This window comes from Cryptomeria japonica, chromosome 9 (assembly GCF_030272615.1).
Source record: "Cryptomeria japonica chromosome 9, Sugi_1.0, whole genome shotgun sequence".
In the NCBI taxonomy this organism is placed as follows: Eukaryota; Viridiplantae; Streptophyta; class Pinopsida; order Cupressales; family Cupressaceae; genus Cryptomeria; species Cryptomeria japonica.
The window spans coordinates 268,571,047-268,643,135 of record NC_081413.1 but is presented as its reverse complement, the minus strand read 5'-3'; positions in this window follow the sequence as shown (position 1 = coordinate 268,643,135).

Here is a 72,089-nt window from a genome sequence, read left to right as displayed (position 1 = left end):
AACTTCAAAAGAGTTCAGATAGTTATCTTGTGAGTCTCATCTCACCATGGTGTTTGCCTATTTTGATTTCCATGTCAAAAATATTTGTTTCAAGTTGTGAATTTTTTTGTGGTTGACTTACTTAATAATTTTTTATAAGTCATGATAACCGGAAGCATTGAGATATGAAGAAGTTGTTTACTATTAATTTGTTGTAACAGTCAATCGGTTTATCTTATGAGTTTTTATCTTGAAAGAGTTATTATCCTAATTTTACTTTGAGAGATTGATTTTTGAGAATGGTGAAGTTTATTATCAGTTTTTCTATCTACTAATTCACCCCCCCCTCTTAGTAGTTGACCAGATACTTATTTTGTCACTATACCATCATTTGAAAAAACTATTGGCCCAACACCATCCTAACAGGATCGTTTATAAAAAAACCCAACCTCCTTACAAAATGAAGCGAGGGATGTGTCTTTGACTAGTCCTCCTTAGATGTGGTTCTCAACTAGATAGGAGATTCCATCTTCAGAAATTTGAATATCAAAGTATATAGCCTAAAGACCTAAACCAGAAGCAAAATTTTAAAGGTGAATTGAAGAAGAAAGAAGCATAGATCATCTATAGATATCAATTCCTTCTCCAACCCTCTTAATTCCTTTTTGCTTTAATTTTTTTAAAATCTTTCGTATCCCTCTATAAATCTTTCCTATAAATGCACGAGTGTTTAAAATTGGTAATATCATCAATTCTACTACCAAATTGGAAGTCGTGCATGCTGAGTGGATCACAGTTAGAGAATGTCAGTGACAAGACATTAATAAATGTCGATTAAGACAATGAAACATCATTGACCATCCACATAACCTACTAACTAGTTGTAATTGAGGATCAAGATTAAGACACAAGCTTATGATTTGATACGTCTCTCCATTCCAAAGACATTCTTGAGAACTATGTTTCTTAAAAAATTTGGGCCGAAATCAAACTTTAGCCATTGATCTACGATCATCGAATGGTCTTAAATAATATATTCAAAATTATAAATTGATAGATGTTAGGTTTGTGTCGATGTGGTCACACTTATCGATACCATTGTGAAATTCCTTCTCTAACCCTCTTAAATCCTTTGTGCTTTAATTTTTTTAAAATCTTTCATATCTCTCTGTAAATATTTCCCATAAATGCACAAGTGTGTGAAATTGGTAATATTGTCAATGCCACTACCAAATTGGAAGTCATGCATACTGAGTGGATCATAGTTAGAGAATGTCAGTGATAAGAAATTAATAAATGTTGATTAGGATCATGCAACATTATCGACCATCCACGTAACCTACTAACAAGTTGTAATCGATGATTAAGGTTAAGGCACAGGATTAAGATTCGAAATGTGTCTCCATTTCGGAGACTTTTAAGTAAACCCCTCAATCATCGCTCCATCCCACTGAATAGACTTCAACCCATAATCAACTATGCCTTAGAGTTATCTGAAAAAATACTTTGCAACTATCCAATGAACATGTTTAGTTTCCACCATAATTTGACTAAGAGAGTTCACTGCAAAACAAATGTTTGGCCTAGTGTTGACTAGATACATAAGAGAGCCTATCAAATATCTATATAAAGTTAGGTCAACTACCTCTGATTTGGAAGTATCAATCTTCTTCTAGTTGGTCACAAGTGGTGTGGACATGGGTTACAGTTCTCCATCCTGAATCACTTCAAGATATCAATTAAGTATTTCCCTTGTCCAAGTAAGATCTCTACCTCTTTCTGCCACAACTATAATCCCAGAAAGTACTGCATCAACCCCAAGTCCTTCATCTTAAATTCCCTTGTAAGATCCTTCTTGCAGTGTGTTATGAGCTCCTCTAACCCTGTGAGAAATAATTCATCAACATACAACCATAGTATGAGAAGTTCTCCCTTCACCAGAACATGGTACAAGTTCAAATCCACCTCACTCTTGATGAAGCCCACACTTTGAAAGTAACTATCAATATGTGAATACGACACCCTAGGAGCCCTCTAGATTCCATACAGTGATCTTTTCAACCTACAAACATAAGAAGCCCTCCCATGTGCTTCAAATGGTTATGGCTTCTCTATGTACCTCTTCCTCAATTACTCCATTAAGAAATGTTGTTTTAACATCCATCTGGTGAATCTTCCAACCCATCTATGCAGCTACAAAAATTATAGCTCTTATCGATGAGTACCTATCTACTAGAGAAAAACTCTTGTCATAGTCGATTCCTTCCTTTTCAGAAAACCCCTTCGCCACAAAATGAGATTTGAACTTTTCCACACTACCATCTGCAACATGCTTAATCTTATTCAACCATCTTGAGCCCACCACAGACTTATGTTCTGGTCATGCTACTATCTCACACATGTTATTCTTCATGATGGAAGAATACTATTCTACCATAGCATCCTTCCATACTTTGTGCTTGGATTCCTCTTGAAAGTTGGAAGGCTCTACTTTAATTAATTCACTCATAAGTGCTAGATACTCAAAATAATGTCTATGATATTTTCTTTGTCTGATTTAATCTGGTGCATCAACAATATATTCTTGGGCCTCTCTCAAAGTCTTCTCAACTGCCTTATCTCTCCTCTTCTTTGTAAAAGGAATATGAGGCTAAGGAATTCTTTGATTTTCCTGATAATCCTATTTATCCTTCTTTCTTTTCTCTTTAGCTTATGTGAATAAAGTTTGAGGACTTTGTGTTGCCTCAATCGTAAATGATTTCTCCTCCTCATTCATCAAGTTGCTAGACTTTTGAAGAGCCCTTTCCTCGTTGAACTTCACATCTCTGTGAACAACTTTTTTCTTGAGGGAAGGAATGTAAACCCAACAAGGATACCCTTCTCTGTAGTTGGTTCTAACTTGGTTCTTTTCTCCACAGGAATGTGACAGTAAACAAGGCATCCAAAGATGTGAATGTGCCCCAAATCTAGTTTCTTACCACTAAAAACCTCTTCTAGAGTCAATTTACCCAACACTTTGTGAGAGTTCCTATTTTGCAAATACATTGTTGTATAGCAAGCTTCTTCCCATAAGAACCAACGAGGTCTTAATCATGAAGCATGGCCTTGGCTACTCCAACTATAGCCCTTTTCTTTCACTAAATAACCCCATTCTATTGGGGGTTGTACATAATTGTCAACTCTTCCTTGATACCTTCCTGAGAATAGAAACATTTCAAGGTATTTGAGTTATACTCACCTCTATTATTAAACCTCGGTATCTTGATCTTCCTCCCTATCTAGTTCTCCATAAGAGCCTTAAACTCTTTGAGCCTACTAAAGAGCTCAACTTTGCTCTTCATAAAATATATCCACGTCTTCCTGGAGAAATCATCAATGAAAGTAACATAATACTCATACCCATTCACTAATCTTGTGTACATAGGCCCACATACATAGGATTGTACAAGATCCAAAATCCCTTTAGATTTATTGTTCCTACTTGGAAAATTGGTCTTGTCATATTTCCAAAGAGCACAACCCTTGCACACCTCATTCTTTTCTATCTTTGTCTCAAGAAGCCCCGTCACTATTTGCTTGAGCATATCAATTTCTCCATGGTGAAGATGAGCCATCCTCTTGTGCCACAATTCTCCTTGCCCTATACAACTACTTACTAATGCATATGCTAGCTCAAACTATAACCGAAACAAGTTGTCGTCCCTAACTCTTATCATTTTTCAACTTTGGAATCCTCCAGACGAATATAGACTTTTCCCTTTTCAAAGGTTACAATGTAACCCTTGTCTTCCAAAATAGAAACCAAGATTAAATTCTTTGTCATGCCAGGTACATACAACACATCCTCCACCAACAAGGGTTTGGCAAACTCCCTCTGAAATTTGACAGTGCCAACACCAATTGCATGGTATTTGGAATTGTCTCTGAGATCAATATAGAAATCATTCTTCTTCTCAAATCGTGATGCAAACTCGTCCACCTCAGTTGTAGAAAGAAATTTCTTCTTCTTTTTGTCCTTATTTTTCTTGATTGGACATTGACTGGCACAATGATCCATCTAATGGCAACAACAATATTTTATTTTCCTCAAATCTTTCTTCTTCCCATTCTTGGAAGAAGAACCTTCTATTTTGCCTTTATTAGAATTTTTCTTACCTTTTCTTGCAAGAGCAATATTTTCTTCATCTTGACCCTTCCTCGTTTGGTCTCCTTGATGAGCACGTTCATGGATTTTCTCTTAAACAAAATCATCCCAAAGTCTTGCCCAATCAGGTAGTCAATCTCTACTAACAACACACTTGACAAACACTTCCCAGTGCCTCGAAAAACCATTCAAGGCTAGACACACTAACTTATTTTCAGCAATCCTCTCTCTAATAGCAAATAGCCCATATCTGACTTGTGTCAGCTTAGATTGTAAGAGGTCACACTCTCACCTTGGGACATCTTGGTATTATGTAATTTATCCTCGAGCATCATCTTATGACTCTAGTAATTTCTTTGATAATGTCTTGTGAGTGTATCCCACATCTCCTTGGTAGTGTCTTTGCCTAATAGATGAGGAATTAAATGATCTCTTACTCGATCAAGAATGATCCTTTAAGCCTTGGCCTCCTTGACTTCATGCGAATCCAAAGCAACATAATCATTTGTTGGTGGTGCCACTTCTTTACTAGCATGTATCCACAACCTATTCTCCTTGAGAATAGATGTAATTTAAACCTTCCCCTATAAGAAGTTAAACGCACCCTTAAGCATGCCCTCACATCGAACATTAGATGATATAGCCACAAAAGAAACTAGAGACAAAAATCTGATTTTTCTTCTTCTGAAATTTGTGTCACAAATATTATCTTTGTATTTAGAGTTTAGAGCTATGATACCATGTTAATTTAGTATAACCCAACTATAGATTAACTATACAATAAACTCACAGAATTGAAACTCTATCTAATTTATAACAATCAATACTTTGGATTAATTAATAGAAAATAATAGTGGAAGCGAAAAAATAACAGAAGCCAATCACAAGAAAGACAATAACACATATATACCCAGGAAACCCTAGTGTGGGTAAAAACCTGCAAATGTTGGATCTTCTATTTAGCATAACAACTTGAACATTCTCTTCAAAAATACAATGCAAGTTTGCTAAAGCAATCATACATATATAGAGCCCAACTTCTTTACTTAGCTTGCACAAAAATAATGTGTCCTTTCTTTCTTTAGTTTTAAATCATATATAGAATCACTCTTGGTTTTAATCAACATGACAAACTTATAAATATTCATTTAAAGAATAAAATAAAGTTGTTGCTAAATATCCAACTCCAATTTCCTTAAAGCAACTATGTTCCACGTTTCGAGCTAAACAAAAAATCAGCATATGCAAAGTATCTCTGTAATTAAAATTTAATCTTAAATTAAATGTAATTGAAAATAAATGTTAAATTTAATATCATTCAAATTAATTTCATTAAATATAATTTACATAAATATTCAAATGAAGCAACATTAAATACATTAATTCTTTATATACTAAAAAAGTATGTTGTCAAATAAATCAAAATTCGTAAGGATGAAAATAATTTTTTTATATTAAACTTAACTAAGTACAAAATTTTATTAAATCCTAGCTCTTATTCAAATCTTAGTCTAATTAAACTTAAACCCTAATCATAAACTAACAATAATCTTAATTATACAAAAAGGAATTATCCAACCCTTACCCTAACTAAGTGTTAACCCTAAATAATAATTTATCATTAAAACTAATTGAAATGTAGATTTTACTAAATATCATATAGAAACAATAGTTATTAAACCCTAATTTAAAATAATCCCTAGGCTTAAACCTAAGGTTAGGATTAAATATTGTTATATATTAATAATCAATTAGGATTGCAATTATAGTTACAATTATAATATACTATTATACAATTATAATATTTATGTAATAATAATGTAATACTACTTACAATATATTTAATGTGTATATAGGATCAATTAAAACCAAGATAATTAGACAAGTCCCATACTAAATAGTATTCAATAGGTATGTTTGAAAAATCACTACCAACCATAACCCTAATCTTTTCATCTTTTTGTTTTGTCAATTTCTTTATTATTTTCTTTCCCTCATTATTATAGAACCTAACATTATTTTGCATCCATGGGAAATAGAAATTAGGTATTTGAAGGAGGCCCTTATTTTTATAATTAGGTTGGGATTTTCATTAATCCCTAATATGTAGGGTTCAATTTTGCCGAGGAGCTTCCCTCAAGAGTACAAGTATAGGGTTGTCTTCCTAGGCTGGCTCTTGAGCTCTAGCAAAATGATATATTCACTCGATTGGTACCTGGAAAGCATGTTGGATTCATAACTCAAACTCAAATGAGGAAGGTGATCTCCTATACCCAAATTTGTTTTGAAGTTAATTTGAATAATCCATTGCCAAATTTTGTGGAAATATTCCTTGAATCCTCTTCTTAGATTTAGTTGCTAGATTATGAAATTCTTTTGTTCAGATGTCAAATCTATCATGAGTATGGGCATTTACAAAGGAAATACCCTGGTTATTTTTTGATAGCTAGTATGTCTAATGCTTCTAGTTCAATACCTAAGGTTGATAAGGAAGAGACTCCTATCAGTAAAAATAGAGGGGATCCTCAAACCTTGGGTGCATCAAAAGCCCCTTAAGAAGGCTCCTTAAAAAAATATTAAGGGCAGGATGAAGGATAGACTAGGTGAAGGTAAAGATAATTGGTAAGACATTGTGGAATCTAAGCTAGTGAAGACTATTCACTCCACTTCTCTTAGTCTTATAAAGTATTCTTATTTCTTATAATGTGAGGGGTATGAATAGCATCCCTAGAAAAAGACTATTCAGGGGTTAATTGACTCTCATTCTCTAGATATTGTTTTTATTTAGGAAACCAATTTGACTATGGATAGATTTCTAAATTGATCTATCAAAATCTGGTCTCTTTGTTGTTGTCATTGCATCAAGGTATTTGGTAATTCTAGAGGTATTGCTTGTTTTCAAGACCCAAAAAATATTATTCATTTGTGGTGGATTTGGAATCATCCTCTATTTCTTTGGTTGCATCTTGTTTGGAATCTAGTGTAACCTATATTTTCACTAATATTTTTGCTCCTCTTGATCTCTTGGGAAAATGTCAACTATGGTCTCACCGAAGACTCGTCAAATCTTAAGTTCCCTTATTCCTTGGATTATTGTTGGAGACTTGAATGTGGTTGTTAGTTTGAAGTAAAAAAGACAAGGTTTAGCCAGGTTTGACCTTTGTACTAATCTCCTTAGAGATAATATGGCATCTTACCTAGAATTATAAAAGAAGTGGAGAAGATGCTATTTTAGAGAGTCATCAAAAATTTCTTTTTTCTTTTTACTAGATGGGTGACAGGTGGACTACTACATTTGAGATACCAGATTGGATATAGTCAAATCACAAGCCAATCAAACTCTTTGTAGTTTACTTCACGGCCTTGAAAAATCCTTCCTTCAAATTTCAACTTATGTGCTTGAGGGATCTTTCTATTGAGGACCTAATGATTTAGTGGTGGCAGGAAGAGAAGCTTTCTTTTTACATGGCTATGTACTCTTTTGTTAAATGGTTGCAGTATGTGAAATATAAGCTCAAGAAGTAGAATAAACAATTTTTTGGGAACCTTAAAGTCAATAAAATATTGTCTTAGTCTCATCTTGATACTATCACTTTTTTATCAGGGATTAAGGATTGACTATAGATTTGAGTAGAGATGAATAAGTTATTGTTAAGGATTTAGAAGAATGGGATCTTCATGTGGAGATCTTTTGGAAGAAAAAGTTTTATATTGATTTTTTTTGGAGGGGGATAGCTACGCAACTTTTTCCATAATTTTGTGATGGCAAGATCATGGAATGGTAATTTGATTACCTATCTCATGTCCTCTAAAGGAACCCAAGTGTCTTCAATGGGAAACATTTCTAGGGAGGCTTCTCATTACTTCTCTATTCTATTTACTAAAGACTCCTCCCTACAATTCAAGGGGAAACCTCTATCCTTGATTGCATCCCTATATTGGTTGCTAATGAGATGAATGAGGTTCTTATTCATCCCATCTCTCTATTAGAATTGGAGGATTTTGTGTTCCATATGAAGAAAGGTAAAGCCACTAGCCTTAATGGATTTCCTATTTAATTCTATCAAGAATTTTGGGATATTATCAAATTGTATCTTTTAGAGACGGTTAAGAATTCTAATAGGAATAAGCAAATGTTGGAAGATTTGAATTCTACTTTTATAGCCCTATTTCTTAGGAAATATGATGTGAGCAATCTAGATCAATTTAGACCAATTGTTCTTTGACACATGTCCTATTAAATTACTACTAATTTAGTAGCATATATACTCAAGCATTATCTCAAACCATTGATATTTAAGGAGCATAGAGGTTTTGTTGCTAGAAAATAGATTCTAGATGGGGTTGTTATTGCTACAAAGGTAATTCCTTCTATGGAATCTTCAAAGAAAAAGAAAATTCTCATCGAGCTTGAAATGGAAAAAGCTTATGACGAAGTTAAGCGTTCTTTCTTATAGAGGTTCCTTTGAGCATTTGGGTTTGGGGGCAACTGGGCTAATTGGATCTTGAGTTGTGTTACCTCTTCTTCCTTTTAGTTCTTATAAATGGAGATTAATTTGATTTGTTTTGTTCTTATCATTGTCTTCAATGGGGGATCATTAGTCTCCCTATCTATTTATTATCATGGTTGAGGTCTAGGTAGATTTATCTAGTCTCACGTTAGGAAAGGTTTGATTTAGGGTTGGAGTAGGAGTAACACTTTGCCTCCTCATTTTCATCATCAATATATGGATGGTATGGTAACACTTTGATTTAATGGGTATGGCAAGAATCAATGAAGCAATGAATTTTAGGAGATATTTGGATACCTACATGGCTACATCGGTTAAAAGGATTATTGAAGCTAAATATTTTATATTTTTATTTAATACACCTCATCTTACTCAAATTAGGATTGCTCAAATTCTCAAATTCGAAATTGGCACCCTTCCTTTCTTTTCTCTTCGGATTCCCCTTTTGGTGAGAGCTCAACATAAATATTTTTGCCTAGTGATGTTGGATAAGTTTCGTAAGAGAGTTAGTCATTGGACATACAAATGGCTTTCATCTACTAAGAGAGTGATTCTTTTGACGTTAGTGGTGTAGGAATTTCCTATCTATTCGTATTTTGTTTAGGTTTCCCCTACTAGATTTATTAAAGTGTTTTATACTCTTTGTCATCAATTTCTTTCGGTTAACAATTTTTTCTCCTCAAATTGGAGCTTGGTCAAATGGGACTCATTTTGCAAGACAAAGCATGGAGGACATTGAATCATTTCTACACTATTATTTGGCTAGTTGTTAACTACTGAGTTATACTAGCAGAGGTGTACTTATCAGGATTAGGATTGGGCTAGGATTCTTACTCATAAATATCTTGGGATGTGAGAAGATCTGTTGTACTATGGCATGGACTTGTGGGTAAAGGTTCTATGATTTAGGAATCTCTCAAAAGAGGAGCTAAGCTTATCAAGGAGGGCATATTTTTTTATTTTTAATAATGGCATTGATGGTCTTTTCTTGTTTGATTCTTATGATGGCCATCTCCCTATTCTTTCTAAGCTTCCTCATCTGTAGTCTCTATGTAAAATCCTTTGTGAAGCTCATTGGAATAAGGTTGATAATTTATAACTATGAAGATAATGAGTTAGATGGAGGTGACTATCTAGAAAGATACTTTAATGTGGCTTGGGGGTGGTTCAGAGGAGGACTACTAAGAACTTGGTAGGGTGTTGTATGGTAGGTTGTGTAACTCCCTTAAGGGTAGGGATGTTTTGGATTAGGGTCCTAATACAATATTCCTTATAGCATATCAGTTTCATAAAATATCACATTTGACCATCCAAACATGGTTACCCTAATTTCTACCCATTCAATGTTATTAAGGATGCTTCATGATAAGTATCCATATATATCATTATATCAATAAACACTATAAAGTAACCACCCTCTTACATTCTATAATATATTATACAATCTCTCATATATAAAGTCCTTTATAATGACCTTACACACACCATAACATGCCTACACATGGCTAACCATTCCACCTAAAAGTGGGTTACATAAATTCTCATGCAAGTCGAAAGTGCCACTATAGATAAATTCCATATTATCTTTAAGCTAGATGTCAACTCTTAAAAACCAAGAATGTGTGTGTGTGTGTACATATACATATACATATATAGATGTTTTTTTATTGGCCCAATTGATATTATAGAACCCACATATTAAATAATAACTAAAAAATGTTTTCCTTAATACATTGTGTTTAGATATAGAAAGGTCAATACTAAATAATTCTTTGTTGATAAGAGTTCTATTTACAATTTCTTAAAAAATATAAAAGTGTACCTAACACGTTATAAGCATCTAACCTTAACATAAGGGGATCTGAAAATGTGGTTATCCTTTTTTATGAAATAATTCGTGTATCAAAACTTGTGCCCTAGATATGAAATATCTATTATTCTAATTTTTTTCAAACTGAACAATATTTTCCTAACATCCTTGTTTAAATTTTAAATGCTTACAAATTTATGCATTAGGGAATTTTGAAGGTTCTAAAACCTCCATCATAATTTGACTAGGTTTTATTGACCTTGTTGGAGCTCAATGTTTCTTTATACAATATGTGGAATGCAAATAGTATGGTTCTACTTCTTGTGTATCAAAGTTCCTACGTAGCTATATAGTCGCAAGAAATAAGTAATGGGGTTTCTAAAATCTAAATTTAACATCTTAAAAAAGGAAATAGAGAAATTTTACATGTTTGAAAGGTTGTAGTGGTTCTAAAACCAGCTTATGTTCGCAAGACTATTTTTCTTAAATAATTGCACAGTGTCCCAAAAAACTGGAGGTCAAAAGAAAATCGAAGTGTACTGATCTCTCCATCTTCAACCGGTTCCATCCAATATGACCCATATGCCGTCCACCTGCAAATGGGACAGTTATTTTTTCTCTTCAGCCATTGTTGAATGCATTCCCTGTGAAATATGTGCCGTTCATCGCAAAACAAACGGCACACCTCCTCTAGCGCTCAAAATCTGAAAAACAAATTGCACAACTAACTATTTCATTAAGATGATTCTCTGAAATTTTAATGGTAGGTAGGCCTTCCACCACTTGTATTATCTGCCTCTCCGTCTGTCTGTTTACTCTTTCTTCCATATCGCTTGACCATATTTCTCTAATCAAATCTCTTACTTTCTTCAAAATATGGTTAACCTCTCTAATAAAAATAAAAAATTAAAATAATATTTTTATACTAAAATGATTAATATTAGTATTTATAAATATTTATTACAAAATTTACCTATAAGATCTGACTGCATACAGATTTACAAATAAAATTCACTGAAACCATGGCAAATGATTTAACTCAAGATTCTGCATAAATTTTTTGCATAAATTTTTTGATCTTGCTTCAGTGCTGCGAAGATCAGTAAAAAATCCAAAATTTCGGGACATATGGTCAAGCGATCTTATCCGTAAGATAAACAAGTCTGCGAAGAGAACCATCTTAAAGAAATTCAGATTAAACACACAGATTTTTACTTTTAATCATATATTCTTTGGAGTATATTTTTAATCATATATTCTTTGGAATATTAAAATAATTTTATCAGATGTAACATTGGCAGAGTGTTTCTTTCTTTTAGATTGTCATCCTGGTAGTCCAAGGATGCATTTTGTTACAGTTATATTCAAGAGGAAGTAGTCCATCGTTGTTATTATATGCATGTTAACACAGGAAATCAAGAGATACAAAAACATTCGTGAAGAGATATTTAATAACTCCTCTAATTATCTACGTAAACTAGACGTGAAGAGTAACTCGAAGTGTATCGATCTCTCTATCTCTAACAACTTTCCTCCAAAACACTGGCCCCCTGCACATGGGACACTGATTTTGCCTCTTCAACCATTTTTCAATACATACCCTGTGAAATATGTGGCGTTCATGGCAACGCAACTGGCACGCGTCTTCTGCCCCTTCAAAATCAGATAAACAAATCGCACACGTAACATTTTCATTCAGATGATCTCCTGAAATTTTTATGCTCGGTAGATCTTCCACCACTTGTCTTATCTCTCTCTCCCTATGTCTCTCCACTCTTTCTTCCAGATCAGGTAACCAATGTTGCCAAATTAAATCAATTGCTTCCTCCAGAATAAGATCAATGTTTTCTAGTGAATTACAGTGTCCTATGTATTCAGCCCAGGGTTTGTGCCATATAAAATAGCTGCCCAATTTGAGATCTAAAGCCTCAAGCTCCTGGTTGAATGAATCGGCAACATTGTTAAACATGTTAAGATGAAATGCAAACTTATCAGCTTGATTTTGCGGGTCCGCTTCGTAGGCTGTTATCTCTCCAATCAAAACACTTTTAAATACACACACATTATTGTTTAGGTCGGTTAAAGCACGACTCATATCAAAAGCCTCTCTATTATTGCCATTAACGATCTCATCTGCTCCTGCTTGCTGTGCCATTTTCTTAACAGATTTATGGACGTGTAACTTCAAATACTTGATGAAGCCAATCTTACGCTCCTTTATATATATCGTACCAATAAATTAAGAGTTGCTAATGAATAGATACGAATGCTCAGAGTAAAACGCAACATCTAATAATTGGGTTTTTGGAAAATTCATTAAGAATAGTACTTTCAAGGAAAATTTTCACTTTTGTAAAGCGCTATGCAGGCCAATTCATTGAATTAAGAAAAACAAATTAATTTAGGTAACTAAAGATTAGGGTCCATGGAGATGTTTAGTTTGTTAAACAATAATGAGACTAGGTTTATGTAATTGAAATTAGATCTTTTGATTATCCTTCATATATAAATTTATATGTCAAACTTTGAATAGCTCTAAATTGATATCATAGATCTAGGTGAATACATATTTATGCACAAGAATTCCCTATCTAACACATTATATGTTTCTAATATTCAATTGAATAGATTATCTACTTCAAGTGAAACATTAAGGACAAGTCACATTTAGAGTTGCCTTTTTAAATTGCTGGAATTGCAAGGGTCAAGTACTTTAAGGTTGATACCTTGATTGAACCAACTTTGCATTAATAAAAATGACAAAAAGTATATCCTCAGTTTTGAAATATCTTGGAATGGTTTTTTGTTAAATTGCATTCTTCTTAATATTCCAAGACTAAAAATTTGTAAAATGATGCTTCTTATATAAAATCACTTCATGATAGTACGATCCAAACTGAATGAAAATTTATATTAGTATATAGATTTTGTCAATATATTGTGTCCCCAATTAAAAAAAAATTATAGTAATTATCTATTACTACTTGAATATTTTTCATTTATCTATACTTTAAATTTATATTTTTAAACAGTATATAATTATAATCCATTTTTGCCTACTCATCATCATCATATATATAATTCAACAATATGATATTTCATAAAGGTTCAATGTTAAGATAACTGCACTTCTTTTTTTTTATCGATAACCGGTTTAAGATCTATATTGCTTGAAAGGAAAGTATACATGCCTTTAACTGCTCAACAACATTCCACAAAATGGGTCTCACCCCTACAATAACAAAATGAACCCGAGACAGAAACCACACCTACAAAGCCTTCCATACCAGAAACATTCCGTACAACTAGGAATCCCCACCCAAAAAACTGACAACCCACAAAAGACCATCCTACCAGAACAAGCCAAGGGCTTCCTTCCTGGAGAAGTTGGGAATGGCTTGGCTGGGACCTGCCTTAAGAAGCTCCATCCCGACACCTGTTGTGGTTCCTGGTCATCTGCCTCACAACATACTGTGATCCGCCACTTTCGCATTCTTCCGCAAGATTTGGTTACTCACCAACGGTCGCCCATCTTCGCCAATTGGAGCATGTGACTTCACCAGGGTCTGCTTGCCATGCATTTTCACTCTCTCCACTGGTCCCAACTCCCACATAAATTCCATAATTTCCTGCCACCTATTCCTTGCATCCTCCATCTGGGATTCCACCGAATGAGAAGGTGACCACACCACCAGAGGCTATATTGCATCATTTCCTCCACCTAAGCACCTCTAGGACCCTTGTTTCATTCTCAGAGCCATACCAATATCCACTTGAGCTACCACCTCCGCTAGGCCACCTAACCATTTCGGTCTTAGAGCAAGGGACGCCACCCATAGAACCTTCTCCTTTGAACCTCCCACCATCAAAGCCAGAGCCACAAACAAGGATGAAACATCTAAATTTGTTCGCGCACGACAGTCAATGTCCAAGGATTCTTCTCCAAACATCAGGCGAACAAACCTCCAAAAATCTTCCCCATCCACCCTAAAAAAATTCAATAGGTAGTTGCTTGAGATTGTGCCTCAAAATGCAGGCATTTGGCCCTCTATAGATAGCAAGAAGTTGGCTTCCATCCTTCCCCAAAATTATAGCCAAAACCAGCACTCACAGTAGCCAAAAAAATCCTTTGCACAAATTCCAAAAAAAAGAAACCGAGGGCCTAAAATAACAATCCGTAGCCACTCCAAAAATTAATTTCTTCGCACGCACCACCTCATACCATACATCAACAACAAAACAAAGCTCCATACGCTGACATCATTGAACCTGCGCTACCGTTACACAACTTGCTACCAGTTCGAAGAACACAAACCACACGAGCCATCCCCACCCCTCCATCATGTGTATCTAAAATAGATCATGCAAGTCTCAACACCACATCTCAGTTTCTCCTTTCAAACACAAATCACCTTCATCCAAAATCTATGGGACTCAACTCCCTTAAGTCTTCAAAGTAATTAAAATGATCAGCCAAGGAACCATTTGCACCTACGTTTGAAAGCCTATTAGCCTCAGCATTCACTTCCCTGAGAACATGCAATACCTTAAAATTCTCAAACCAACTCAAAAGGTTGTTAGTCCCATGCACCAATCTCTTTGCTCCAAGAGCAAGAATACTACCATTCTCATCATGAGCTATGACCCCTGCCTGGAGATCGCAGAATTCCCCCTTGATCCCCCATCAAAGTTGATCTTGGTCCATCCATTGTCTGGCGAAATCCACTCTTGGCTTTTATCCTCCATCCTAGGAGGATAAACCCTCAACAACCCATTAGTAGGCCATTAAGATAACTGCACTTGTTGAAATGAGTTTTTTTTATTTCAATTAAATTTACTTCGTGAATTCAAAAAAGAGAAATGCAATTTCATTCATAAAACTAAATGTGTGTACACTAATCTGCAAAATTTAATTATTGTATATCGTGAAAATGTAAATGGTAAGTGAAAGGAATTGTAGAAAAGAATTGCATTATTTGTACAATAGAATAGAAGAGCAACTAATATTAGTTTACTTTTAAATTTAATTAGTTATCTTTTAAAATAATTTATATTTAGTAAGAATAAGTATAAGTTTTATTTATTTATTTTGAGTAATATATATTAATTTTTCAAAACAAAATTATTGTTACATATTTACAATTAAATTATTAAAATTAAAATTTAAAATATATATAATTCATTATTTTTAAATAAAAATCTATTAGCAATTACATCTATGCAATGAGTATACTGAAGAGCTGTGGAAGCTCAAGTATACATTTGTGTTATACATGATTTATAGGGAGAAACCTAGAGATGAATGTATCAAAGAAGAGAGATAGAAAAAAAATATAGAATGACAAATAAAAAGTAGATATGATGATATAGAGGATGAGGTAGAGAGAGGGAGAGATAGAGATATATGTGAAGATAAATGGAGAGAGTGGTAGAGATAGAAATATAGATAAGGGAATAGGGAGAGAAAGATAGATAAGGGAATAGGAGGGAGCACCAAAGGGAGAGATAGTTTGAAGGGGGGCGGATTGTTTTTAATCTTTTAATCTTGATAGAAAGATGGTTTTTTATTTATCGACAAACACTTGAGATTCAACAACTTTCTATTTTGAATCAATAATTTTTTTATCATTTAAATGAAGAACCCACATATTTATTGGTCTTTAGTCTTTTAAAAGTTATTAGAAATTTTTTATAGAAAATAATTCAAGGAGAAATATGTTGGGACTCAAAAATTCATGCCTAATTTTTGAGGTCCCATGTAAATTTTTGTCAAGTTGCACTCAGTTTTGACCCTATGTGACAAGCCTATGTTGCTATGTTTGAAAGCTTGCATTTTTGGCTAAGATAAGCTTCATGTGAAATCCTCTAATGGGAGTGTTGAACACCTTATGGAGATTCCAGATACCTTCTTGTAGCCTCTTATGATTAGATGTGAAGTTTTTGTGAAGTCTCCTTTGGAGGTGCAAAAGTTAGGTTGTTGATTGACAGTTTTGCACCGTTATTGAGTAGCCCTGTTTGAGCAGTTATTATTTTGTGCCAATTTATTATCAGTCCAAAGGGAGAGTTTCCTATGTTTCCTTTCAATTTTTTGAAGCCTCGTTCCAAGTGGCTAAGCCCCATCAATCCACTTGACAATTTTTCAAAGATATATCCATTTGCAAAAGGTTTAGTTTGGCAAGTGAACATTGTCAAGCAGCACTTTGAGGCTAACTTTGAAAATTCATATTTCATGCCCAGTTGACCTGCATTCAAAATCAATTATACCCCATGATTCTCAGTAAAGTTATTTGCCATAACCCAGATTTGTAACCCCCCAGCTCATGATTTGACCACTTTTTGAGCCCCATTCCAAATGAACATTTTCAGGGTTTCAACATCAGCATATTCAATCAATGACTCGGTGCATTTTGTCTCGGTCTATTGTTTAGAAATGAATTTTTTTTTATCTGGGCCCACTTTGGGGCCCGACTTGTGCTGATACACAATGTGAGTAAGAGAGGCTTAAATCATTAAATATTTATTATTTTAATCATTTTGATCAAAATAATATTATATTTAGATATGATAAAGGGGGTTATATGAAAAAATTATAACTATCCTTTTGGTATTAAGTATTCAAATGGGACCACTAAGATTTGATATAAAATAAATTGAGTCTCTCGTTAAATAATAATGTTTTGCAATGATAATGAAAATGGTAAAATCTAGTGGAGCCTCTATATATCCTTATTGGCACATATATAAATACACGTCCATATATGTCAAATGATGGAATCTTGTGTTTGTTTGTGTATATATGTGAGGTTGAGATTTTTTTTGAAATGTATGGGTTTTACAAACTTCTTTACTTGAAACGTATGGGTTTTGCAAAGTCGTAAATTGACTTTGTAGTGTTCTTCTACCTACACTTGTTGTTGTTAGTGACTTACTTTTTCAAAAGCATTATTGTAATATAGGTATACATAGATATAGTAATTTATGATACATATAGATGTATGTATACATATACACATGTATATATACATATCAATTAAATATTTGAAGTTCTGTATACAAAGATATGCACATATATAACTACACATGTATATACTAGAAAAACTAAAACTATGAATAATTATAGTATATATATATACATACATATATATATATATATATATATATATATATATATATATATATATATATATATATATATATATATATATATATATATATATAGATTTGTGTGTGTGTGTGTCATATATATATATATATATTTGTGTGTGTGTGTGTGTGTGTATAATTCTTTGATACATATAGATATGCACATATATAACTACACATTTATATCTATAGAATTTTATAACTATGAATAATTCTAGTGTTGTATAGTTCTACAAATAGATATTAAAAAAAAAAAGAAAAAAGATATATGTGCATATATGTATAAATTTTCTGCAAATAAGGTAGTCCCTGTCCATCAGAAAAGTATGGAAAGAGGATTGAAGGTACAAGACATATGAAGATTTCAAAGAGATAAGAAATAGATGTAAGAAATGTACATATACATATTTATAGAAGTAGTCATGTGTTCATAAAAGGTAATTGTTTGTATTTGTAAAGCTATTAAATATGTAAATTATCTAATGTAATAATTATATTATAAACTGAAAGTTTCATAATCAGGAAATATCCTTTATAATTCTAACCCTGTGTACTTAGGTGGCCAATTTCTGCGAGCAACACATCACACTCAGCTTTGAAGTCAACAGGAGAGACTTTATTGACTGTGACTTTCATCTTTGATTCAAAATTGTATGTGTCAATGGACACCAGGAGTGTGAATGAATAGTGATGTGAGAGAAGCTTCTTAATCACCGAGCAAGGTGTTTCTTTTGTTGTTGCATCATTTTCTAGTGCACAAAGCTCTTTTGCAGTTTTGTGTAGCAAGTGAATGCCAACATCATCAAATGCAGTGGCCCAAAGAGTACCTATGGCATCTTGTAAATTTACTAGCAAGAGGTAACTATAGTTGCAGTCTTGCATGGTCATTTTACATCTACGACAGAACCAAGAATCATTAGCTTGCTATGTAAATTTTTTTTTGCAAGGCCTTCCATTGATTATTAGTGGTCAAGCTACGTAATAGAAACTTTTATCAGTCATGTTTACAAAATGTAGAACAACCAGCAAAGTAGTCTGAAGTGTTTCAGGTTTGATACTCATCCTCTGACGGATTGAAGAAATAGTCATTCTATTATATTTCCCATCTATGTAGATAGTTTCTAGAACAAAGGGTGCAACAAGCAAAGGGTCCTTTCCTCTTAATGTTAGAGGTTTTACCTCTAGAAAAGGTGGGTTGATATGTAATATTGTGGCAGTTGTTATATTTATAAGATTTCTATTGAAATAGCCAACACGAGCATTACGTAGAGCAAGGATAACCACACTATCATTGGTCAACATTTTTTTCAATTCTAGGCCTCTTTGTTTTGCCATTAGACTCCATAGGTTGATGTCAATTGTTGATCCAGACAGATCATTAATTTTGACAACTCACTTCTGTGTTTGACTACCATCTTTCCTATGTATTGGAATGATATCTCCAACGTATAAAACAAGACCAATTATGTCAACCAACATGCTATTGGTTAGATGAAACAATTCAACAATGGGTGTGAAAGGGGAATGTTGTTGATCTGCTTCTTCTTCATTGGTGCAACATTTTAGTATGGATGTATCAGATAAGATGATTTCTAAATGGCTGTTTAGTTTGTTGTACCTTGTTTTCGCTTCCTTAATGGATCCCTTTGAAATAACATAATGTGAGCCTATTTCCACATGGTTAGAGTGTAACTGAGCTATTTCATCAAAACATGTGACTCTAATCTCACAGCCCTCGCAGTCGACAATGTCAAAGCTAAACATGTGCCCATTTTTTGTGGCTGTGTTGTATGCCTTAACAGGGAATTTATGAGTAACTCTGCCTTTGATTGTCCATTTATTTTGGTCTGGATTCAAAGTTTTAATAGGGGTTATATTTTCAGAAGTTGTTGTTTGTAGGGATAGCAATTCAGTACAAAACTGAAGAGATCGTTTAGATGTTGATGGTGTGTCCTCATAGATTATTTTTGGTTGTTGTTCTTTGAACAGGTATATTAGTTTACCAAAGAATGGACAATCACTTCGTTTTACTTGCAAACTAAGTATTACAATAGTCATGTGAAAAGAAAAGACTTCTTTTTAAAATAATTTCAATTATACTTGAAAACAATTAAATAGAGATGAAACATATCATATTTAATAACCATAGTTTTTTTCCTACCTTGTGTTCCATATGTATCTGCATGTATAACTAGATAACTGGACTATTGTTCCTATTTTTAGAATATCTGAATCCATCAGAATAGCATATTTACAAGGTAAGATTGCTAACTACATGTATGTGCCATCAGATAAGACTAATTTATGTCTATCAATATCATCTTTGTTCTTCTTCATTTTCTGAAATGACAAAACTTGTAGCAATGTTGAAGGAAGCTCATCCCCAACATTAATAGATTGAATTGCAAAAGGGTAAGGGGCATACTCTTGGGTATTTTCCTACAAAAAATAATATGAATATACAGGATTTAATGTTAACGCTAAGCAAGTCATATATGTGCTTATTTGTTACTCTAAAGCATGTGTTAGTAGAGTATGTAATCAAGCTATGTTATCTATAGAGTATTCATCTACTTGTGGACTATGCTATGAAATAAGGGTGCTTGTGGAAATGAAAAGGATGGAATGGAAAAGAGAGATGTATTGTCAAAAAATAACATAAATGTTTCCTATTTTGAAAAGGTTCGATAATTTAGCTTACCAAACTATCAATTGTGGAGTCCTCTATTGGTTCAGAGGTGGTTGTTGGAGATGCCATTGTGGATATAGATCTTTTTTGTTTGAGACAAATCTCACATCTTAGCATACATGCCAGTTCATGTAATGACCAGAAAGTTAATTTATTTAATCATAAAAGTTTTATTTATTGGAAGATTTGAATATTGTACAACACATATGAAATAAACAAAATGTCATGCAAGGATATTGTAATTACCTAATTGTTAGTTTCAAAATCCTTTTAGATTCAATCTGACAACAAATTTTGTGTCACCTTGACTAGTATATTGGCTTGTATAATAAAGTTGATTGAGTTCCTATTATGATGTTTAAAATATTTTGTTAGAATAGATTGAATGCCATAATGGGTAGACTAATTCATTGTGGTGAGTAAGTATGCAGAAAAATCCTACTAAACAGAAAAATTATCACCAATTCAAATTGAGGATTGTAGTTCTTTTCCTGTATTGTCTTATTTAGTAGTTCTTCAGTTTGGGCAAGTTCAGGTATGTGGTGAACTAAGCATATTGAAAATGCAGAAATTTTACCTACATTAAGGTGAAATTTTTTTTATGATTTTGATAGTTAAAAGTAAATTACAAGCATGATGAATTGTATTTCTTATATCAGAATACAATCACAATACGAGTTAAACTGATCAAAGGCATATATGCATAAGAACAACAAAATATAAGATATTAGTTTATGATTTACAAATCATGTGCAAAAAAGTTAGTTCAACTCACCATAGACTAATGATCATAGTGTGATTGAAACATGTATTCAAAAGGACAATTGGTCATATGCTAACATGCTTAAAAAACATAAAGTATCACTTTATGATTTGCATATTTGAGAATGTGTTGGCAAAATATGAGTTCATTTCATCTAAGACCAATTAGAATATGAGATGAATTTGTTTGTTTCGAAGGTTAATCAAAATATGAGTGTAGTTTTTCAAAGACTTAGTAATTATAGAAAGAGAGGATCTACCCAAGCAACCCATCCAAGCTCGTTATCTCTCCATTTAATTACTATGTCTCCCAATGTGAAAATAACCATTGGATCAGTTAATTGTTCAGCAATTGGTATTGGTAGAGGTGCTAATTTGATACTATGTATGGTTGTTACAACACTACAAGATATAGAGAGGTGTTATGTTGATTGGTTGGGTAATTTATATTCGTAGTGCTAGATTATCTTTTTGAGGTTGCTCTTTAACTTGTTGCTCTCTTGCAACATCCTTTCAATTATATTGTTAATGTCCTCTATTTCTTTCAATCTTCTATCCATTATTTAAATTTGATTGTGTTAGTGTGGATGTTTTATGTTCGAATGACAGAATGAAAATGCATTACTAAAAAAAGTGGACACAAAAGAATAAGAGAGCTTATCTTAAAGCAGACATTAATTTTTTTTGTAAATCCTAATGAATTTTCTATTGACTAATTATAAACACTTGTAATAATTAGTTGATGACTTTATCTTATGTAAATTGAGTAAAATTGTAGGTTTAACATGCCATAAATCAGAAGCATTTCAACAAAAGGTTTTATAAGATGCTGGTCTTACCAGCATGGGGGATGGAGGGTGGATAATAAGAATTTCATGGGTGGAATGAATACTTTTGGTTGGGAGCAATACAGCCTACAAAATAAATAATTGTCAAATAAGAAATCCATAGCATTTTCTTTTAATACATCATCCTGCATATAGCAACATTTGGGATGGTGGGTGGAAGACTTTAAATTTGGAGAATAACACGTAATGTAAAAAATCTATAGAAAATAATTTTTAGACTACAAAGTAATGTAAAAAATATAGCATTACTAATGTTCAAAATTTTTATGGGTGAAGTAGTGATGCTTTCTTATAGTAGTAATTAATGGCAAGTCTCTATTTCTGCACATGTGCATTTGATAGATGAATCTTTCAAATGCATGATTTCACATTTTAGTGTTTGTCATATCATAACATCCAACAGTGTAATGTCATTTATGCTAATCTATATTTACTGCAATAGAGCATAGCCATCAATGGCATTACAACATTGTTTCTAAGTCGGTTAGATCTCTAAAATGTAAAAGAACTTGAACTCTAGAAGAAAACTGTCCAGTTTCATGTTACACTTTCCTAGTTATTGCTCTTTTGTAATGTTGTTAATGATTACTGACTTTTTGGATATATAAATTTCAGAATGGATTTACATATATGTATACATGTATATATATACATGTACTTATATCTATAACTACTACGAACACTTTTAATAAATTTAATATAAATGCATATATATATATATAAACATGTATTTAGATGTATATACATTGTTTGTGGTTGGAAATGCTTTCACTCTGCAAGACAAGTGCTTACTTTGACTTATTTTAGGATCTGTCCATATATATATCTATGTGTATATATATAGATATACATGTGTATATAGATGTAAATACACGTATATATACATGTATAAGCAACACTAACTATTTTAATAAAATCTTATATATAAACATCTATATCTATATATACATGGATATATATTTAAGTATGGTCGTGACTGCTTTCACTCTACAAAGTAAGTATTCACTTTAATAGTTTAAAGTGTTTCTGAAACAAACAGAACTGTAAAGTGTAAAGAAAATTCCACTCTTGAAGGAAACTGTACACTTTCTTGTTAGTCTCTCTTGGTTATTGCTCTTTTGTAATCTTGTTAATGATTACTGACTTTGTGGTATATAAATTTGAGAATGGATTTACATATATGTATATATGTATATATATACATGTATTTATATATATAAGTACTATGAAGACTTTTAATAAATCTAATATAAATACATGTACACACACACACACACACACACACACACACACACACACACACACACACACAGATATATATATATATGTAGATGTATATAGATGTATATACATTATTTGTGGTCGTCAATGCTTTCACACTGCAATATAATTGCTCACTTTAACTTATTTTAGGATCTGTCATATATATATCCATGTGTATATATATAGATATACATGTGTATACAGATGTACATACATGTATATATATACATGAATTTACATGTATAAGCAACACTAATTGTTTTAAGGAAATCTAATATATATACATGTATATATATTTAAATATGAGTGTGAACTTAATCCAATGTTACTATAAAATTTGTAGAGTAAAATACTTAGTACGACAACAAAACAAAATACATTTTATGGTTCGTAGCAGCCATAAACAACGTTGACATTCGTGTGCATGGCTAGCGAGGAAAACATTAAAGACAACATCACTTCAAAAAATGAGCACACAGACCGATGTCACCCCAACCGGATACCTCATGACACAAAAAAAACCCAACGCACACATAACCATGACAGGAAGAATTCCAAGGACAAACATTCTGGCCGTTGGTAGAATATCTTACACTTTCACGGTGGAATTCTCCTAGTAAAAATGGTACAATTCTTGGATAATTATAATCAGTAAATGAGAGCACTAAAGGTAAAACAATAAGCAAATGCAAATGCATGTTACAGTTACTCAGTATGCAAAAAACACTTTGACATGTGTGAACAAGGAGCTAGACCAAAGCAAGCAAGATTCCACTAAAAGCCTATTGGCTTAGTTAAGAAGTTTTATTGAATTTATATTTAAGGGTTACCTATTTGCTAACATGCAACACTATAATCCGATTACTGTGAAGTTATGTACCTTATATAATAAGCTGGTCACAAAGCCACAATTCTACACATCAATGCCATTATTCTAATGTTGTAAATTTGGATGGTTTTTGTAGTGGCTATTTATCTTGCAGAGTAAAATCCTTCATGTGCACAAAGTCAGTTATCACAATTGTGTCACTTCGTGCACACATTTCCTTAAGCAACATTGTATTTAATATTTTCCTGCCCAACTATGCACACGAATGTCAAAGTTGTTTATCGTTGCTGGTTAACCATAAAATGTATCTGGTAACGTTGGATTTAGTCATCGATTCAGGTTTTTTACTCACTATGACTGTTTTCTTGGTCTCACTTCTAAGCTTCTCGAATCTTTATAGTTGCTAACTATTGTATGTTTAGTGTTCTCAAATTTAATATTCTCTATTTTTAGCGTTATTTTGTTTGTCATTGCTTTTAGTCTGCAAGGCTAGTGTTTATTTTTACTGTTTATTTCATTCGTAAAGATTTTTCTTATATTGTGCTATTGTTTTGTTGTTTTGTCCTTGCAGGGATATTAGTTTTTTTGTGTTGTTTCACTCTTTGTGAGAGTCAATACTTCTTTGTGTTGCTTCACTGGTTGTGGGTGACTATTTCTACCCATCAGTCTCACTTTGCAAGGCAACTGTTCATGTTTCATCATCCAAATAGTAATCTTTATAGTTGGTAAGTGTTGTATGTTTAATGGTCAATGGTTTAATATACTCATTTTTTGGTGTTATTATGTTTCTGAATGGATTTAGTTTGCAAGGTAAGTGTTAGTGGCCATCACCACTTTCACACTGCAAGTTAGATGTTCACTTTTACAGGTATTAGGGTTTGTGAAGGTGTTTTCTCTCTCTCTCACTGTTATTCCTCTTTTGTCATCAAGCTAAACATATTTGCAGTTGGAAAGTGTTGTATGTTTAATGTTCTATGGTTTAATATGTTTGGTTTTTAATGTTATTTTGTTTGTGAACGGTTTTACTCTGCAAGGTAAGTGTTTATTTTATAGTTTATTTTGTTTCTGAACGGTTTTACTTTGCAAGGTAAGTATTTATTTTACAGTTTATTTGGTTTGTAAATTTTGTTTGATACTGTGCTTATGTAGTTATTTCATGTCCTTGCAGGGTTATTACATTCTTTGTGTTATTGACAATTGATTTGTTAGTTGACATGAATTCTAGGCCGACTCTTGTTAGAAAGAATAACTAATTTGTCAAGTGAATTCTACCCCGATCGTGCGTATGAATGTCGACATTGTTTATCACTCATTCGAACCCTAAAATTTAATTTGTTTTGTTGTTGTCATAAGTATTTTGGTCTACTAATTTTCTGGTAACATTGGATTTATTCATCGAGTTAGATCTTCTTCTGGTTGTCACTATTTTGTTGGTGTCATTTCTGACCTTCTCATCATGACTAGTTTTAGTTTGCAAGGTAAGTGTTTATTTTAAAGTTTATTTTATTTGTAATGCATTTTTTATAGTGTGCTTATGTTTTTCCGTGTTGTGCTTGCAGGGTTCTTACTTTGTTTATGTCGTTTAACTATTTGTGGACGTCACTACTTTCAGTCTTCAAGGCACTTGTTCACTTTTATAGGTATTAGGGTTTGTGAGGGTGTTTGCTCACTCTCTCTCAGTTATTGGTCTTTCATCATCAAGTTAAATATCTTTGCAGTTGGTAAGTGTTGCATGTTTAATATTTTGTGTTGTATTTGAGAAGGATTTTACTCTGCAAGGTAAGTGTTTAGTTTTATAGTTTATTTCTTTTGTAAAGATGTTGGTTTTTAAGTGTGTTTTGTTTACTCATTTTATGTCGTTGCTACTTATTTGGAGGGTTACTAATGTTTCTATTACATTGCTGTTAATTTGCAGCATTATTTATGTGATTAGTGCTATCTGGACATGAAGGCTTTTACTCTGTAAGATAGATAGACTTTTATCTATAAACCCTATAGACTTCAGAATGGAGTTATTCAAACAAAGATTTGCATGAACTATACACACACACACACACACACACACACACACACATATATATATGTACATGTACAAACTTTTTTAAGAAACTAACAAATATATTTTTTTGTAAGAATAAACATGTATTGGCACTAAGAAAATATCTTCACACCAAAATAACAGGAATATTGTAAACGTATATATATATACACATGTATATATATGCCTACATGTGTCTATATATATAGATGCATACATGTCTATATGTACATGTGTATATGTATATATACATGTGTGTGTATATATATATATATATATATATATATTCATGTATATATATATTTACATGTGTATATATATATATATACATGTATATACATTTATTAGCACTAAGAAGATATTTTCAGAGCAAAATAACATGAATTTTGTAAACAATGACAAATTCTAAGCATCGTAACATCTACAAACTTTTTTGATAAATTGACATATATAATTTTTTTGTAAGAATACACATGTATTAGCACTACGAAAATGTTTTCATACCAAAATAATAGGAATTTTGTAAACAATGACAAATTCTAAGCATTGTAACATCTACAAACTTTTTTAAGAAACTGATAGATATCAATTTTTCTAAGAATATAAAATACATGTTCAAAGCTAACATATATTTATGTACACTATTTAATGTATGAATTTTACATTTGATTAGCTGCATAGCTTTGGAAAGGATCTTACCATCCACAGATTAAATTATAATAGATAAGCATCTTATTGAAGAAAACAGATCCCTAAAACATAATACCACTAAGAACCTGCCACCAACAGCGATGAAAACATTAAACATGGAAAACCTATAAATGAAGCATACTTGTAAAATAAGAAGTTAAGAGGTTTCTACTTGTCATGTAGAGAAAAAGGATTCACAACCACAAAGAATAAAAACACAACAATAACCCTGCAAATTAACAGGATTAGAAAAGAGAAATAACCAAGAAAGACCCACAAATAAAAAATAGAGACTGACAAATTAGAAACCAAAAAAAGAACACTTGCCTTGTAGATTGAAAGGATTCACATCGAGGAAAAATTCTAACTAGACTTCTTTACAATAAGCGATAGAGACCAATACATTAAAACCCAAACAAAGAACATTTACCTTGCAGAGTGAAAGTATTGACATCCAAATATTTACAAATAAAACAAACTATAAAAATAAACATTTACCTTGCAGACTAAAAGCATTGAGAAACAGAACAACACCAAAACATAGGATATTCAACCAAAGAACATTAAACATACAACACTTACCAGCTGTAAACCTTATTAACTGGATCACAAAAGAGAAAACACCTTCACAAACCCTAATAAATTTTAAAGTGAACAGTTCCCTTGCAGAGTGAAAGTATTGACATCCACAAAAAGTCAAATAATACAAACAATGTAATAACCCAGCAAGGACATGAAACAAGCACATAAGCACAGTATAAAAAAGATATTTACAAATAAAATAAACTATAAAAATAAAAACTTACCTTGCAAAGTAATACCATTCACAAACAAAATAATGCTAAAAACTGAGGATATGAAACCACAAAACATTAAACATACAACACTTTCCAAGTGCAGAGATGTTTAACTTGATGATGAAAGAACAATAACTGAGAGAGAGAGAGGAAGCACCTTCACAAACCCTAATACCTATAAGAGTGAACACTTGCATTGCAGAGTGAAAGCAACAAAGTAATAACCCTACAAGGACACTAAAATAATACATAAGCACACTTAAAAAACAACATCTTTACAAATGAAATAAACTGTAAAACTAAACACTTACCTTGCAAAGTAAAATCCTTCTCAAATAGAACATAGAATATTAAACATACAACACTTACCAACTGCAAAGATATTTAACTTCATGACGAAAGAGCAATAACCGAGAGAGAGCGAGTAAACACCTTCACAAACCCTAATACCTGTAAAAGTGAACAAGTGCCTTGTAGACTGAAATTAGTCACGTCCACAAATAGTTAAACAACATAAACAAAGTAAGAATCCTGCAAGCACACCATGGAAAAACATAAGCACACTATGAAATAATGCATTACAAATGAAACAAACTGTAAAATAAACACTTTCCTTGCAGACTAAAACCATTCACGGTGAGAAGCTCAGAAACGACACCAAAAAAATAGTTACAGCCAGAAGAAAACCTAACTCAACGACTAAATCCAACGTTACTAGGAAATTTGTAGAGAAAAATACTTAGGACAACAACAAAACAAATAACATTTTAGGGTTTGAAGCAGCCATAAACAACGTCAACATTCGTGCGCATGATCGGGGATGAAAACATTAAAGACAACGTCACTTTGAAAAATGAGCACACACACCGATGCCACCCCAAACGGACAGATCATAACAAAAAACCAAACCCACCACACACATTACCATGCCGAGAAGGATGCTAGCGACAAACATTTCGGCGATCGCCAGAATGTCTTGCACTTTCGTGGTAGGATTCTCCCACTAAAAGCCTATCGGCTTAAAATAGAATTAAAAATTTATTTTCATTTTATGAAATGAATTGTTTTTAATAAATTATTTATTCCACATAATTATATAAAATTTGTTTGAATATCACTGCCAATATAATCTATTTATTTAATGTTTAATATTATTTTTTCCAAAATTAAGAGTTTAGGTGGACAACATTAGAGTATCTAGAAAATAAAATAGAAAGTTAAATACTATGATATTTACATAATGAAAATCTTTGTATATTTATAATTGGACCATTAATTTATAAATTAAGGAACTTTAAGATTAATAATCGGCTTATTTTATGGAAATATGAAAATTGTTAAATGTTATTTATATTTTGAAGTTCATATAGGAAACCATATAGAGTCTAAGTTGCGTACATTATGTTGGAGAATAAAAAGAGTTGGTTGCAAACATCAACACTGAGGGATCACATTGTGACTTAACTTTTAAGAGTTAAAGGATCTAATCAAAAAATTGTTTGGTGGAAGCATAATAATTTATGACAACAAATCTCATTGAGATTTCACCTCAACAACTTAGTCAATATTTCTAAATGACCCCATAAAAATAACTCTATTGGGTAATGCCTAACCAATGCTTAAGGGTTAAGTGAACACATTTCAACAATATGAAATAGACAAGAGACTACTTTAACTAAACGCCAATCTATAAGTATCCCATCAATTTGAATTGGATAGACCTTAGTATCAATATAGGGTTGATACCCCCACTCACTTATTCATACTTATTTCCTTTATTTCATTTTTATTATTTATAATCTAATGAAACTTGCATTAAAAAATGGTTTTTCATGATGAAAATTTTAGGGGATGACATGTGGGAAGAAGGTGGACCTCACTAAAGAGTTTATCTCCAGGATTATGGGCATGGAAATGAATGGAAAGAAGGTCTTCAGAGACAAAAATGCCTCAAACCAAGTAGTGAATAAATTTACTTAAGGGAAAGAGGGAAAATGTTTGGTTAGGAAGCCAACGAGCGGCTTTGAAATTGGCTCTAACAAACCTCTTTGGGCAGTTATCCTTGAGGTACTTATGCAATATTTATCCTTTGAGAGTTTCTATACTAATGTTTCTGGGCATCATTTTATGCTAGCTAATTATTTTAGACAAAAGGCTATGATTTATTTTCCATTTTATCTCTTGTCTTCCTTCAATGAGGGTATTAGAGAGTACAAGAAAAACCCCAAAACCTCTATCTTGCATGAAAGCCTTATTATGCTTATTATGGAGCACATTAAATTTTGGTTTCACCCTTCTAAAAGTAAGCTTTAAATTAATAAAGATTTTATCCCCTTGAAAGATGAGGAGACAAAGTTTATTGTGTCAGAAAATGAGGGGTGGGATACTAAGCAATATTCTAAGACTAGGGATGAAATCAAAATGGGAAATGTGTGCTCGAGCAGGACCCTCAAGAGGGTGAAAAGGAAAGAACACTCTCTATTTCTTCAAACTCTAAGGAACAAAGTCATCACAAATTTTCCCTTTTAGATAACTATACAAAGAGCTCTAAAGATAGTGTAATGAGATCACCATTCTCTCACTAGCTAAATGTTGATTCTTCCTATTCAAACTTGGATTAGGAGAATCATGATGATGTCCTAGTTATCTCTAGGGATGTAGTGACATGGATTCTTTTAAACTGCATATTTGGTATTTCCATGAAACCAAACAAATGAGCCTTAAGATAAGGTCTATTCAAGCTAGGTTAGATGAAGGCATGGAGCATGCTGGTTCATTGGTGGACAAAGAAGGTAGAAACATGGTAGCTTCTCTTCAAAAAATCATAAAATATGTGGCAAGTTTGAAATTACATTATGAAGGGAATATTATGGCCTTGTAAACAAAAATCAAGGATGTAAATGATAGTCTAGTTAACTTGGTTAACTTTATTCATAAAGTGATTAAAGGGTCTTCAAGCAAAATTAGGATTTTGGTTGACAAATTCAAAAGAACGTAGTGTGGCAACCCCTAATTTATAAATCTAGAAGACAAAGGTAATTAGATTGGCACTAAAGAGGGCAAAGATCCATGTATGCAGACCAAAGGCCATCTCAAAAATATTTCTAACCAGTCACTAAAGTATTTGCTAGAAATCAAGAATCTATCTTAGGAGGAATTATATCCATCATTGCTTAGGAGGCATATTTGTTGAGATCACTAAAGTTGTAAAAAAACTCAATTAATTATTTTCTAATGTTTTTCGCTTGTATTATCTTCAGCTCTTGTTGTGTTTGGACTTTTTCATATCTTTTGTATTGTTGTTGTGCATGTTTTGTTTAACTGATATTCTACTGATGGAAGTGTTTTGCATATAGGGTTTTAGGTTACTTTAAAACATGTTTGACCCTTTAATCAAAAACATTAAATCTAACACTAATTGGACCCTACTATTAACCTTATTTAAACACTCATCTAATATTAACTATAATCATAATTGGTATAATGATGATCGGAGGGTCCAGATACGACTGTTCAATCATGCAACATAGAGTTCAACATAGTCCATAAATAACACAAGAAAACTCCTAGCAACAAGAAGATTCTTATATTCACCATAAACATCATTTATTACATCACATGCCTTTTCATATAGAGTAATTGTAGGCTCACAAGCTTATCACAAGATGTTACATGATATACAACATGGATAACTTTAAGAAAGCACCTCTTGGACAAAAGTGTAAAACCCTGGCAAATCAGGTGTTATGTTGGGGAGATTTTCATATTGATTGCGAAATTTTTTTGGAAAGTAGGAAAAAAATTAATTTGTATTGGCGAGTTTTTTCTAGTGTACAAAAATTCCATTAAATTCTGGTGAATAATACCTTGTTTTGTGGGGAAATATATATATTGTAGGACACAAATGTTTTTTGTTTAAAGGAACAAATATATAAGTGTATGGGCAAAAAATTTTACTTCAAAGGAAAAATTATTTAATTGTATTGGTGATTTTTATCCACCATTTGAAAATTATTTAAATTGTTTGGCTAATGTTTCTTATGAAAAAATATATATTTTATTTGCTATTTCATGAATTCATTGTCATTAATAGACAAGGCAGATCACATCACATCACATTAACTCTGAAATTTGCACAATTTATCAATAAGCATGACCTCATTGACACGTCACATATACCTAAAATCCATCAATTATTCTAAAGTGTTCAATGATCATAGATCAATGGTTGAAGTTTTATTTCGGCCCAAATATTTGAAGAGACTGTAGTTCTCCAGAGAGTGCCCAGAATGGAATTGGACTCAATAGACACGTATCAAATGTCACAGTCAATAATGTTGGTCATTTAATATATATCTTGTCACTAACTGCAATCTCCTATGGCCCCATGACTTCCAATATGGTATTTGGTACTTGTCTATAGATGTTTCCAATTTCTCACGCTAGTGCAATTATGGGAAAGATTTGCAGAGATATACAAAATATTTAAAATTTTTTAAAGGAGTTAATATGGTTAGAGAAGGAATTATTACAATCAAGTGCTTCATCTATTTATAGATGATCTCTTCTTCTTTCATCTTCAATTATCCTTTTGTAGATAAATTATCAGAGCTCATGGTAGTTAATTTCTTCCTTTGGTTTAGGTCTATAGGCTCAGGCTGTATAATTTGGTAGTGTGATTTCTCAAGATGGACACTCCTATCTACTTGAGAAGAATTTATGCGGAGGACCAGAGGCCCATTTTGGGCTCTATTAGAGACCCATCCCTCCAATCAGTTAGTAAAGTGGTTGGGATGTTCACTAATGAGGCTATCAGGATGGTGTTGGGCACAAAGTTTTTGCAAAATGAAAATAGATACCGTGTTAACATGGATATTATGTCTCGGTTCTTGGTGTCTCTTCTGGACCTCATAGGAGATAAGGTGGATATGTTGTTGTTGTTAATGAAGGTGTTTAAAGAAGACTTCCATGGAGATGATGTTACTGTTGTTATCTTTGTAGATGTAGGGGTGGGGATCCCTTGGGCAAATGAATTCACCAAGCTTCTCCTCCCTGACCAAATAGTGGTTGGGCAACTATTTCTTTTGAAACTGAATATGGTGTAGTTGACACATCATAGGAAATGGGTGCGGATTGGTAGGGACTTTCTTTGGAAATGGTTTCTCCTAGACAACTTTCTATACTACAATTGGATTGAAGAATTCTCACAACTTATAATGTCTGAAGAATTCTACATAGAGGGAGGGAAATATTCATAGGGTAAACCATGAATGTGTGCACTTCCTATGGCCTAGCCCCAACCCCCTATTAGTTTTATTTTTTGTCTATTTCCTCCTAAAATCACTCATTTTGGATTTAAATTTTTTGAGGGACTCCAACATGCAAAAATTATAAATTTGCGAAACATATATATTAATGATAATTTTGCAAATTCTAGTTCATTTTGGTTTTCCTCTTATGGATATAGAAATGATTTCGATTTCATTTTATTATATGTTTTTGCCATCATGCCATGAAAGGATACTTAGCATAATCATTATATTTTGAAATAGCTTAAATAGTTATTAATTTATGTGGATATAATATTTAATTTTCAGTAGAAAATAATAGCAGGTCTATTCTAATTTATTTTGTGAAGTTAAAGAAAAAACTTAGTGTTACTTCTGGGATGACCTTTTCTAAAAGATATTTGAAGTTCTTGAAAAAGAAGTATTTGAAAAAACATAATGTCAGGCATTGGCTGCAAGTCATAGCATCCGATAAGGATCGCAATGTCTATGACATACATTTTTTTTTGTTTATGAGCAACATTATTTTAATATTTTGTTAAACAATGAAATAAATCTAATACTGTAATCTTTTTTATGTAATGTTTCTTCCTCTATATTTATTATATATAAAAAAAATCCAGTTTGTTTCATTAATTATTTATACATTATTTATCATTAATTATAAATATATTAAAAAAGATGTTTATCTTGTGAAAAACAAGTAAATTAAAAGTCCAACTTAGTTGTAATTTTTTCTGCATAATTTCAATATATAAAAAAGTGCAACTAACTAGGTACATTTACATTGAACACCGAAAATACGTGTCATTGAACACTAACATGAATTAAAGGCTATGGCCCATGGGATGATGAAGTGTCATTTGACATGGAATTTGGTGGGTATAAATCCTATGTATAATGGGACCCACAAGAACTGACAATGGATATGCACTGATATTGCCTTATGGTACACACATCACTAAAAGTGAATTATTAAAATTTATCCTTTAGGCGGCTTTAACGTCGGATTGTACAAATGAATTATGCAGTTGAGCTAGTACATGTAGAGGAATGATCGTAGAGTTTGTGATAAATGTCGAGGACCACCGTCATTGGATATCAGACATTAGATTTGAGTGAGAGGTGTTTAAATATTGGGTGGATTGGAAGTCTTGGTATCATACTGTCTGTACTTGCAACATTGTCTTGGGTTTGTTAAGCAACATGGAAGCCAATTTCTCCTTCCATACTAATAAGAAATTAGTCCTATTTCTTGGACAATTTATGGATAGAAGGATAAAAGTTTTGTTATTATTTAAGGATGAGCGATTGTACGAGAGTGTAAAAATATTGTTGGGAGAGGAAATTGTCCATATAGGTCATCACTACATGACAAACCTGGATGCTTATTCATTGATTTCCGCTTGGGATTTCGAGTTTGAGGATGAGGTGGACAAGGTAAAAATACCCTGAGAGTTGTAATTGATTCAAGCTACTTGTTAAGTCTAGATAGTGTGTGTTCTCATGTGGTCCCAGTACCGCTACCACTTATTCAATGGGTTGATCATGATTTGAACGCAAGATGCAGAGCTCTTGTTTGGCATGGGTGGAAGGCCTTCAAAATGTTTGCAAGGTTGATGTAGTGTGATAAGGTTTTAATGGTCCTTCATGAAGTGAAATATGCAGAGGTGGGTCGAAAGTTGCGGTTGAGACCCAAGACTACCCAAGCAGTGAAGTGAGTCTTGAAATTATATTATAACCCACAGTATAGGTCATTTTTGGGTTAATCCTACTATGGCTAGTGGTGTTTGGTATTGTCTATTTGTATCTTTTTGTTCCATGTCCATTTTCTCCCCAACTTTGTATGTATGAGGGAATATCTACTATAAATTTTGGTAAACCGAATTGGAATTCTAGGGATTTTGCATGTAGTAGGGTTTAATTTTTTATTGGAAATGGTGGTTTTTTCCCTTTGGGGTGTTTTTCATAGTGGCAGAACTCTGGTGGTTTTTTTGTACCACCTATATTTGCATATTTATAATATTATATTTCCCAGTAAGACAATACAAAAAATTGCGATAAAAAAAATGAAATATCATGCAAGTTTTAAAATTACATATTTCAATTATATATTTAATTCATATTCAAATCCTATTTATAATGGCATAGATGACAACTGACGTCGGATATTGTCATCTATTGATTGAGCACAAATCAATGACTTAAGGTGTATTTCGGGTAGAATGTGGGATCTCTAAATTTTTTTGCAAATTTTCATCAGAATCACGTGTCATTAAACACTGACATTAAATAAAGGTTATGGCCCATGGGACGATGAAGTGTTATGTGACATGGTATTTAGGTGTAAGAAATCCTATGTATAATGAGACCCATGACAACTGACAAAGGATAATTCGGGCCGAATGTGGGAATGGTAATTTTTTTTGTAAACTTCTAACGCAAGACTTCCATAAATGATAAACATTTAACTAAGTATAGTTAAATTCTAAATTTGTAATTATATACTTAATAAACTATAATAAGCTCTATTTCGGGCAGAAGTTGTAAAGGATTAAAAATTCTTCAAAATCATTCTTGAAAAGTGACTCATTTCTCTTGATGTGGTCAAAAAATGGAAAAAGTATTGATACGCATGACAAATGACAATAGATACCATCATCCGTTGGATGAGAACAGATCAACGACTTAGGGTGGATTTTGACCTGAATGTGGGAAGTAAACACATTTGTGAGAACTTTACTCGAAATTGAACATTTTACATTTAGTTAACTATAATTAAGTCTAAAAAGCTCTATTTTAGGTAGAAGTTCAAAAGGATTAAAAAGACTTCAAAAATAGTCAAGAAAAGTGACTTGATTTCGGTGACGTGGCCAAAAATTGGCAAAAGTCCTGCGACCCATGACAATTGACAATGGATACCATCGTCTATTGGATGAGCATAAATCAATGACTTAGGGCGGATTTCGGGATGAATGTGGGAAGTAAACACATTTGTGAGAACTTCACCTAAAATTAAATATTTTACATTTAATTAACTATAATTAATTCTAAAACAGCTCTATTTCAGGTGGAAGTTGAAAAGGATTAAAAACACTTCAAAAACAGTCCAAAAAAAGTGACTCAAATCTGGTAATGTGTCCATTGTCCTCAGAATTTAGACTATAGAAATGAATGTTTTGTCCTACGACAGTGAATAGATTTTAATAAAAATTTATAAAATTACAACAGGGCTCGAGATATTTTGCCCTTTAGGTATTACTTTTGAACTTTTTCAGTGTTTTCAAAATAAGTGACTCATAATCATATTTCATTTTATGGAAAAACCAGTAAATACAGGGATATTCAGAAACAACTACTAGATTGAGGAATGCAACAGAGTGTGTCTACGCCAATCTAGTGAAATAGAAATCTCAGGTAAAATCTAGAACACCTACATCCCTCATTTTTTATTTTTTTGAATCTCGTGGTTCAATTTTAGGGTTAGGATTTTTTAGGCTTGTATCTAGCATTATTTTGAATGATTAATTGTAACAATGATGGGGAAACTGGAAAGCAATAGTTCAACAAAAAACCAAGTGAATACAAAAATATACCTAACCGAACTGGTTAAAACACCAGGTTTCACTGATGAATACCATGATATTTATGACCCTACTATCCATAGTAAAAATTGTATCATAGAAATTAGATATGCATTGTCTAATACGACAGGAGATCCAAATAGGGGAAAATTTACTATTTTCAACACAATGTTAAAATAAAGAACAAATAAAATTGCATCGTGGGATGCTAGATTGGGAAGCATGGTGTTACCTAAATTATTCCCTTTCCTTGAAATTTTCATCATCTGTGCCAAAAATTATGATGAAGATAAAAAATAAATTGCGAATAAAAACATAAAACAGGAAATTCTATCCATAACCGAGGGAGAATTTGCTTGTTTGTTGAACCTAGGGTTTGAATCACAAAACTTAAACACACACATTGACCTAGGAAAGGTTGTAGAGAAATATGATTGTCTCGATCCAAGTCATACAAATTCATTTATCAGAGCCCTAATAATGCATGATACTCAATTGGATGAGAATCTTAAGCCTCCTTATGATTATAACATTTTTCTTTCATGGGTTCAGGATACTATTTCCTTGCTGACATTTTATCTGAGATTGGAAAATGATAGGGAAGTGGGTGCTAGCCTTCTTGAATTGTTTTTTAATATCCATTGTGTAAATCAACCAGTAAGAGATAATTTTGTTGAGCACATTGTTCAATCCATGCAAAAACAATTACTAATGATCAAAAAAGGTTCTTGTAAGACATTTAGGTTCTCATCCTACTTGTGCTATCTTCTTCTATCAATGTATCATGCAATATTTGAGACCAATAATATTCACATTGTGAACTATAAGATTGATGAGAAGAATCAGAATAAAATAGAGTGTCCAATATATGAATGGACACCTAAGATAAGGATGCATGATAACAAAAAGAACTACAACCATTTTATAGACTTTTTTTTTGCACAAATGTATAATTAAATTACAAGTACTCCAATGCCTAGATTGCCTATGTCTTGTAGATATTGCATTCAAATCGGAAGTCAAATAAAATTGGCTGATTGGTTCTTCATTGAAGAATACATTGTGTTAAGGTTTTATGGATCAACAGTAAAACCCTACATACTTCTAATACATGTGACAGTGAGGGTATTTGCATTGGAAAATGCATGATAGTTGGAGAAAAAAGATAGTCACTTTCATCGTCAGCAAAAGAAGAGCATATTTCCTTCCTTTCATTTCTCATGTGGAGGGTTCACATTTGAGAGAAAAGCATTCAATGTGTCACATGATGTTTTGACAATTTTTAGCTTTGGTGATGAGGGTCTCCGGTAGTATGATCCAATTGGTATAGTTCAAGAAAGGATTAAGAAAAATGGTAACTATTCAACATTGTGTCAACATGAAAGTAAACCATTGCTCGAAAAGATTAGAAACATGGACTCCTAGGCTGAGGTAAAAAAAGAGATGGAGAAAACTGTCACTAACAATAACATTTCAATAGAAGAATTGTCATCATAAATTATGGCTTGGCACACATAGAGGACAATAGAGTAGGGTATAAAATATAAGAGGTCCTCTAATTTCTACCAAAAAATCTGCTAATCCATCTAACAAATCTATTCCCAAAACAATTCTGCAAGAATGTAAAAATAGTTGTTGGACTCAAACGAAAATAAAAGATTTTTGGACTATGAGGAAGAATCTCATTGAACCAAAGACGAGTGCATAATTTGAGTCCATCGACAATGATGAAGAGTTTATAAAATTGTGGAATATCCTAGAACAATATATGATAGGAATGGTGATGAAAATGAGTATGAGGTTGAGGCCACTCCAACAACTACTATAGTCCTAGCAAAATTTGGTGGAGTCAATGAGTCCATAAAAAAAAAATATAGAAAAGGGGAAAACATTGTGGAAAAAATGGGGTTTGAAGGTGGTGGCCTAGGTCCTAAAGGATAAGGCATTTGGCTTCCACTTAAGGTACAACTTCGATCAAATTCAAAATCAAAATCTACTGTTAAACTAGTCATTGGACTTGATTTGTCAGATTCATCATAGAAAGTAGAATTCCATAGTAGTTGGCCTTCGGCCCTACTTTGTGCCACATGATCTTTCTAAGGGCTTTTTGAAAAGGTATTATCAATGGAAATTTGATGATCAAATCTAATGCTATGGTCACTAGACTTTGTAGTGGTGGTGCTAGTGGTTCTTTTAGGATCCTTTTAGTTTTTGCTGTTGTCTTGGTGGGCCTAAGACCTGTTCTTTGTAGTTATGTGATTTTTGAATAAATATTTACCCCTTTTTTTAAAAAAAAAAACATACAATTTGGCCAGAGTTTTTTAATCAATCTAAATTTTTAAAATACTACATTTAAAAAATCACCATAAATCAAACACTGAGATGTACATTTATGCATATGAAGTATACATATAATAATATGGGTATTTATTCATCCAAAACCAATATTTCACTAAAATGACAAAATCATTAAATATCTAACTATATCTTTCTCTATTTTTCTAATTTAAAAATTTCCCAAATACATATATGATTTAATTTACAAATTTCACCAATAATATATTATTTTCCAAATTGCTGCCCATGTGGGGGGTTCCACCCAAATGGGTTGAGTGCTTTCCAAGCATGGGAGACTGTGCTACCCATACTTGGGACAAAACACCCCAAATCATGCGGATCCCCATGTGGTGGTGGGGTCTAGCCTTCAAGCTTCCCACTACCACATTAAAATATAATTTATTTATTTATTTTTAAATTAAATATAGTTTTTTTAAACAATGCATTTACATAGACAAATGAATACACCAAAATCCTTTTTTTTTTTGAGTTCTAAAACAAAGATTAATAACTAACAAATTTAATTTCTTTGTATATATTTTTAAAAATTCAATCCCTCCCAATACCAAGTATATTCAGAAAAATTTTCTGAGAAAAAGGAAAAGAATATAGTTTTCAATATTTAAAATTGCCAGACCTAGAAAACTAAAACTGGGAAAAAATTCTCTAGCATAAATAGCATAACCCCATACAATGGTGAATTCAACAATTTACAAACCCCTAGGAACAAAGCCCTAGGATTGGATGGATTTTCGTTATTCTTCTTTCAAACATTCTGGGAAATCATCAAAGCTGATGTTGTTAAAGGCATGCGGGGGTTTTTTGGGCTAGAATAATCTTAAAGGAACTTAATGCAACCTTCTTTTTTCTGATACCCAAATTCCTAGGGGCAGACTCTATGGATAAGTTCCGACCGATAAGCTTATGCAACTCTTTCTATAAAATTATCTCTACAGTGGTTACTAGCAGGCACCTAAGGATTATTCCTCTAATCATTTTGCCTCAATAGAGTGGATTTGTTCCTAGCACACAAATCCTTGACTCTATCATTGCTATCCATGAAAACATTCATTCCCTGGTGGATTCGAAAAAGAAAGGATTTCTTATGAAGCTGGATTTGTCGAAAGCCTATGACTATGTGGACTGGAGTTTCTTGGGTATGGTGCTTGGATCTTTTGGCTTTGGAGTGAGCTTTATTAAGCTGATTGATCAACTCATCTCAACCCCTTCTTTTTTTGTCATTGTCAATGGGGTGCCTTCCCCATTTTTCAAATCCTCTAGGGGTATCAGGTAGGGGGATCCCATATCCGCTATGTTAGGATTAATGATAGTCCCAAAGATACTGAGAAGGGGGATGAATCAGTATCTAATCGGTTTATAGAAAATTTAACCTTATTAAGTATTTTGCATTCCAAAATAGTGTACTGGTAAATAAGAATTAATGTAGTAAATGGGATTAATAAAGATAGCGTAGAAAACACACCATAACACAAGATGTTTAACAAGGAAACCTGGTGTGGGAAAAACCTCAGTGGGATTTGTGACCCACAATATTCACTCACTAGCCAATGAATAAATATTACTTACAATGAGGGGCCTACACATGCAGGAAGACCAATTGCCTAGAGCTCATTATTCAATCTACAAAATAGAAGTCTCACTAACTTACAAAATGGATTATAAAAACCCAATACAATGTACTGCTTCAAATCGGCATCAACAATGTCAGGTTCAATACCGGTTTAAGTTCATACTATAACCATATACCTTATACAAAATTTGCCTTTATTATTCACTCATTCTTATTTCATCTCGTATTACATCCTCTATATCATCCTATCTTATATTCTCTCTCAAAATGATTTACAAGATCTCATACATATATGAGTCTATTACAATATGCCATGTCGGCTTTACAAAAAGATATTTGCAATTAAATACAATAAACAAAAGTTTATTCCTATCAACTAGGGTGCTGGTATGCATTGTTGCCACTGTCGGTGAATTGTCTATCGGTGCCAGTGCTTGCTAGGTTGTTTACTAGATGAATGACAGGTGGTTGCCTAAAGGTTGACAGTAGGTTATTGGTAGGTTGCCATCTATGACAACACTGTTATTTCTCACTAGATTGTAGAATGCCAACACCCTATACTCTTCATCATTTTGGCTGAATGTCTAGGTAGATTTATCAGCAATTCTATTTCTTTGGGACTCCTGTGTGGTTTATCGATCTCTTCTTGTTTTAGAGCATGTAATCATCAACAATTTGTTGATGATACCATTTTAATGGGATCATCCACTATCAAAGAAGCATCCAATCTAAAGAACCTTCGCAATACTTCTAGTATGGCTTCGGGTCAAACTATGAACTGGGATAAAAGTTCAAATTTCTTATTCAACACCTCAGAGGATAGACAAATCAGAATGGCCTGGATCCTTGGATGCCAAATTGGTAAGCCTCCTTCTATCTACCTTGGCCTCCCCTTGGGATTCAAATTGTTGGAGCTATTCTAGAATAGTCTTGTTGATAGATTTAGTAGAAAGATGGCTGGTTGGAAAGGGACCCTTCCTAGTCAAGCTGGAAAAGTCCAGCTACTTAGATCTTCACTCTGGAGTCTTCCAGTGTATGCTTTAAGCCTTCTTAAAATCCCTAGCAAATTTGTTGATGCCATTGAAAAATCCAGAAAGCCTTCTTGTACAAAGTGCCTAAAGAGGAGGATAAGTTGGATAAGGTTATGAGTGCCTTAAAGGATTTAAGTCCCAAAGTTGCTAGAAATGAGAAAGGAATATCACATGACGGGCCTAATTTTAAAAGGCATGATAAACCCAAGTTACATGATATGCCTTATAACACAAACTAGAAGGATGCGCGGTCTGTAGTTGGCAACCAAAGGATTGCAAATAAAGAAACACCTAATGCATTGAAAAGGCAAAGTGCTCATCTTGTGGAGGACAGCCCATGGTGTATGACATGTAATCTGCCACATACAGAAGCCCAATGCACAGTAGCAAAGGCAATGGAAGAAGATGAAGATGTCTATGCTAGCTGCAAGGAAGACAAATTCACTGATCACATCGTGAATATATTTTATTTTCAAGTTGATAATGAGTCTGAGCACTTATCCTTTGAAGAAAATGAATCATAAATAGTAGACATTCAGAGAGTGTGGGATAACAACCATCATTAGGAAGTGTTTTCTAATGAAGAGAAAAGGGAAGAACATAGGGTCAATTCTTCTAATGACTAGTCTAAAAAGTATTTGTCTGAGGAGACCCTCTAAGGAAGAAATTAAAAGAATTATTGTGGTTTTCATCACTCAAATTAAGAGGGTACAATTTAAGACCAAGTGGTTCTTTTCCCAACTAAGGAAAACCCAGTGCAATTTTCATAAAGGATAAGAAGTTGGAACTAAAGAAAAAGACTCCTCCACCATCTACAAAAGAGAAGAATAAGGTGGTAAAGAGCACCCCTACCCAGCAATATGTACCAAAAGGGAGCACAAAATCCAAAAATACTAAAAAGGAGGTCACAACTGAAGTTCCCTCGAAAGAAGTTATTGCTGAGAAGGAAAAGCAACCAAAGGTGACAGTTCAAAAGGAGGTCAATATAGGTACTTTTACAACACCTTTTTTTGATATGATGCAAACATTGTCTCAAATAAAAAATTGTGTTCCTTTGTTAGAAATGATGAAGATCCCTAAGCATAAAAATAATGCTTTAGCTTTAAAAAATGGAGTTCCTAGTGTGCCCCAAGATGTTTTTCACAGTAATGTTGGTTTAAAAGATGATATTAATTGCACACAAGGGGTACACTCTGAGACAATGTAAGCTCCTAAGGTCATTCTAGGAAGTACTTTCACTAAAGTCAGTTTACAACTAGATCTCTTTTATATGACTTTGATAGTAAATGGCAGGCATGTAAAAAACTGTATGATTGATTCTAGGGCAACCATTAATATCATGCCTATGGTGGTCATGAGAGAACTTCATCTTAATGTTGACTGCAATTATGAGAAGTGTTATGCCATGGATAATAGATTTGTCCCTATGATAGGCATCCTTAAAAATTTAGAAGTCAAGATAGAAAACTTGCCAAAAGCTACTTACAAAGTGGATGTGATAGTTGTAGATGTCCCCCCAAATTATGGTATGATTTTGTCAAGACAATAGACAACAATGGTTGGGAGAAACATTCAAATAGATTTATCTTATGCTACAATCCTTGTTATTAGAAAATTTGTCAAGTTAGATAGAGAACCTAGGTCATATACTACTATTGAGAAAGATGGCCTAAATAACATGGTGATATTCTGTGAATTCGATATGGGGAACTTCAAAGTTGAACCTATTTGGTCATCTCTTGCAAACCTTGTCATAGCTGAAATTCAGAATAGTACAAGATCTATGGCACATGTGCTTTAATGGAGCTCACAACAAGGAGGGGTTGGGTCTTTGAGTGGTTTTTATTGCATTTAGTGTGAAGACTTTTAAGTATTCTTTCCGACTATTTTTTGAGTGCACTAATAATGTCGCAGAGTATGAGACATTATTACTAGGTTTAAATCTTGCCACTAAGCATGGGATACATAAACTGTTAGTATAGGGAGATTCAGAATTGATTGTATCTCAGGTTAGATCAATTTACTCTTCCAAGAATGATAGATTGAAGTAGAACGAATCAACTATCTAGGATTCATTGGAATTTTTTGATGTCTTCAATATTAAATGGATAGAAAGATAGAAGAATATTATGGCATATTTTTTAGCAAATATTCCTTTGAAGAGTGATGATATCACCTTGGCTGGAGTTTCGAAGGTGGAAGTAAAGACCAGGCCAACCATTCCTGATAATATATACAATTCATAAGATTTTAATAATGATGATGACCTATTGAAGTTCTTGCATTGCATAGATGAGTACGAGAGTCAAAAAATTGACTTTAATGCTTTTGTAGAAACTGATGAGTTGAGACATTGGCATATTTTTATCCTTAGAACTCTTGAGATTTGTCATATTTTTATTTAAATAGTAGTAATAATGTATCAGAAGTTTACTATATGTATTTCATATGTTAGCCTGAACCTATTAAAACATGTTTTGTCTTTGCCAGTTTATTCCTCCAGCCATTTGATTCATTCCTGTTTCCATGGGGATTGTTTAGGGCAATATCATGTGTAAAATTAATAGATGTCCTGCTTAAATAAAATATGTATGTATGTTCTTATAAGTTATTTATTTTCAAGTGCAGGGAATAAATGATGTTGCGGTGGAAGTTTGCCTATCACGCCAGTTGCAGGAAGAGATATTCAAGAAGATGACTGAAAGATCGAACAACAGAAATGCTGAAAAAGCATAGGGAACGACATAGGAGAAGTAATCATGCGATACTACTGATGTCTAACTCAAGTGGACATTGGTGTTTTAAATACTGCCACAGTATGTTATAATTGTGGTTCGGTTTAGATCTACATTTTCTACAGCTTAACTCCAGCTATCTCCTTTCTCAATTAGTTATCTGCCTCTTCTCTTCAGTGCGATCTGTGTTGTCTAATGTAGATGGTTTCTTTTAAAATAAGCTCTTCATCTCTTCTCTGAGGTTATATAGAAGAAGAGAGAAAGCAGAGTGGAGGATTTTTAAAAGTGTTTCTGAGTTTGTTTTCATGTTGAATCACATAATGACTTCCAAAGAATCATGAGTAAAAATATGTTTTTTTGAGCACTTAGAGTTGTTTTTGGGAAGCCTGGAATCACTCACCCAAGGGGGCCCACTTGGTGAGTGTTCCTGTGCATTTGTTAAGATTAATTTTCTTTCCTTATTTGTAGTAGATGTTCTTGCATTGATTGTTCATCCAGCAACTGGAAACAGATCCACTGACTGTTACCACAGCCAAACAAAAATAGAGTAATTTATGTGTATCAGCATTGAACGTAGCTAGTATTGCTTGAATGAATTGATGTTAATGTAGAAGTTTTTCGGTAGCCTTTCAATAGTTTCGATTATTTCTTATCTTTTTTGCATAATGTTAGTTGCTGTAGTAATGTAGAGTACCTAATGCAGGAACTTAGTGCATATATAGTACAAACCCATTTCAAGTATTATGTCCCTAGGTTGATAATCAAATGAACACTAGCTATAGAAATAGTGACTTTACTAAGTGAATATCAAACTTTGGGTTGATACTTCAACTAGAGTTATTATTCTTATTGTGGGATGAACATTTTTGGCACTGCTGTCGAGGATGGTGTCAAACTAAGAACCTGATATGGTTATTGTCTTTTCAGTTTTCAGTTAATTATTTTTCTAGCATTCCTGATTGTTCGAAAAAATTTCATGAATCTGCATGCATAGGCGAAGAAGAGATGTTCTAGGTAGATTTCTGCCCAGTCATCCTAATCATGCATAAATTAATTCCCTAGATATAAATCCTTTTGCTGAACTTTATCAAACCGCAGAGAATTTGAACCACCCTAAATATGAATTTCTAGAATGTAGTCTTCGGTTCCTCTTTGGACCCCAAGAAAAATAATTTCTTATAGTAACTCCACCCACAAGTCCAATGCAAGGAAACCCACCTCCTAGTGGAAATAATCCATCACCACCACCTTTTGACCCAACGTTTGAGTTCCCCACATTTGATGAGCATGATAATGCTAATCTCAAGAACATTCCAGCTTCTTCCCTACCTAAATTCTATGGATTAGTGACAGAGGATCCAGACACATTTTTGTTTGAGTTTGATGTTCTCTCTAGGAGCTTTAATTATACTACAGATGCTCATACACTCAAAATATTTCCTGCCACATTGAAGGAATCATTTCTAAGATGGTTTATGAGATTGGGTAGTAGCACAATCAATACATGGGATGAGATGAAATGATTATTTCTTGCAAAGTATAAAGATTATTGTAGAGGCACTGATCGTCATGTGGATGATATCTTTAGGATGACACAGAAAGAAGATGAGAGTCTTGAAGATTATCTAGAAAGGTTTTTGTTTAGTGTCAAAAAGTCCAAGCATGGTACTCTAAATGAAGACTCCCTCAAGTTGATATTTTTTAGGGGAATCAATGATGAATGCACTAATTCTTTGGATCTTATGGGAGGAGGTGACGTTAGACAGTCCACATGGAATGAAATAGGAAAAATTTGTAAGAAGTATTCCAGATCTGCTTCTAAAAAGAACAAGCGTTTCAAGCCAAGAGCGCCTGCATCAACATCTAGTACTGGAGTTTCTAGAATGGAACTTAGCTATTTGTTGAAGGACTTTTAAGAGGACATCATAAACAATGTGGCTACTTAGTTGGATACACTCTTAGCTAAGAAGAAGTATCAAGAAGCTGATGCATTTCTTGTAGAATTTTCCCCTCATTGTAGACAACAGAAAAATGACTGCAAATGTAAAATGGTTGCAAATATTGAGATTCCCGACTTCAAGCCAATACAAGGTGAGGATGAGCAAGTTTTCTATGTCTCTCAAAGAAGGATAAATTTCCAAAGACAAGGTATGCCTCTAGATCCACTTTTTTTTTTTGGTTATAGTGGAAATTATTATGTACCAAATAATTAATGGCAATCACCATATGCTCAAAATTCTGGTAATTATCCAAACTGGTATGGTTCTCAAGGCTAAGGGCAACATTTTTCCAATCAAATGCCATAGTGGTAGTAGCCATAGGGAAATTGATATCCACTTTAGGGCCAAGGGAGTCAGTTTCGAGGGAATTGGAAACCTACTCCTTAAAGGAGGGGGAGTAAGCCATGGACTACCCAATCTTTTGGTTATCAACAGCCTATTCAGCAGCCACAACCGCCTACAATAATGCCTCCCCTGCAGCCACTGTTGTCACACTAAGCCAACACAGTTGCCCACTTAGCCAATGCCAAATCCTAATATTAAATCTCAGCAACAACAACAAGCTTATTCATCTAACCCTAATCAATACCCAACCTATTGTCTATCTATAAGTGATATTCACCTTCAATCTGAGATAACTCTGCCTAATCCATCTCCTCCATTTATCACTGACATAAAAGAAGAAAAAATGTCTAATTCAACATCCACAATACCTCAAAAGTAGAAATTACCACCGTTTCCCTAGAGATTGTAAGAAAAGGAAGTTCTTACAGAATGGGAGCAAGGTTTTGATATCATAGATCAACTAGAACATGTATGTATTAAAATTCTATTGTTGCAAGCAATAAAAGATGTTCCTATATACAGTAAAGCACTTAGAGAGACATGTCTAAAAAAACCTGGCAGGAAGAAGAAGGATCCACAAATAGTGCATGTGATGAATCAACTGGTAAATATTATGTTAGGAAAGGTTTCAATTCCTAAATATTTTCATCTAGTTAGTCTTGTTGTGAGTATAGTCATTAATGGCAACCAGATAAGGAATGTTTTAGTTGATTTAAGAGCAGCCATTAATGTGATGACAAGAGAAGTAATTTTGTAGCTTAAAATCAATAGTCTAAGGCCTAAACCCATAGTTCTACAGCTTGCTGATAGCTCTATAGTGCAACTTGATTGTATGATTGAAGATGTAGTTGTTATTTTGGATTCCTGGGAATACCCTGCAGACTTTATGATTCTGTCTCCAAAAGCAACGCTGGGGGGATATCCGGTTATTTTGGGAAGACCTTGGCTTGCCATGACTGATGCATATATTTGATGTAGATTAGGGGATATGACTATTTGAGATGGGAACTCTACAAAAACATTAGCTCTATATTCTCCTTCACAGCCCCAGTTTGATCAACAACAAGCCATTTGGCCTACTTTGGGAGAAGAATCTGAGGGAGTTGACTCTATTAATCACCTTATGATGATTAATCAAGGGCCATTCATGCAATTACATGATGAAGACTCAATTATTTATAAAATTATGATAAATGAGTTGACGCAAGAACAATAATTGTAGGAGTTGGTACCAAATATTCTAGATTTAGACTTTCTTGCAGCCACTGATATATTGCATACTATGGTGCTATAGGAAGTCTGTACTTCTAATTTTTCTTATAAATCCTAGATTGATCTTACTATCAAAATAGAAGTTGATATGAATAAATGTTTGAATATCAATAGTGATCTTTGAGATACTCAAAAGGTAGCACTCGTGGACTTGCTTAAATGTCATAAAAATGCCTTTGCATGGGATTACAAGGAAATGAATGGAATAGATCCAATAGTTTGTACCCACCATATCTATATAAAAGAAGAATGTTTCCCACTCAAACAACCACAAAGAAGAATCAATCTAGCATTAAAAGAAATAGTTAAAGAGGAATTGCAGAAGTTGTTAAAGGTTGGGTTTATCTATCCTATCTCTGATAGCCAATGGATATAACCTTTGGTAATAGTTCCTAAAAAAGGAGGAAAATGGAAGGTATGTGTTGATTATAGAGCTTTGAACTTAGCAAGAAGAAAAGATCATTTTCCATTACCATTTGTGGATCAGGTATTGGACTCTTTGGCTGGGAAGAGAGTTTTCATTTCTTGATGGATTCAGTGGTTACAATCAGATTTTGATAGCCGCAAAGGACCAAGAAAAGACAACATTTACTTGTCCTTGGGGCACATATTCATATTTTTTTCTTCCTTTTGGATTGTGTAATTCTCCAGCCACTTTTCAAAGAGCAGGGATCGGTATATTTTCAGATATTTCTCAAGACATCATGGAAATTTATATGGATGACTTTACAACTTATGATTCTGAATTTGAAGAAGCATTGGGGAACCTGAATAAAGTTTTGCAATGGTGTGAAGACTATAGTTTGTCATTAGATAGTGAGAAGTGCTTTAGAATGATGCAGGAAGGAATAGTCCTTGGTCATCATATCTCTATAAAAGGAATACAGGTTGACCTAACAAAGATTGAAGTCATTTAGAATATCAATGCACCGGTGAAGCAAAAATATGTAAGAAGTTTCCTTGGTCATGCTCGATACTATAGAAGGTTTATCAAATATTTCAGCAAAATTGCAAGTCCCTTATATTCTCTACTTACCAAGGATATGGAATTTAGATGGAATTTTTCATGCAATGAAGCTTTATTGAAGCTTAAGCATGCTTTGACCCAAGCACCAGTTCTTAAAGGTCTGAATTGGTCTTTACCATTTCAAATCCATACAGACGCATCTGATTATGCAATAGGAGAAGTATTAGGATAGAAGATTGATAATTTGGAAAGTGAAATATATTATATTAGCAAGAACTTGTAGGGGCCTGAGTTAAATTACACAATCACTGAAAAAGGAAATGTTAGCAGTTATATATGCACTCAACAAATTTAGGCACTATATCATAGGGTATCCCATATTTGTGCATACTGATCATACTACAATCAGATATCTTATGAATAAGCCTTCGATTATCTGTAGATTATCTCACTAGTTATTATTGATGTAGGAATTTGATATCACAGTTGTTAATAAACTAGGGAAGTCCAATGTAGTTGTATATTATCTTTCAATACTTCAGTTACAAGAAGATTATACAGCCATAGATGATTCTTTTCCGGATGAACATCTATTCCTTATACAAGCCCACAGTCCCTGGTATGCTGATATTGCCAACTATTTAGTTGCTGCAAAAATGCCCCTTCATTTCTCTCCTAAGTAAAGAAGGTTGTTAGTAGAGAAAATCTTTAACTTCTCATGGATTGCTAATTGTTTATTTTATACTGGACCTGGCCAAATAATGAGAAGATGTGTAAGAGAAGATGAAACATATGATATCCTGCATGCATGTCATGATGAGTTGTGTGGAGGACATTTTGTTGCTAAATGAACAACACTCAAAATATTGAATATAGGATACTATTGGGCCATATTATATAAGGATGCAACATAGTATACAAGAAAATGTGACAGATGCTAGCGCATGGGTAGACCTATTAAATCTGATAAGATACCATTATATCCACAAATATTGGTTGCACCATTTGATAAATGGGGATTAGATTTTGTTAGCCCAATTGATCCACCTTCTAATGGAAATTCCTACATTTTAGTATGTATAGATTATGTAACCAAATGGGTGGAGGCTCGTGCCATGACACATGTAATAGATAATAAGGTGGTTGAGTTTCTTTATGAAGAGATATTTACAAGATCTGCAGTACCAAGGGAAATTGTATCAGACCAAGGCCCACAATTTACTTCAACATTGATTGCAGACTTGGTCAATGAATACAATATAAGGCATAAAAAATCTACCCCATATCATCCACAAGCTAAAGGACAGTTAGAAGTTACCAATAGGGAGCTTGAGGATATTCTTACCAAGATAGTAGCTCTTCATAAAAAAAACTGGTCTGATAGGCTTTCAAAAGAAACTTGGGCATACAGAACAACTTGGAAGACACCAATTGGTTTTACACCTTTTGAGATGGTGTATGGAAAAGCAGCAATGATGCCTATTGAGTTTGAGCATAAAACTTTGAGGATGGCTTTACAATTTAATATGACACTTTTTGAAGCACCAAAGGAATGTATTCAATAATTAAATGCTTTGGATGAATGGAGAAAAATGGTTGTCCAATAGACAAAATTGATACAAAATCAGAGAGAAAAGTGGCATGATAAATATATCAAAGAGAAAATTCAAAGGCGGTGACTGGGCAATATTCTATGACTCTCGATATAAAGATACTATGGGAAAACTGCAAACTAGATGGTTAGGTCCATATGAAATAGATGAAGTTTTCAACAATCGAGCTATTCATTTGACCTTAATTGACCCCGTTTGGTTTAAGCATTTGGTGAATGGTCATTGATTGCGTCTTTATCATAAGCTGACCAATAAAGAGGATTTCCTATAGCAATTTGCTCAAAAGGATCAAACACAAGTTCCTGTCGCAATTGATCAGGTTCCTGCAGCCATTGATCAAGTTCCTTTAGTAATTGAGCAAAGTAATGGAGGTAAGGTTCCTGCAACCACTGCAGTAAACATGCTTTCCACTTCATAATTCTCCTCACGTCATTTCACAACAATATTTCCATGTCTTATGGAAATATTCTTCTCCAAAAATAAAATTTCCATCCACATCATCCCGTCTCATTTTCTTATCTATCATTTCATTTTATTTCACCTTTCTTCTCATATGACTACAGGTATGTACATATTTTATTTTATTGTAATTACACATTTATGATTTCATTCTGATTATTACCTTTCCTAAATCCACATACACTTCCCTACATCCTTTCTGCCTATGTGGACACGTGCCAAAGTAAATTGGGGGTGGGTGTTTTATGGTTAGATTTCCAAAATTAGTAATTACTTATCCTTTTAGGTACCTTGATTCGATTACTTGCCATCATTTCTTTAAGAAGATACTCTTTGGGATAAGAAAGTAATAAACTCCCCCGCCAAGCTCTGCTCTCCAAATTTGGAGATGTGTAAGGAAGTTTCAATTTTTAGTCTGTAAGGATATTTTGGTTCTTCATTTCTAAGCTGCAGAGTTCACTACTTTAACAGAGTAAGAAATGGGTGGACATCCAATCTACCATGAACCAATAGTCCATGATGCATTGCTACAAGATGCTCTTTATGAGCATTATTTTAGGTAGCATGGTTGGATTGTTTAATTTCTAAAAATTAGGGATTATAATGAAGAGATTGTCGCAGAGTTTATGCATTCATTCAATGAAGGAGAGGCTACTGTTAAAGGATTAAGGGTCATTGCTACAAAGAAGCAGATAGCTAAAGTTATAGGGTTGCTGCAGGAAGGAGAATTGTTTCCAAAATCAAAAGACTCTAGAAGCTCGAGAGGAGAGTTTACACTTCCCACAGATGGACCTCTAACAATGGACAAGCAAGGAACCAGGAGGGTTTCCTTAGTAGCAGAGTGGCCCCAAGTGGCTTTATATGTAATGAAATACATTACTTGTGAAGGGAGGTATTCAAATTTACATTCACCCCATTTCAAATTGCTTAGTCATTTACGACATGGTCGGAGAGTGAATGTCCCTAATTTTCTATAACACCTCATTTCCATAAGTGCCAAAGAAACACAGAAGAACAAAAATCATTCTTTTCAGCCATCATGGTTTGCTTAAATTTCTTGTAGAACGTTCTCTTAGAGATGTTTCACAGATGAAATGGGGGGTATTTGAAGACATATTGTAGTTTAGGGTTGAAGATGCTCCTGTTGCAAATGTGCCAATAGTTGAAAAACAAAATATTGAAGAACCCTCTTCTGCTATAGTTTCTACAGAGAATGAATTGCTCATCACTGAAGGAGTTGTGGCTATTATGGAGGAAGAGATGGTTGAGACAAATGTAGAGCAGCCCTCCACTTCTATTCAAAGAGAATCGCCATCTTCTAAATGAAAAGAGAAGGAATTGAAAATAATTGATGCAGATGAAGAACCTATGGTTCAGTTGCATGCAACTTGAGTTTCTCCTCTAGCCAAGAGGCATAGATCTAAAAGAAATACTCCTGCAGCAAAGCCATAGGTAGAAACCATTCCTATAGCCACTCTATAGGTTTATGTGAGAAGGACTCAGAATAAAACCAAGAAGGCCCATCTAGCAGGTGATCCAACAGAGGTTATTTCAGTGGAAACATCAGAAGAAGGGAGCCCTACATATGTTGAAACTCAGAAGGAAGATGATGTTGATAGACTCTCAAATCTTTCATTTGTGGCAGAGCAGCTTGAGGAACCTATTGAATAGATTCCATGACCTAGGGTAACACCTATTAGACCTCCATCATCCCTAAGCAGTTTATCTATTGCGTTAACATTTTATAGAGAATGGGAAATAGAGAGTGCTAGATTGCAAGGGGTTATTGACAAACAACAAAGATAAATTGAAAAGAGGGATAACAAAATTGTAGAATTAGAGGCTAAAGTTGACAATCACTAGTATGGTCCCTAAATTGATGCAATGTAGGGAACCACCAAGGGTTTATGCTTTGCATTTAAGGGAGTGGTATTTAAATCTAAAATTTAACCACACTGTCAGGGACCTTAGCCCCTCTTTAGAAACCCCTGAGGAATTTTATGATGCTTACCAAACTTTTCCAGCAGCTGTGAAAAATCTGTTATGTGAATTTTATTTATATAACAATGTTCTAGCTCCAAATAGTGAGTGGAATCCTTTGTTATATATTGGTGATATCCATATAAAAGCTTTAATGTCATGGATTTAAAATGAGATCAGCATGGGGGTACAAGCTAAAGCATATAAGGATTTTGAATTTGATTGTCCATTGCCATTGAGGAAAGAAGAAAAAGAGCCAAGAGTTCTTTATTATGAATGGCAAAAGTTACTGGTAAGGCAAGATGTTAGGAATCTAGTGCTCCCAATGAAGGAAGAAATATACCAAGCATATGAGAATTTACTTGAAACTTAAAGTGCAGCTACAATTGATGGTTTAAATTAGAGCTAGAATAACTTGCTAGAAGAATTGAATCAGGGAGAACCTTATTCACTAAGAAATTTCCAGGCAACTATGCAAAGAGCCCCTAAATATATATAATTGGGCAGAGAGAAAACCAATAACTTGGTACCTTTGATCTTTTAGCCTCCTATTCTTATGTGGCCACTATTGGGATTTAAGACTATGGATAAGCCTTATGAAGTAGTTACAAAAGAAGCCAGATAGTCCAGGTTAGAAAAGATGATAGGATTTTACTGGAATTTAGCTTCAGGAGGAACAAGTCAAGGAACTATTAGTGACCTAAGAGTTAGTGCAAGAAAAAAAAAATTTCCTCTTGGTGGAGGATCAGCAAGATCTTAAAGTTGGGGGGCATGATGAGTTGAGACATTGGCATATTTTTATCCTTACAACTCTTGAGCTTTTTCCATATTTTGATTTACATGGTAGTAATGATGTATTGAAAGTTTATTATATGTATTTCAGATGTTAGCCTGAACCTATTAAAACAGTTTTGTCTTTGCTAGTTTATTCCTGCAACCATGTGTTTCATTCCTATTGCCATGCAAATTGTTTAGGGAAATATCATGTGTGAAATTAATAGATGTCCTGATTAAATAAAATATGTATGTATGTTCTTGTATGTTATTTCTTTTAAAGTGCATGGAATAAATGATGTTGCAGTGGAAGTTCGCCTATCACGCTAGTTGTAGGAAGAGATATTCAAGAAGACAATTGAAAGATCAAACAACAAAAATGTTGAAAAGCGTAAGGAACGACATACGAGAAGCAATCACATGATACTACTGATTTCTAACTCAAGTAGATATTGGTGTTGTAAATACTGCCACAGTATGTTATAAATGTGGTTCGGTTTAGATCCACATTTTTTGTAGCTTAACTTCAGCTATCTCCTTTCTCGATTAATTATCCACCTCTTCTCTTCTGCATCATCTATATTGTCTAAAGTAGATGATTTCTTTTAAAATAAGCTCTTCATATCTTCTTATAGGTTAGATAGAAAAAGAGAGAAAGTAGAGCAGAGGATTTTTACAAGTGTTTTTGAGTTTCTTTTCATGTTGAATCATGTAATGACTTCCAAAGAATGATGAATATAAATATGTTATTCTGAATAGTTAGAGTTGTTTTTGGGAAGCCTGGAATCACTCACCCAATGGGGCCAACTTGGTGAGTATTCCTATGAATTTGTTATGATTAGTTTTCTTTCCTTAGCTGCAGTAGATGTTCTTGCATTGACTATTCCTGTAGCCACTGGAAACAGATCCACTGAGTGTTCCTATAGCCAAACCAAAATAAAGTAATTTATGTTTATCAGCATTGAAATTAGCCAGTATTGCTTGAATGGATTTATGTTAATGCAAAAGTTTTCCTATAGCCTTTCAATAGTTTAAATTCTTTCTTATCCTTTCCACATAATGTTAGTTGATGCAGTAATGTAGAGTAGCTGTTGTAGGAACTTAGTGCATATATAGTGCAGACCCATTTCAAGTATTACATCCCTGGGTTGACAATCAAATGAACACTAGATATAGAAATAGTAACTTTGCCAAGTGAATGTCCAAACTTTGGGTTGAGACTTCAACTAGAGTTATTATTCTTATTGTTGGGCTGAAGATAAACTATAGATGGAAAAGATATTGTTTTTGGGAATGAGATAGTGTAGCTAAAGACAAATAAGATCCCAAAAGGATTGGTAGATCTGGAAAGGGTGTTTGATAGTCAAGATATCCAAACAATGAAGCAGACCCTTGTAAATAAAGAGGATCCTGAATTAATTAACTTAGGAACTGATTCATCTCCTAGAAATATCTACATTGGTAAAAGATTTAGTTTGAAAATCATGATTATGTTGATCACTTTGCTCCAAATATATAAGAATTTTTTTGCATGCTCATATGATGACTTGAAAGCCTATAGACAAGACCTATTCCAACATGATATTCTTTTGGACCCAGCTTCTAGGCCCTTTAGACAAAAGAAAAGGACAATTAACCCAATTCTTAGACCCAAAATATAAGAGGAACTGATGAAACTCAAAGATGGTGCTATTATCAAACCCATCAGGCATTCTTCATGGGTTTCTAACCTTGTTCCTGTCAAGAAAAAGAATGGTGGCATTAGACTGTGTGTGGATTTGAAGAATTTAAATGTGTCATCATTGAAGGATAACTACCCCTTGCCTAACATGGAAGAAATGCTACAAAAGGTCACATGTTGTGAGTTGTTATCCATGATGGATGGATTCTTTGGTTACAACCAATTTAACATCAAAGAATTAGAACAATACAAGACTGGCTTCACTACTTGATGGGGAACTTATTTCTATGTCATAGTGCCTTTTGGACTGACTAATGCTAGAGCAACATTTCAGAGAGATATGGATGCATCTTTTTCAAACATTATAGACACTATTATGGTTTTCTATCAAGATGATTTGACAACATTCTCTAATAGGGGAGAAGAGCATTGTTTGCACTTAGAAAAGGTATTTGTCAGGGCACTAAAATATGGGATTTCTCTTAATCCTAAAAAATGCCACTTTGCTATAATTGAAGGCAAACTATTAGGACATATTGCATCCAAAGATGAGGTAAGAATAGATCATGAGAGAGTGGTTGTTATTGATAGAATACCTATTTCCAAAACTATTGAAGCCATTCAATATTTCTTCAGCTAGATAAACTTTATCCTTAAGTTTATATCTAATTTTGTTGAGATTGTAAAACCTTTTTTAAGGATTCTGAAGAAAGGGGTTGTGATTAACTAGACAAATGAAGCTCTGGAAGCTTTTGTAGCCATCAAGAGAGTCATTAAGCAGGCTCCTATTTTAAAGGAACCAGATTTTAGCAAACCTTTCCAGTTTTTTTTCTTTGTTTCATTTCACACTATGGTTGTTGTTATGTTACAAAAGAAGAATGTAGGGTATGCGAAATCTATTTCTTTCTATATAAAATCCATTTAGGCAGCCAGACTCAAATATGACATTATGGAAAAGAAAGCATATGCTTTAGTCAAAGCTGTAAAAAGTTCTAGGCCTTACCTAGTAGGTGCCCAAGTCATAGCTTATGTGCCTAATTTTGCAGTAAAGGACATCTTTGTCCAATTAGAGACAACAAGAAGAAAGTACAGATGGATTAACAAGATCCAAGAATTTCATGTTGACATTCAAATGACTAAGTTGGTCTGAGGAATGGGGTTAACAAAGCCTATGGTTGAGGAGAACTTAGAGGCTACTGAGATAAATCTTCTATCTGATTCAAAAGGTATCATTTGTAGCCTACAAAGAACCCCATGGTACACTGATATTTTTCCTTTTCTTACAAACTCCATGTATCTAGAAGGTTTCATAGAAAGCCAAAAAAGAATCTTAAAACTGAGATCACAAAAGTATATGTTTACTGTCGAAGACCTATATTACAGAGACAAATATGGGTTTTCATTATTTTGTCTAGATGAATAGCAAGCTCAACTTGTGTTAAGAGAAATGCATGATGGGGTATGTGGAGGAAATTTATAGCAAATACCATAGCTCACAAGGTATTAAGGATAGGACACTTTTGGCCATCTTTATTTAAGAATGCACACACCTTTGTAAGAAGGTGTGAGCCTTGATAGAGGTTCTCGTGTAAGCTAAAATATGTTGGAGCACTAGCTCTCACACCTATGAAAGTAGAAACCCCTTTTCATTTGTGGGGTATTGATTTTATTGGAGAAATCATTGAGAAGTCTAGTGGTTGACATAAATGGATATTGGTTGCTAATGACTATTTTACTAAGTTGGTGGAAGCTATCCCCACAAGACAAGCAACTAGTAAAGTGGTTATTGACTTCATGCTAAACAATGTTGTGACCCAATTTGGAGTACCAATAAGACTCATCATGGACAATTCCATGTGCTTTAGATCTGACGAGTTCATAGAATTTTTTAAATCATATGGGAGAAGCATCTTGTATGCATCCATACCATCCACAAGGAAATAGGGAAGTCGAGTTCAGCAACAAGAATATCATGAAGATCATTAGGAGAACACTTGGAAAAACAAGAGAGCTTGGGATTCTAAGTTGAAATGGAACTATGGGCACATAGGATCACTTTCAAGAAGACTATAGGAACATCTCCTTTTGAGCTAGTGTATAGATCTAAAGAAAGGATGCCCATAAATAATTCACTGCCTGTGTACAAGTTCATACATGAAAATAACTTGGAAATGTCATATCCACTGGAAGAAAGAATGGAGAAACTTGCAAAATTGGATGAAAGCAGAGAAGATAATCATAGGATGAACCTAAGGCTGCAACAAAAATGTAAGTACCTATTTGACAAAAAGGCACCAAAAAGAAAATTTGAGATTAATGATTTGGTACTACTTTGGAATGCTAGAGCCCGAGATAAAGGTAAGCATGGAAAATTTGAAGCCTTGTTGCTGGGGCTATTTGTTGTTGTAGAGAAGAATGGTGAGGATTCATGCTTCCTCACTGATATGATTGGTGAAATGTAGGAACTACGAATGCATGGACAATTCCATAACCATTTATTTTATTTGTCTTTTCCATGCGCAATAGGTTTAGGATTTGTAGATAGGTTAAATTAGGGTTTTTTTAAATATTCCTATGTTTTTTGATTCATCTGCTCTCCCAGAGATCTAGATTCTTGTTTTGATCGAGGTGGTCAAACGTCCTTTAGCTAGAGCCACTATTGGAAGATTTTAAAATTGATCTTTATTTGTGCCCTACTTATGTGTTGGAGCTTAGGGTTTAGGGTTTTTAGAAAGGGTTTTAGAGTTGTTAAGGTTTTCCCTTTGTTCCCCTAGGAAATGTTACATTCTATAGTTGACATATATGTCAGTGACCTAGTTTTAAGTTGTCATTAGAAGTGTCCTTTATCATTTGTTCACCGACCCCACTCTAGGAGTTACTGCTTCAGGCTGTCACTTTAATTTTTTATTATATGCCTAAGTATTGGGATGTCCCTATAGTTTTTCCTTTTAAAAATTCCCTAGGAAGGCTCCCATGCATGATCACTTTACCCTTGGTTACTCTTTACATACTAAAAATAATCCACCTAAGTGCCCGCTTTGGTTTCATAGTTATGTGAGATAGCATACAAAAGGAAACACAAAGAACTGTTATCCCGTGGGGTTTTCAGAGAGAGGTCTCAACTGCACAGGATAAGGGATTCACAAATCTTAAAGATAAAAGACTTATCCTATGAAGATTTTGAAGCTGTGATTAATCCTCACGCGATAAGAAGGAGATAGAGGTAACAAAAGGATCCTGACCCTACAGTCATTTCATAATAACAAAAGGCTCATGCTGGATAAGGAATGTTCTCAAATATGGTAGCAATTCTAACTATGTAATGTGACCATGCGTGATAAGTAAAGATAAGGAAGAAAAGAGGGAAGTCTTATCTCACGATAGTTTTAAAATTCCTTGATGGGCACATAGGACAAGAAACAACTCAAAGTTATAAGGTAAAGCTATCCCACAATGTTCATAGTCTGATGCAAAGGTGGTGTGGGATAAGAGGTAACATGGTAAATGAAAAGAACCTTATCCCATGAGGGATTGCTTCTACTCAGTGATGGTCGCAAGATAAGGATTACAAGGTGAGATCAATAGGATCTCTTATCTCATGTGCTTCCGTGGGGATAAGAGAGGAAAAGATTAAGAGGCTTATACCACATGAAGAAAAAGATACAAGGAATGCACCTTCAAGCGGGAGATAACAGGGAGTTATGAGAAATGAAGGATAACAGGATACTCAAAGGATATACAAAGGCCTTATCCCACAAGAAGGGACAACATTGACAAATGTGTTGTGGGATAAGGATGAAGGTGTGTCGATAAAGAAAAGATGGAAAGGCCTTATCTTGCGAGGGTGAGAGGAATGCTTTTGGGTGTCGTGAGGTAGAAAACAAAGGTAAATACATGGAAAACCTTATCCCATGAGGATTGTCAAGATAGTAAAAGTTAGTTTGAGATAAGGAATAGAGAGAAATCTGAGGAAGGCTTATCCTGCATAGCTGGTGAATGACACAAAATTATAAAGAAAGTTCAAATGAAATGAATTTTGAAAAATATGAGGTGGCTAGGACAGTCTAATAAATGTGATGTCATCATTTGATTGTTGTCAAAGGAAATCTTGACCATTCACTTCCTGATCAACAGATGAAATTGAAACTTGGTGCTAGCAATTTTCTCTGTCCAACACGAATGAATTAATAACATCATCATAAAAGAGAAATTCATCAATTTTCTCTCATACCTTGCATTCGAAGAAGAATGTAGAGCATCATTGAGTGAGAAGAGGAGTGAATTTCAGCAAATAAATGCACTCTCCAACAAATTCAACCTAGGAAGGAAACCTAGTAAGTTAATTATTCACCAGCCTTATGCATTTGTAAGGCTATTATAGTTATGATATGCAGAGCTTTTGTGTGTTCCCTAGAGTCTTTAGGGTTTGCGTTTGTGCTTAGTTTTCCATTCTCTCCTTCATGTTAGAATTAAAATAGCCTCTCCTTTCAAGTAATTTTCTTCTCCCACTGCTAAGAATACCCCTAAAGTTGACACTAGCTCTGCAATGCAAGAGATTACCCATTTCATTCTTGTTGATGTAATTCTGCCCATGCCAGTAATTGCAAATGTTCCTGATGAACCAATTGCTCAATCCACCCCGCAAATGTATAAAGGCCAAAGAAAGCTCCCATCCTAAGTAAAATTTTGCAAGATAAAGAAAAGGATAGTTCAAAATACTGTCACTATTGTTTCTAACATTGAGTCTTGAGATGATCCTGCCCCTCCTCCTAAATCCAAGAAACCAAATCAAAAGAGGAGAAGTGTTACCCAAAAGGATTTCATTGAAGCACCTACCATTGAAGCCCATCCTCCTTCATAAAATTCCATCCCATTGAGGAAACCCCAATTCCTCAATAACAAGCCCTAGAGAAGGACAACCCTATTGAGCAACTAAAGGAAACTGCTCCTACAAAGAAGGAAACTACTCCTGCAAAAGAGTCAGTGAAGGAAATGGATCCTGTAAAAGGGCCAACTCCCAAAAATCCTAAGAGACCTAGAAAAAACTCTAAAGGGGAGCCATCAACTCAAGTAGAGCAACCAGAAATAGTGCCAACTATGCCTCTTGCTCCTGCAAAGACTCGATAGGAATTGCACCATGAAATTGAACAAATATTAGACGAAGCTACAAAGAGTCCGACTAGACAAACAAGAATCCTCCATTAGGACCTCTTAAAATTATTTTAGGGGTCCTCTATGAATGACAGCATCAGAATTGCCTTCAAGGACAAAGAGGAAGGATGCAAAGATGCAATTACAAAAGAGAGAGGGTGGGATGTATTTTACTCCTTTTATGGCAATACGGATAAACCTGTCCCAGTATTGAATCCTTGGACACTGAACTTGGGGAAGCTAGTAGTGCCAAATGTTTTTATATAACCAATGCTAATAAGAGAGCTAGATATTACCTATGACCCCCCAAGTAGGACTGTAATATCAGAAGATTGCAATCTCTTATTGGATATTTTGTATAGAGCTATTGTTGATTATTTTGGTTTGGCCAAGTCTTCCCTCAAGGAAATAAATAGAAGTAATCTAGAAAGGAATTACCAGTACAAATAGGAAAAGTATAGAAAGGAATTTTTTCCTCATTTCATGAGGAAACTTTTCAAAAATTCACAAAATTATGTCTTGTCATCTAAGAGGGAGCCTTTCAGATTACAATGTTTTGAGCCCTATTTTCTTAAGACCTACTATGCATTAGGGAATGTTCTTGGAGTTGATTGTAGGCTTACTCAAATTACCATGGATTTCATGATTATTTCCATAAATATCGAGGACTCCTTAGCAAATGAGCTGTATGATTTTGCAACTATTATTCATGATAAGCTTCATGAGGGAATAATGGCAGTAGGAAATAAATAAGAGAAGTTGGAATTTAGGCAATAATATTTATTGTGTCATATGATTCTTTATTAGAATAGGTCTTATTGGGGTCCAAAATTAGCAATAAGGACAGATGATCCAGACATAGGTCTTCCATGGCCAATACAAAGATGGGCCCAAGTATGGGACAAAGGATTCAGGTTTAGTAGTTACTCTATCTTCTTTGATCATTTTGTCACAAAGGTATTATCAAGGGTTGGAGTAAGGCTACCTAGGCTACCAAAGAATATTATTAAAATTTTAAGGATAAGGAGATGAAAGGTTAAAGGAATGGTGTACCCAAAGGGGGCTTTCATCCATAATTTTGGATATTTATTTTTGTATGGAAAGTGCACTATTATCAAGGTATACGAGTGTGAGCAAGCACCCCATGTTTTGCCACTTTTTATCTCTCCTAGACTAGCATTCATTGAATTAATTTGGCAATTAATGTGGATGGAGAGGACACAAATATAAATAGACAAGAAAGAAAGAGTCCTCCCCAGGGTGATCAATTTTGAATAATTCATTGTAGGATGTGATACCCTTTAAAAGGTGGAGGATTTTCTAGTGAAGAATTACAGGTTCAAGGTTTCTCAAGCTCAACATTTTGATCCTGACGGATGCGTAAACGACCTCAGAGTGAACAAGATAAAAGAGAAGGGCTATTTTCATTCTTTTGATGAGTGAGAGGATTTAATAAGAAATGATCACTCTACTAAAGCATAATAGCCTAGAAAAAATGGGAGCTCATGAAGAAGCTTGAACGAGAGAGAAAGCAAGAGGATCCTAATTTTGAAGGATTTTATAGTGAATTCTAGGCTGTTTTGCCAAGATGTCTTTCATGCTAAGAAAGGCAGATGATATAATAAATATGTAAATGGAGAGAAGGGATGCATATAGACCATATCCCTATAGTATACAAGGTAAAGGGGTATACAATGACAATTGAAAGAGCATCTCCTAGCACTTCTGGGTAGGAAACTGAATAGGTCTTGAGAGGTTAAAAGGGAAAGGAAAAAATGTCAGATTTTGTAGATGTATAGGTGGATTTTAATACAAGTGTGCCACCCCCTTCTCCCCCTTGAGAAACATTACATGAAGATGAGGTTGTTGAGGTCCTAAATGATTCAAATAGAGCCATTATCATGAGTACAATCCCTATTGAGGATGCAGATGATGAAAGGATCATTGCCTCAAAGAATTTCATAGGAATTGACAGTTTTGTGAACTCTCCTAAGTCTAAATATTTTTGGTTAAGAGAAAAATTGAAGGATTTATCTAATGAGGAAATCAAAAATTTTGAGAGGAATAGTTTTAGATGCACCCTTGAGGAAGGCAGGGAAATGATTAGAAATAGTGGCATGCTTCTTGTCCCTGACTTGGACTTTGAGATAATCGTTTTGTTAGACCAGATTATGGGGCAGAGGGACCCCAATTATGCCAGAGTTCAAAGATCATGGGCCTAGCATGAGCATACACCTAAAGGATTTTTCTCTTTGGTTAAAGGCCCCTAATGTCCAGAAGCCTATGGTATTGTAAGGTGGACAATAAAGGATAGGGGATGCAATAATTAGGACCCTTGAAGATGCTATTCCATCAGAGGTGGTGGCAATCACCTCACATGCAGTCCAGTTTTCTCAATTAGCAGTAGATGATCTTAAGCAAAAACATTTGAGATTAAAGGATATGCATGTGGCACTCAATTCCAACTACAACAAATTATTCATTGAAAATTGTGTGTTGAAGGAGCAAATCAAGAAGCTGACTACAGATTCTTCAAGAGGAATTAGGCTTAAAGAATTGGAAAGAATGAATAAATAGTTATAGAGAGTCAAGGATGAAGCTGAGAATAATTATTTTGAAATCAGAAAGGCTTCAATTTTGAAGGTGGTAAATAAATTATTGAAAAATTGAGTGAGGTGCACACCTCTATTCTTTGACTTCACAATTCCTCAGCCAGCTGCAGGAAATTATTTCAATTTTTTAGCCAATCAGGGCTACTTGGATGCCAAAAGCTCAAAATTTAAAAGAAGTCATGTCGGCGATCAAGAACATGGCCTCTAGACCCCAAGTTGTAGGGGTAACTTGGAAAATATTCAATTTATTAACCAAGGAATTGCCAAACATTAAAGATAAGAAAAGGAAATTGATTAAAATGATTGATTCTTTCCAAGGTTTGAACAAGTGGGATATCCCCACAATTTTGATAGGCGAATGATAGATCAACAGCTTAGAGGATTGGAAGCAAGGTTTCCAAGATGACACAAATGCAATTTTGACTTCCTTAGCTACTGATCCAACCTAAAGTGACTCATACTTTAATATCATTCATAAAATCATGGAGGTAGATTTCATGTACCATAGATTTACTTTGGATGCCATAACTCTGCCATCCCATAGAACAAAGGAAGCAATAAATAGGTTGAAGAGTTTGAGGGATTTTACTTGGCCATTAGGCAAAATTGAAGCCCTGCATAAAAGGTACTACTCCTTGAAACAAGAGCAGGATGAAGAGGGAGAAGACTAGTTTGTTTCTCCTATTTTGTTACTTTAATTTTTGTGTAGGGTGCTAGTTTTGAGGGGAATTGACTGAAGCATTCAATCGTCAAGGACCATTCTCTAGGTTACTTACTATCAAGCACCAAGGTGTACTTTAGATCCTGATAAAAGTATGTGTCAAGGTACCAATGAAGGGATAGTTTTGTAGACCTTTAGCCAAAAGTTTCCAGAATGATGCCTTCTCAACACCCCCCACATTTAATATAGAAAAGATATGTCCATGCATGTTTGCAAAGACAGAGAAGACTTAGGGTAAATTTTAATGACTTATACTTTTGACATGTGTCTTCTTTTCCTGAGGCTTCTTTTGTTCTCTTGTGTTATAAAAGGGAATTCAGGGCCAAGAAGAATAATTCTAATTCTGAAAAGTTGCTTACTATGTACTAGGATAGCTTTAAAGCAGTATTATGATAGATAGTCTTTTACAAATTTTTAGCACAACAATTTATCATGAATGTATCATTTTATTCTAAAAATCAATAAAAAATACATTCATTTTTCTTTCTCAAATCTGCTGTATGGTGTTGTATGAATTTTTATGTTAAGTACATGTTCAATTTGTCTTCTCTAATGGAGAATGTGTATGCCTTGATGGGTCTCATTTCAAGTAAATGAATTAAATTCAGTCAGTAATATAACAACATTTGTATGAGACATTTTGTGAGGAAGTTTTGAATATATTATGTTTGAGCATTTAAGAAAGTCTTGAATGCTTAGCATTGGAAGCTAATGTTGATAGTGTGATATTTTTTATATTTAAACCTAGTATTTGACTCTGTATCTCCCTGAATAGGCAGTGGTCATACTTTTCTGGGTTTTATGATTATTTCAACATTCTTATTTCACCTTTTATATTTCATTTTCCAGTTTTTTTCCTTTAGGAGTAGAATAGATTAGAACCAGTTTTCAATGGAAGCAAAGTAGTACAAACTAAGGTTCAAGCTAGAATTCATAGTATATCATACTTTTCCTTGGTATATTTTTATTGAAAGCATCTACTATACACTACAATATATGTCCATGTAGAGTTGAAATGTTGTGAAACTTTACAACAAGGATACCCACCTAGGTCCTGCAGAGCCTGAAGAGGAGAAGATTGCAGCCTTGGTGTTGAATCTTGTTCGTTGGCCAAAACCAATCCTAAGTTTGTTTATGAGTCAGTGGCTATTTATCAAGGATCTAGGATTTGTTGATTTCGGAACCAACATGCCTGTTACTCAACCATGACACCTTATAAGGTTTAGCATAAGGTAAAATTTCCAACTTTAGTTTGTCTACCATCTCTGTGGAAACCAAATTTTTAATAGAACCTGAATCAATAATTACCTTGCATAACTTACTATAGGCCTTGCACATGGTTTTGAATATTGTTTTCCTTTGAGTGGGGTATTTCACTTGAGGTAACTTAAACATGGTTATCCTCATCATCAAGCTTTCTCAATCATGGGTTGGTGCTGCACTTCCAATTAGAGAATTGACCTTTTGGCAATCATCTTCTTGAATCAGCTAGTTCCATCTCCCTCCTCCATGAGATTTTGAGTGTTTCTCAGGAAATTTGCTTGGAGTGTGTCCTACTTGGTTGAAATTCAAGCATCTCCTTGTTAAAAAAGTAAGACCTCTCCTTGGCCCACCAAATATACCCCTTCCATTTGGTCTTCTTCCTCTAAATCCTCCTCTTGAACTCGAGTCTCCTCTTTATTCTTGCTAGCTAGACTCACTTTGCAATTTCTAAGATTGCCCTCTTCCCCCAAAATTTCCTTTTCCTCTAAAATTCGTTCCTCCTCTTCCTCTACCATGTTGTTCACCTCTTCTTCTTAACTTATCTCCAGTCTTCAAAGTCATTTGAAAACATTCATCTAATGTTTTAGGAGTCCTTAGACTCATCGCATCTTGAATGTTGAACTTGATCCCATTCAAGTACCTAGCAACCTTTTCCTTTTCATCTTCATGATGCCCTGATCTCAAACTCAATTTTTGAAATTACTCTAGGTAGGAAGCCACATCCAAATCCTTCTATTTCAGGTTTTGTATTCTCCTATATAGTTGCACCTCATAATCAACAGGCATGAACTGCTCCTGGATTTTGGACACCATCTTTTCCCAATAATGAATCATACTCTTTCCCATGTTCACCCTTTCACCTTGAGTGTAGTTCCACCAGGCTAAGGAAGCACCCTTTAGCTTGGTCTTTACAAACTTCACCTTCTTCTCCTTAATCACTTCCTTGTACTCAAAAAAATTATTCAAGGCATCTATCCAATATACAAGTTCTTTAGCATTCATCTTCCCACTATAGGTAGGAATCTCCATCTTGGCTTCTAAAGAGTCTTTGCCTATTGTTTTGAGGGCTTCAAGGAACAGTCTTTGATCAATAGATATCTTTAACTCCTTCCTTGGGGGTTCTTCTTCTTCATTCTCTTATTCCCCTTATTTATTCATCTCCTCACTTGGCCCTTTTCCTTTCTTCAATGCCTTTAGTTTAGCCTTGAGTGCCTCTTTAACCTCAGTCCTGATCATCTCTTTCATCTCTTGGAATTTCTTAGCCGCCTCTGAAGAAATTCCCTTTGGAGGCATTATGCTAGGCTCTTTTTGGATCTCTTCTGCTAACATACACAAAAATATATCCTCCCAATGATCAGACTGTCTTTGATACCAATATGATGCAGATCCCCAAGGAACAAAGGCTTCTCACATAAACTCAATCTACCAAACCCTCAACTAAGATCTCAACATTCCCATGTATTCTTGGAAAATTTAACAAGAACATGAAAGGAATCCTCTATACTCCCCCTTTCTCAATGAGAACCTTCTATGTCCATGAACAACTCATGGAGATAAAAATTCTCACATCAAGACTATTCTTAATACTAACTCTCTAGTCGACACCTATGGCTACTTGGTTTATAAATAAAAAAATATTAGAAATAGGTGTGTACCCTATAGTACCACTTTACTTACTGAAGGAATACCATTCATAAGAAAAATAGCACCTTTTTTGTTTGTGTAGAACAATAAGGATAATCAGCTTGCTACTTATGCCTACTCCTAATAGCCCTATTTGAACTTTTGGTGTAGAGCTCAGAAATCCTCCTAAGGATACCATAGAATATTGACACTTTTGTAAACCTCCAATGATGATGCAAAACAATACCAAAACTCAAAACCCAACTCTTGCATTTGCTAGGTCAAATATTGTTGCTATAGGAGGGCCAAAATGGCTTTTAGGCCACTTTTACAAAGAAACCACACTCCAATGGCCTAATAAAATGAAACCAATGATTGTATAAGGTCTTAAAACATCCCAAAACAAAAAATCCACAGTCATATAGGTTCCATCATTCATATTTTTATCCCTACACCAAATTTAGCAATCAAAACGGACTAGTCACATGAGGATGCCTAGCCTAGGGCCTGATCCCAAACTCCACCAACTCAACAGACCACTTAAAACCATAACTAATATTAAATTAAATGGTCTCCCCTACCATTTCTCAAATTTTGTCCCCATTTGGCTCAAGGAATTTGGAGTTAAGAGAGCATTTCTTTAAAAACACTAGTTTTGGAGGGTTTTTTAGGCTGCCTGTTACAAAAATGCAAATATCTTCCTTGCTATTCAACCCTTTTCAACCAATATATATATATATATATATATATATATATATATATATATATATATATATATATATATATATATATATATATATATATATATATATATATATATATATATATATATATATATATATATATATATATATATATATATATATATAATCAACACATATTCCTATTCAAATCAATGACTTAGACTACACATGGAGTCCATACAAAATCCATACAAGGCACTATTACAGCAGATTTAAGGAATTTTTTGAGTGTTTATTGAATTTGATCACCAAATTACATCCAAACTTCATCATCAACACTTCCCTTTGACCTGAAAGGCCTTAAAAAAGTTTTATTCAACCTCCTCAACTAACTTCAATATAAATATGAATTAGTTAGCCGTTTGTGGGAGGTTAGTTAGATTTTGACAACAAATTGACAGCAAAAGTCATATTCAACTTGACAACTTTGCACAAACTTGACAACTTATGAATTTTACTGATGAGACCTATTATAACACATCAAAAACCCTAAAAATAGGCCACATAGAAGCCAAAATACATTTCTTGTCTCATGTAGGCATTTTGGATGTCATATTACCATGGTTGACCAAATAGGCCAAGGGAGTGCACACTACAAAATAGCATCAATGCCTTACATGGTTGATCAAAACACAATGAGAGGTCTCCAAAGACCATATTACAACACAAAAACAACAAGGTGCTCCTACACTAGGTAACCCTAAGTATCTTCCCCTCCGTCTAAGTAGAACTCTCCAGAAAGGATAAGCTTTGAGAATTCATCAATCCATCTGTAGTCTAGACATTCATCTAGGAGAAGCCATTTCCAAAGTAAATCCCTACTAATCCTCGTCCATTTCCTATGTCACGTCAACTGCTCAGCATTTAGGTTCAAAAAAAAAGATTGCATGGCCACATTTCAGCCTAGCTAGAAAAGCTTGTGTAAATCACTTGCCCAAGGGATCTGCACCCCTATTTATGCAAAGATGACAACTCGAACATCATCCCCCAGGAATTATTCTTTAAAGATCTTCCTTAACATCATCAACATATCCACCTTGTGTCCTCTGAGATCCAGAAGAGACACCAACAAATGGGACGTAATGTCTATTTTAACTCGACATCTATCAGCATTTTCGCAAAAAATATCGGCCCAGCACAATCCTCACAGCCTCATTTTTGAAAAACCCAACCTCCTTACAAACTGAAGCAAGGAATTTATCTTTCACTAGTCCTCCTTACATGTTCTTCTCACCTAGATAGGAGAGTCCATCTTTAGAAATTTGAATATCAAATTATATAGCCTAAAGACCTAAACTAGAAGCATAATTTTAAAGGTGCATTGAAGAAGAAAGAAGCATACATCATCTATAAATAGCAATTCCTTGTCTAACCCTCTTAATTCCTTTTTTAAATATTTCATCTCTCTATAAATCTTTCCTGTAAATGTGTAATATCATCAATCCCACTACCAAATTGGATGTCATGCGTGCTGAGTGGATCACAGTTAGAGAATGTCAGTGACGAGACATTAATAAATGTTGATTAGGATAGTGAAACATTATTGACCATCCACATAACCTACTAACTAGTTGTAATCAAGGATCCAGGTTAAGACACGGGGTTATAATTTGATACATGTCTCCATTCCATAGAATTTCTCGAGAACTACGTTTCCTTAAAAAATCTGGGCCAAAATAAAACGTCAACCATTGATCTATGATCATCAAATGGTCTTAAATAATATATTCAAAATTATAAATTGGTGGATGTTAGGTTTGTGTCGATGTGGTCATGCTTATCGATACCATTGTGCAATTCCTTCTCTAACCCTCTTAATTTCTTTGTGCTTTAAAAATTTTTAAATGTTTCATATCTCTTTGTAAGTATTTCCCATAAATGCACAAGTGTGTGAAATTGGTAATATCGTCAATGCCACTACAAAATTGGAAGTCATGTGTACTGAGTGGATTGTAGTTACAAAATGTTAGTGATAAGAGATTAATAAATGTTGATTATGACTATGCAACATTATCGACCATCCAAGTAACCTAGTAACCAGTTGTAATCAATGATTAAGGTTAATGCTAGGGGTTAAGATTCAATATGTGTCTCCATTCTAGAGACTTTCTAGAGAACTACATTTCCTTCAGAAATTTGGGCCAAAATAAAACTTCAGCCATTGATCTACGATCATGGAACGCTATTAAATAATATATTTAAAATTATAAATTGATGGATGTTGCATAAATTTTCCATTGGCCCACATGATGAATCACAACTCTTGAAAAGTGGCTATGAATAGATAATGAAAATGGCAATAAAATCACCAACAAAATATTTATTTTTTCATAAATAATGAAAGATTAGCCAATAAAATTAAACAATTTTTAAATGGTAGATAAAATTCTCTGATACAATTAAATAATTTTTCCTTCACAATAAAACTTTTCACCCATACACTTATATATTTTTTCCCTTTAAACACAAAATATTTGCCTCATACATTATATATTTTCTCCATAGTAATGAATAATTTGCTAGGATAATATGCAATTTTATACATTAAAAAAAAATCGTCAATACAAATTACTTTTTTTTCCTAATTTGAAAAAAAATTCGCCATCAATATGAAATATTCCCCCAAAAATAATTTTGGATTTGCCGAGATTTTCAACTTTTTCCCAAGGGGGGGTTCTTAAAGTTATCTCTGAATATGATGCACAGACATGAAAACAGGAAATTTGAATATGCAAACCCCATAGAAAACACAGACACAAAAATAGACAACCCAAACATATAATCAGAATGTAGTCGCGGAAAGAAATGACATTGATGCACAATAATTTGAAATCGTTGCTAATCCGACATGCAACTTGACAAAAAAAAAGCTAGAGAAAGCTAACAAAATGTTAGAAACAAAGGGGAAAGAGTACCAAGTGTGCCAAAATGTGTTAGGTAAAAAATGATGATGACAAACTATTGTAAAACCACAAATATCCAATGACAAACAATCCTATTTATACAATAAAACATTTACCATACAACAATGTAGAAACCTAAGAACATACAAATCAACAAATTAAATAGTTAAACCATTCACATGCCATGTAGGGTTTTATCTCCAATGTCTCCTATCTCCATTGATCTTGTTTGATATAGTTGCTCTCAGATTTTGTATATGCACAAAAGCTCAAAAAAGAAAAAAATATGGTTATGAAGGAGCTTGATCGCAAGAAGGCTTGATAGTCACATTAGATGTTAGAAAGAGAGAAAGAATCCTCTTATATAGAAGATACTTTAGAAAATGGAGGGATAAGATTAAGAGGTGAAAGAAACAAATGGTTGGCTAGGATTAAAGGGTAGGTAGAGAAAAAATAAGAGATTAATGACAAGTGCCATGAAGAGAAAAAGATAAAGAATTAATTAAACAAATAAAGATTTATTTAATTAATAAAGGAAGTGGTATTTAATTAATAAAATACTTAGGATAAAATAATTAAATAAATAAAATATTTAATTAATTAAGCTACGACAATTTTAGGTGTCTACAGGTATATACAAGTTAAGCATTCAAACCATACCTCTAAGCTCCAAATAAATATGCAATATTTTTTAAGAGAAATAATACATGTTTTGTTAGAAACAATAGTAATACCATTTCATGTGAGGTTCAAAAACTAAGATTTTAAATTTAAATGACCTCTTTAGTAAAATATCCCCTAACTATATTTTACAATATATCTTATAAACTATCTTATTTGACCTTCGAAATATGGGTACCTTAATTTTTACCCATTCAATGTTATTAATGATGCTTTTAATTATAAACTATCTTATTTGACCATTCAATATGGGTACCTTAATGTTATTAATTTTTACCAATTCAATCTAAAAACTAAATTTCACAGCTGACAATTTCATTAAGATGATTCTCTGAAATTTGAATGGTAGATAGCCCTTCCATCACTTGTATTATCTGCCTCTCCCTTGTCCCTTTACTCTTTCTTCTTGATTGATATCATCTTATTGGTAGCAATATGTTAGGTAAATGGTGGTTATCTCATAATAGTATGTTTAGTTATAGGGACTAGAAGATTTTTTACTATTATTTAGAGTAGATTCTTGTCAGTCTAATTCCAGTTGTGTGATGCAAGACCTTATGTTTCTAATCTTCACTTTTGTTGTTTTTTAGGATTCAGGGCCTTCTCCTTGCTAACTTAATAAAAAATAATAAAAATAATTTATTTTTTTATTAATATATATAGATATATTTTATTAAAAAAATTAATTTTCACAATAAAATTATCCTTACATATTCACAATTCAATTGTTAAAATAAGATTTTGATCAACAAAATAATATAATAATTTTTCACTTTTGTAATATAAAAAATATACAAATTTTTCATAGAATATTTGTCCATTAACGCGTCTAAATAAAATTCTAATATAACAACTACACAAATATCAAAATCATCCTATTATGAGAAGATAATAGAGAGAAATACTTTTTAATTTCTTGTCCATAAATTATCCCCAAAAACCAGCTGAAAAGATAAAATGTAAGTGTACTAAACACTCCATTTCCAATAGCTTCCCTCCAATATGTCCACCTACAAATGGGACACTAATTTTGTCTCTTCAGCCATTGTTGGATACATTCCCTATGAAATATGCAATGTTCATCACAACACAAATGGCATGTTGCTTCTACCACTTCAAAATCTGATAAAAAAATTGCACACACAACAATTTCATTAAGATTATGTCTAAAAAATTTATGATATGTAGGGCTTCTACCACTTGTCTTATCTCTCTCTCCCTATGTCTCTCTA